Source organism: Panicum virgatum, chromosome 1K (genome assembly GCF_016808335.1).
Source record: "Panicum virgatum strain AP13 chromosome 1K, P.virgatum_v5, whole genome shotgun sequence".
Lineage (NCBI taxonomy): Eukaryota > Viridiplantae > Streptophyta > Magnoliopsida > Poales > Poaceae > Panicum > Panicum virgatum.
In genome coordinates, this window is record NC_053136.1 from 12,583,283 (window position 1) to 12,655,108 (window position 71,826).

The 71,826-nt window shown below is 47.0% G+C and overlaps 4 protein-coding genes across 5 annotated transcripts; 1 reads left to right on the forward strand and 3 right to left on the reverse strand.

The window, feature by feature from the left end:
• Positions 1-21,117: 21,117 nt before the first annotated feature.
• On the reverse strand, positions 21,118-26,052 carry LOC120695454 (G-type lectin S-receptor-like serine/threonine-protein kinase At1g67520). Of its 2 annotated transcripts, none has more exons than XM_039978702.1 (2): positions 25,839-26,052; positions 21,118-23,647 (listed from the first exon to the last, which is right to left on the reverse strand). In XM_039978702.1, the coding sequence occupies exon 2, from the start codon at positions 23,458-23,460 to the stop codon at positions 21,289-21,291; it is 2,172 nt and encodes a 723-aa protein (XP_039834636.1). In that variant the 5' UTR covers positions 23,461-23,647; positions 25,839-26,052; the 3' UTR covers positions 21,118-21,288. The 2 variants fall into 2 exon arrangements, with proteins under 2 accessions (XP_039834636.1, XP_039834640.1); XM_039978706.1 differs by lacking the exon at positions 25,839-26,052 and adding an exon at positions 23,925-24,019.
• LOC120652702 (translation initiation factor IF-2-like) lies at positions 24,755-25,318 on the forward strand. The gene has a single exon (XM_039930594.1). It carries the CDS (start codon positions 24,755-24,757, stop codon positions 25,316-25,318), a length of 564 nt encoding a protein of 187 aa, XP_039786528.1.
• Positions 26,053-37,831: 11,779 nt separating the features above from the next.
• LOC120695470 lies at positions 37,832-38,845 on the reverse strand. Its single transcript, XM_039978714.1, has 2 exons — positions 38,218-38,845; positions 37,832-38,104 (listed from the first exon to the last, which is right to left on the reverse strand). Exons 1-2 carry the CDS (start codon positions 38,711-38,713, stop codon positions 38,049-38,051), a joined length of 552 nt encoding a protein of 183 aa, XP_039834648.1. The 5' UTR covers positions 38,714-38,845; the 3' UTR covers positions 37,832-38,048.
• Positions 38,788-41,139, reverse strand: LOC120652709. Its single transcript, XM_039930606.1, has 2 exons — positions 40,943-41,139; positions 38,788-39,065 (listed from the first exon to the last, which is right to left on the reverse strand). Exons 1-2 carry the CDS (start codon positions 40,965-40,967, stop codon positions 38,788-38,790), a joined length of 303 nt encoding a protein of 100 aa, XP_039786540.1. The 5' UTR covers positions 40,968-41,139.
• Positions 41,140-71,826: the final 30,687 nt, after the last annotated feature.

Below are 71,826 nucleotides of genomic sequence, written 5' to 3' on the forward strand. Positions count from 1 at the left end.
ACACAAATTGCTAGCCACACCCCCAGCCGGCCAGCCCAGGCGCCGACAAGCGGGGCCCACGGGCCAGCTGCCCACCAGGCCGGGTCAAGGCAAGGCCAACGGCCTTGACCCGCCCGGGAGCGCGGCCACGGCACGCGCGCGGTGCGACGCGCGCGCGCACGCGCGGCGACGGCGTCGGCGGCGCGAGGCGGGACGGGGAAGCAGGGCCAGAACGGGCCGGGGAAGGCGCGCACGGCGCGGAGGGGATGGAGGCGAGCCTCACCGGCGACAGCGTGGATGGGGAGCGGTAGTGAGGAGGTGGCGCGACGAGCAGGGGCGGCGGCAGACGGAGGCGGTCGCCGACGGCGCTGCAGGAAGGGAGAGAGAGCCGGGTGAGGGCCGAAATCGAACGAGGACGACGCGAGGAAGCTCCCAACGCGAAGAATTGAGCCGCGGCTCACCGGAGCGGCCGAATCACGGCGGCGGGCGGCGACGGGAGCTCGGGCCGGTGGCGTTAATGGAGAAGGGGGAGGCTAGGGTTAGGGTTTGAGGCGAACGGGGGTCGTTGCGGGGTCTTGAGGCGATGAGAAGAGGGACGGGTTGACACGGAAGCCGGGGATGGCTGGCGCGTGGCACGGAAGCCGGGGTTGGACGCCGGCAACGGCGACGCGTGCGGGCGGCGCGCGGAAAACAGAGAGAGGGAGAGAGGAGAGGCTGACAGTTGGGCCCGGCGGGGATTTTTATTTTCATTTCCTTTTTTTCAGGGCTGTGACAACTCTCCCCCCTTAAGAAAATCTCGTCCCGAGATTTAGGTAGACAAGAGGGGAAGGATAAAACTCGGACTAGGTTGAGGCCATATTCACCTAGACAAGATAAACATCTAAGAGATGATGCACAAAGGCAGGGGTGATGTGGTGCGAGACATTCCTAAGGTTTTCTTGATGGTGACTGTGTACACATATATAACATCTAAAAAGATGAACTTCATTAAGAAAGTGGGGTGGGGTAGGGAGAAAACTTACTCATCGGAAAAGAATTCCGGATATTCTTGACGTAACCGATCCTCACGCTCCCACGTGGCTTCATCTTCGGAATGATTGCTCCATTGGATCTTTACAAACTTCGCCATGTTATGCTTCACCTTTCTTTCATCATGATCAAGAATGGCAATTGGGCGTTCTTCGTAGGTAAGGCCCGGTTGAAGATCAAGCGACTCAAGGTCGACGGCGTCAACTGGAACATGATGGCACTTCTTCAACTGAGAGACGTGAAAAACATTATGCACGGCGGAGAGTGATTGAGGGAGTTCCAATTGATAGGCCACTGCTCCAATTTTCTTGGTGATTCGAAAAGGTCCGACATAACGTGGCGCTAACTTTCCTCTAACATGAAAACGGCGAGTGCCCTTAAATGGGGAAACCTTGAGATAGACATGATCACCAATCCCGAGATGTAGTTCTCGGTGACGACGATCAGCATAACTCTTTTGACGAGATTGAGCAATGCGAAGATTCTCACGGATAATTCTGACTTGATCCTCAGCATCTTTTACCAAATCCGGACCAAAGAAAGGTCTTTCTCCAGATTCGGACTAGTTGATTGGAGTTCTACACCGTCTTCCATAGAGAGCTTCAAATGGAGACATTTTGATACTTGCTTGATAACTATTGTTGTAAGAAAACTCTGCAAATGGCAAGCAGGTAACCCATTTCTTCTCATATATAAGAGCACAAGCTTGTAACATATCTTCTAGGATTTGATTGACCCTCTCGGCTTGACCGTCGGTCTGAGGATGATAAGCAGTACTATAGGTGAGTTCAGTCCCCATGGCTTCATGAAGATTTCTCCAAAAGTGAGCAACAAACTGAGGATCACGATCAGAGACAATTTTCTTAGGAACACCATGAAGACATACAATCCGAGTGAGATACAACTCCGCATATTGCTTAATTTGATAAGTGGTCTTAATTGGAAGGAAATGAGCCGACTTTGTCAATCGATCTACAATTACCCAGATAGAATCATACCCTTGAGAAGACCTGGGTAACCCGGTGACGAAATCCATTCCAATTTCCTCCCATTTCCATGATGGAATAGGTAAGGGCTGAAGAGTACCGGCCGGTTTGAGATGCTCAGCTTTAACCCTTTGACAAACATCACACTCAGAGACGTACCGAGCGATTTCTCGCTTCATGCGAGTCCACCAGAATCTTTGCTTGAGATCCTGATACATTTTGGTACTGCCCAGATGAATAGAGAATTGAGAACTATGAGCTTCATCCAGGATAATTCGCCTGAGGTTATGATCCTTAGGTACCACAATACGCTTCCCAAAGAATAGAACCCCTTGATCATCTGTAGAGAAACACCGAGCTTTGCCCTCATTCATTAACTCCCGAATTCGAGCCATACCCTTATTCTTCTTTTGGACTTCCTTAATTTGATCATAAAGATCAGACCTGGCTGTAAGAGTAGCAAGATAACCTTCTTTGACCATAGAAATTCCGAGTTTCCGAAGATCATCACAGAGAGTATGCACAGGAGAAGCTATGGTCAAGCAGTTGCATTGAGCCTTTCGGCTTAGTGCATCGGCGACGACATTCACCTTTCCAGGATGATAATGCACCTCAAGATCATAATCCTTGATCAGTTCAAGCCATCGACGTTGCCTCATGTTTAGATCAGATTGAGTGAAAATGTACTTGAGACTTTTGTGATCAGTATAGATGTTGCAGTGATTACCAAGCAGATAATGACGCCATATTTTTAGAGCATGCACAACAGCCGCAAGCTCTAAATCATGGGTAGGATAATTTTCTTCATGTCGCTTGAGTTGACGAGAAGCATAGGCCACCACTCGGCCTTCTTGCATAAGAACACAGCCAAGGCCGATGCGAGAAGCATCGCAATAAACATCAAAATTCTTGGAAATATCTGGCTGAGAAAGAACTGGAGCAGTAGTGAGACGATCCTTAAGGGTTTGAAAGGCTTCTTCACAGGCTGGGGACCACTCAAACTTGACTCCATTCTTCAGTAACTCGGTCATAGGCTTCGCAATTTTTGAAAAGTTCTCTATGAACCGGCGGTAGTATCCCGCAAGTCCAAGAAAACTCCGGATCTCATGAACATTCTGAGGTTGCTTCCAATCAAGAACATCTTGCACCTTGCTAGGGTCCACAGCAATACCATCCTTGGAGAGGACATGACCAAGAAAAGAGACCTTCTCAAGCCAAAACTCACATTTGCTGAACTTGGCATAAAGACGATGCTCTCTAAGCTTTTGGAGGACGATATGAATATGACGAGCATGATCTTCTTTGGTCTTGGAATAAATAAGAATATCATCAATGAAGATGATCACAAAGACATCGAGTTCCTCCATGAAGATGCTATTCATCAGATACATGAAATAAGCCGGTGCATTGGTGAGGCCGAAGGACATGACAGTGAATTCATAAAGACCATATCTAGTAGAGAAAGCCGTTTTCGGAATGTCTTCAGTTCGAATCTTGATTTGATGATAACCCAACCTTAAATCAATCTTAGAGAAATAACGAGCTCCGAAGAGTTGATCAAACAAGATATCAATCCGTGGAAGAGAATATTTATTCTTGATAGTGACTTCATTCAACGGACGATAATCAACACACATCCGTAAACTATCATCTTTCTTTTTCACAAAGAGAGCCGGGCATCCCCATGGAGAGGAACTCGGACAGATGAAACCCTTATCCAGCAGAATCTTGAGTTGTTTCTTCAATTCCTTCAACTCATTGGGAGGCATTCGGTAAGGCTGTCTAGAGATGGGAGCTGTTCCGGGCTTGAGCTCTATGACAAATTCAACCACACGATCAGGAGGCATACCCGGTAATTCTTCTGGAAAGACATCTGGATACTCACACACCACGGGAATATCTTCCAACGCCGTGGCTATGGTACTCGCCAAGGCACATAAACAAGATTCCACCTTGGCAAGAGACAGTAAAACTCTACTCCCCGAAGGGTGCAAAAGATCAATGGTGCGGGGCCCACATTTGATAACTCCGTCATGCTTACCCAACCAATTCATCCCAAGAATCACATCTAAGCTCATCTTGTCTAGGATAAGAAGATTAGCACGAAAAATGGCTCCCTCAATGAGAATTGGAACCTTATCCACAAAGTTTCTAGCAATGATTTCCCCACCTGGTGATTCTATATGATATGGCACTTGTAGGTTTTGCATCTCAAGTTTACTATGCAGCATAAATTTCTTGTTGATGAATGAAAGAGTTGCTCCAGAATCAAAAAGAACACTTGCAGGGTGAGAGTTGATTAGGAGCGTACCCATGAGTACTTCAGCATCCTCCAGAACTTCTTCAGCGGTGGTGTAGTTGAGACGACCACGCTTAGGAGCCTGTTGTGGCTTGACTTCCTGACGTGATGCTTGAGATAGAGGAGTATTGGGCCTAGGTGCATTGAAGGCACCGCCACGCCTCGGAGAGGGGCAGTCCCTGGAAATGTGGCCTAGGCCACCACAATTGAAGCACGGACCCTTTGCGGTAACACCCGGATTGTTCCAATAGGCATTAACCGGCCTAGGAGCTTGTCCTTGAGGAGGTTGAGGGTGACGTACAATCCACATAGGGCGGGGAGGTTGAGCACCCAGTGCCCGAGGTGGAAAAGGAGAAGGCCCCAGACGTGGACGTGAGGAGCTACCGCCTGCTGAGGTAGGAGCAGGACGCTTGTTCTTTGCCTCAAGATTCTTCATCTTATGCTCAGCTCTGATAGCAATATTCACCAAGTCATTGAAGTCCTCAAACTTGATAGTGGAGAGCTTATCTTGCAACTCTGCAGAGAGCCCATCGTACAGGCGTTCTTGCTTCTTGGCATCAGTGGCCACTTCTTCAGGTGCATATTGGGAGAGAGTGTTGAAGGCATTGACATAGGCCATCACATCACGACTTCCTTGTGTGAGATTCAGAAATTCCTTCTTCTTGATGTCCATGATACCCTTGGGAATATGGAAGGAGCGAAAAGCCGTAGGGAACTCTTCCCATGTGAAGCGGTAGTCAGCAGGATGAGATGCCTTGAAGTTCCGCCACCAAGCCCCAGGGGCATCATGCAGTTGATGAGCAGCAAAAAGAACCTTCTCATGGGGCTCACACTCAATAAGACCAAGCTTCTCTTCAATCACATTGAGCCAGAAATCCGCATCAAGAGGATCTTTGGAGCCACGGAAGATGGGAGGATTGGTGCGGAAGAAATCCCCGAACCTGTTCACTTGAGGCTCAGCCCTTGGACCATTATTGCCGGTATTGCCCAACTGATTGACTAGGGTCGCCATGAGTTCAGTTTGCCGAGCCAGGACGTCTGCGAGGTTTGGGTGAACTGGAGGATTAGGGAGGGGATCCTCGTTGTTGCGGTTGTTATTGCCACCCGAACCACTGGCACCATCCCTTTCATTTCCCGAACGCAACACCATCCTGTTAATAAACAAAACAGTTAGCGGTCAGGAATGAAAGATTGAGAATGATACTCAAAGGCAGGGTGGAAAAACAATGTGTAGATAAAAATCTAACACACGATCAACACCAAAGTAGCAACTCTAAGAGATAGAGCAGATTTGGTCCACTAAGATTAGCAAGAACGAGATCAGCGAAAACTAGACCACGACACACTAGATTAGTTAGATGCAGGTTTGAAAACCAAAAGAAAGTATGCATGCATGCAAGGTATGAATGCAACATGACGTCTCCTCACATCGTGAGCACGCCTTAACGTTCTAGCACTCACTCACGACCCAAAACAACCGCATTGCCCAGCAGCGCTACAACCCTCCTACTAGCGCTCAGGGCAATGGGTGATTCCCACCCTCTCAACTCCGGTAAAAGGCTCAAAAGGTTTCCAGAGGGTAAAAGGGTTTTCCTACGCTCTCGCTACTCATGAAGACAAGAGAGATTAAGCATATCTTAATTAAACAAGTGAAGCAATAAGGAAGAAATAGCTCTAAGACCAAGGAGGAAAGGTAGCAACCAGCCTTAAGTTCAAAGTTTTAGCAAAAGTAAACATTAGTGCAAGTAGTCAAATTTTATTTGACTCTCAACCCACTAATCCAATTTTAGGTTCACTTCATGGAAACCTTAGCTCTGATACCCGTTGTGAGAACCGCCCAATTTGATACTATTTTAAACGAACCGCCGGTCATTATCACCCAGATGAGAGTTAACACGTGCTTGCCGCAGAACGTGCCATGTGTTATCCCACATCTAGAGACACGAATAACCGACACGTCATTCATTCAAAATAATATCAAATCTGGTAGTCCCGGTATGTGCTCCAACATACGCCCAGAATCAGCATATGCACATACCGTATACAATCGAATACATAGTCAACAATCCACAAAGAGCAGTTATATAAAACCAGAGTTCGAAACTTAATATTACAAGTTCAGTATAGGTGGGTTTCTAGCTTCACTTTACAAGCCTTGGGCTCACGCGAGTCATATTAAACAGAGACTTAGAGCTTATTGAAAATACATGCTCTCCCGAAGCTCAGCCACGATAAAACTTACTTAAGATGATGATGCCTTGCTCAAGGACACCACCACAGCCGCAATAGCCTACTCTTCCCCCGCATTGGGATCAGCGGGGTAGAAATGGCCAAACACCACTTCTGGCTCACCTGCATCTAGGTTTAGAAAGCACTCTGAGTACAAAAGGTACTCCGCAAGACTTACGCGATTAAATAAACAAGGATCATGCAATGGCTCAAGTAAAAACTTTAAGGTTAAGTAATTATTGCATCAGCATTAGCTTCTACACTATCACCTATCAGAATTAATTAATCTTGCCCAACCCCAAATACTTTTAGTTGATTAAGAAAGTAATATAAACCATAACTGATCATAGCTGTAATATGAACCATTACCATCATAACCGAAATTCTACGAAGAGTTCAACGAACAAAGAGCTTGCTCATAACCGAGAGCGCGGCAATTCGAATTGATTATAACCTTGCAAGGGTGTACTACTTTACCCACACGATGCGAGGACCATGCGACTCACCCAACCCGCTAAAGCTGGATAAGAGGGTACTCGCGTCAACCGTTCCCAACATGGCTCAATCATTGAAATCTTCACACCTAGCTTACGCGTAGAGACTTAGTTTCCACCGGGGACATCTCTAAACTTTCCTACTCATGGGTCCACCCGGGGACACCTCTAAGCCTCTCTGCATAGCCCTTGGCCACGTATCTAGGACTGTACATCAATGATCAAGTCAAGGAAGGTAATTGGCTTATCCGTTCCATTATATTGGATATGTGGTAGCACGAAAAGGTGCTCAAAGCCGACATCATCCACGAACGGTCCTTAAACGATCCAAGCGGACTATGCCCATGTGACTCCATTCACTAGGCCCTACCATTCCGCTCGAATCTCGATACTGCACTCTACTTTCCAGATGCTCAAGTGCGATCAAGGATACTCAGGTAAGTGTGATACTCCAAACCCTTCCTTTCTAGCAAACAATGTAGTATTCTAAGCAGGGCTAAGCATCTAGTCAGATTAAGTTATTAACTGTCTAACTAGTGCCAAGGATATGAATAACAAATCAAGGATGGATTATGCATAAAGATAGGTATAAAAATGCAATACATACATAATATATATAACCCAACATTACCCGGTGAGATAGCTAAACTAAATCAGATTAAATAGGTGCAAGGAATATACTTAGCTGCTTGCCTTGGTTAACTTCGGACTCGACCGCGAACGGAACTCCAGGTTCAGGCTCGACGGGCTCGGCGGGTTCCACGGGTTCGACCTCCGGCGGTTCGGTCACTAAAATGCATGAATGCGATGCACGAATTAAGAAATGAACTAAACAACAAGCATAAATCATGAAATAATTGGAGCATGCAGAATACAGTGCAAAGAACTTACGAAAATTGGATTTGCAGCAAAAGCATTTTCCTAGAATTAATCATAAATAAATGAGTTTTCAGCCACTCTAAACAAGGTAAAACAGAAAAGGCATGCAAACTAAACTAAACAAATCCAAGAAAATTATCTTAGATACCAAGCATGAAATCAAAGCTAACAAAATTGGTTTCACTATTTTCTCTCTTTCCAGCAAGAAGTTCTATATTAAACCATATTTTGGACAGCAAGCACGAAATCGAAATAAAACCCTAACCAACAGCAATGAATCAGATGAGTAAGTTGCACTACAGGAAACTACACAATACAAGGAGTCTAACAAAATTTAGTTTGAAATTTGTAGAGCAATACACAAATAAATAAGCATTAAACTCACTTTTGCAAGATAAACCTATAGATAAATCTACAGAAAAGTAACATGCAAAACAATATTTTTCTTGAGTAGATCTAAGCTAGAGGAATCCAACAAAACAAGTTTCATAATTTTTGGAGCTATATATGAATTTCTATGGATTTTACAAGGTTGCAGATAAATCAATCCTAAAGAAACCCTAACACAAATTGCTAGGCACACCCCCAGCCGGCCAGCCGAGGCGCCAACAAGCGGGGCCCACGGGCCAGCTGCCCACCAGGCCGGGTCAAGGCAAGGCCAACGGCCTTGACCCGCCCGGGAGCGCGGCCACGGCACGCGCGGCGACGGCGGCGGCGGCGCGAGGCGGGACGGGGAAGCAGGGCCAGAACGGGCCAGGGATGGCGCGCACGGCGCGGAGGGGATGGAGGCGAGCCTCACCGGCGACAGCGTGGATGGGGAGTGGCGGTGAGGAGGTGGCGCGACGAGCATGGGGGCCGGCGGACGGAGGCGGTCGCCGACGGTGCTGCAGGAAGGGAGAGAGAGCCGGGTGAGGGGCGAAATCGAAGGATGACGACGCGAGGAAGCTCCCAACGCGAAGAATTGAGCCGCGGCTCACCGGAGCGGCCGAATCACGGCGGTGGGCGGCGACGGGAGCTCGGGCCGGCGGCGTTAATGGAGAAGGGGGAGGCTAGGGTTAGGGTTTGAGGCGAACGGGGGTCGGGGCGGGGTCTTGAGGCGATGAGAAGAGGGACGGGTTGGCACGGAAGCCGGGGATGGCTGGCGCGTGGCACGGAAGCCGGGGTTGGACGCCGGCGACGGCGATGCGTGCGGGCGGCGCGCGGAAAACAGAGAGAGGGAGAGAGGAGAGGCTGACAGGTGGGCCCGGCGGGGATTTTTATTTTCATTTCCTTTTTTTTCAGGGCTGTGACACGGATAACCCAGACTCTAGATAGACTCGGGCCGCCGCCCCTCCCGAAAGCTTCGGAGGTCGTTCCGCCATCGTCGCCCTAGCCATGCCCCTATAAAAGGTACCCCGGGCTCCGCCTCCGCCATACCCATGCCTCCAAACTCTCATCCCCAGCCCTAACGTACCGTACCGCCGCCAGTTCGACACCGAACGCGGCCAGGTGAGCTCGTCACCGCCGAGTCGATTCGCCTCCGGTGGTCTGTTTCCGGCCTCTCTGACCCCATCTACGTGTTCTCAGATCCATCAAGCAGCCAGCCCACCGGTTCTAGGACGCTCGGAGCCGCTCCCCATCGCCGTGCCCACGAACTCCGACCTCGCCGTCCGCTCTTGTCCGCCGCAGGCCTGTCTCCGGCCATCTTCCGCCGACCCCGAGCCCTCGGTGAGCACCCCGATTGCGCATTCTCTCTCCCCGACCTATCCTAGTCTCGAGCCGCGCTCCCATTCGCGGTATCGCGCGCACGCCAGCGAGGCAGCGACACGCCGCCGCGGGCAATGGTGGCTGCCGGCAACCACTGCCCCGTTCAACGGTGGCCGCCAGATCCAATCTGGACGGGCCAGATCTCAAACGGAACCAATCCAATCCTATCCATCCAATCTTGATCCAACATCCGACAGCCATCGGTGACCGGTCAATACCGGTCAACGCCGATCAACCGAAGCGCGTTTGCTAAAGAGCCCCTGTCTTTCGTCTTAATAAAGACGCAGTCCATTGTAGCTCAAAAGTAATTAGATCTAGGTCCAGATCTTTGCAGTTTAGCCTCTGTTCTTTTGAATAATAGAACCTGCCATCCTAAACCCAGGTTTTTGCCTCAGGAGCCCCCGGGAAGTTTACTTATTCACGCATAGGTCCTCGATTTTACAAAATAAGCCTCTGATCTAGTTTTTTTTTATTGTTTAGCCTTAGAACCTTGTCTTATGCATAACTTTCACGTTTTAGCTCTGATTAGAGTGATTCTTGCGCTCATGTGATCATAGCATTATGTAGATTAGTTTTACATAAGTTTTATGTTCTGTTTCTATGTAATGGTGTATTGTTTCTTATCATTCTACTCTTGCTTGCATGTATGTATGTACGTGAATGCTTGTATGGTGCCGTGTATCGTGTGTAGACGTTGAGCAGTCCGTGGAGTTCGAAGATCCACCTCCTGAATTCTTTGAGTAGCAGCAACAGGATAATCTCGAGGAAGGCAAGTATAACCTAAACAATACCTAATAATTGTTAACTATGGCATGTGCATTTAATTTTGTGTACCTATAAGGTTCACCTAGCTACCTTTTATCCTTTATATCTACCTCTTGGGATGCATTGGGTTAAGTTATGCTAGGTGCAGCGCGAACTCTTATACTTTTGTTAATTAACCTTGATTAATGGTTCTATGTAATATATCTCCTTTAAAACTTGTTTTTTTAGCAACATGGCTTAAGGGAATTTCGAGCAATGTGCTCATGTGCTTTTGCGGTTCTCTCCGTAAGGACCGGTTCTTCGAGTGATAACCTGGGACAACCGCGCTTCCACAAGACTGGGATGGGGTAGTCTTAGCTAAGTAATTAGGTCATTTTGGTTTGGAGTAACTTACCCGCGGAGCAGAAGAGGGGGAGTATGTTTCTATAGACCTCGCGCTACTTGGGTTGAGTGTGCTTTACGTTACATGTATGGGCTTCTCCCCTTGAGGCTTGCCCCACCGTTGCGGTGCTTGATTCCTTGCGGTTACTTCTTACCAACATGATCTTTGGAAAAGCTTCGTAGTGGGCTTGCTAGTCATCTCATCTCCGGTAATGTGATGAACACCTAGCGTAGCTCATGACTTATGGGTAAAGATGTGCAACCTCTCGAGAGTGTAAAAACTGACATGTTCGTCGTGCTCACGGTTATGAGTGGCCTGTACCCTCCTGTTGATTAGTGGATCTTTGGGTATGGTTTGGAAGATGGTTATGTCTCATTAATGTTGTTAATTTCTTTATGTAATAACTTTGGGCTAATGGTTTACTTACTCAACTCTAGTAATTATCTTTTACGCTTCCGCAATATTGTGTTATGACTCTGAGTTTAAGATTTATGTCTCTATGTAATAATGGTGATAACGCTTTTATCTTTGGCATGTGTCTATGATACCTTTGTAATTTGTCGTATGTATGCGAGACTTATCCTGGCGCATATGTATTGTGCTAGGTTTTGTTCATTGGAAACCGGGTGTGACATGCCTGAAAAATGCAAATAAGTTACCAAGACCAACAAACATGTTAAAATAAAGTAACCTCAAGTCCCTACATAAAAACTATAATGTAAAATATTTGATATGTTGAAACTTGGGTGATTAGGATAACATCACTTGTAACTTAAACTACGAATGGAAGCTATATGAAAGAAACACCGGCACCTTATGGAGTTTTTTGTCTAAACTTTTTTGAGGACGCTACATTGACATTTGTTGCCTCTCCGTCAAATATCATGAATTTCTGACGTTATTTATGTATTATTAATTTATTTCTGTAGTAAATCATGAAAAATGATATTAAATGCATATAATAATGTATTGTTGTTTGAAAAAAGCAAATAAGTTACCAAGACTAATAAACATGCTATAAGACAATAACCTCAAGTCCTTACATGGAAATGATAAGTAAATTATTAATTATGTTGAAATTTGGATGATTAGGATGACATCACGAATAGCCTACAGTACGAATGGAAGCCATAAGAAAGAAACACTGGCATCCAGTGGAGTTTCTTGTCTAAACATTTTTTATGATTCTAACTTGACATATGTTGCCCCTCTGTTAAATATCATGAATTTCTGGGATTATTTTTTATTATTAATTTATTTTTACGGTAAATCATGAAAAATGATATTAAATGTATAAAATATTGTAGTGTTGTCCGAAAATTATAAATAAGTTATCAAAACTAATAAACATGCTATAACAAGATAATCTCCCCTATATGGAAACGATAAAGGTAACTATTGATAATGTTGAAACTTGGATGATTAGGATGACACCACATGTAACCTAAACTAGGAGTAGAAGCCATGTGAAAGAAATATTGGCACCCTTTGGAGTTTATTATCCAAACTTTTTTGAGGAAGCTACGTGGACATATTTTGGCCCTGCACCAAATATCATGAATTTTTTAGTCTATTTATATATTATTAATTTCTTTCCACAGTAAATCATGAAAATTCAATTAAATTCATAAAATATTATAGTATTGTCTGAAAATTGCAAATAATTTACCAAGACCAATAAACATGAAATACAAATGTAACCTCAAGCTCCCACATGAAAATAATTAATTAAACTATGGGTCATGCAGAAACTTGAATAACTACGGTGACTTCATGCGTAACCAAATTACGAGTGGAAGCTATATGAAAGAAACACCGACATCCTTTGGTGTTTCTTGTAAACTTTTTTGAGGATGCTAAGTGGACATATTTTGCCCCTCCATCAAATATCATGAATTTCTGAGTCTATTTGTGTATTATTAATTTCTTTCTGCATTAAATGATCAAAATGCAATTAAATTCATAAAATGTTACACGATTTAGCACAATTTGGTAGTATTTTGGACTCAACAAACATTTAAATAATCATAACATACACGATATATGTGCATATTGTTTTTACTTGATATCCGAAAGAATATTAGTATTCGAGGCTATTTGTATCCGGTTTATTACGTATCCGATCTGCAACAATCCGCGTCCATTAACCGAGATATCCACATCTATATCTATATCTGACAAAATTATGTTCGAATCTGTATCCAGGAAAAAAATATAGGATCGAATACGGGATCCCTGATATCCGTCTGTATCCGATCTGGTTTCGTGTGAGGGACTCAAGTGTACCGAGTCTGGTCTTTTCGTACTGGCTGTGACGAGCGCTCGTCAACACTGAAGACTTACTGAAGAACGAGCCAGCACCTCCTAAGTGTGACCTGGAGGAGAAGCCCTCTCGAGTGGACTGAGAAGCAGTGACAGAGTGGACTTGGTGTGACAAAAGCCTTGCCGAGTGGACTGGCAGGTGGGTTGGGCTGCGGTCCAAGTTAGGCTCAGCCCACAAGTGTGACTATGGGTGCGGGACGGTGTGGTGAGCCGTAAAGTCACTAACTTTGGAAGCCCAACAAGTGTTTCCCGATTCGAGCGTCAAAACCGGGGCCCAAGATCGTTTCCTGGTTCTACCGTCAAAACCAGGGGCAGGTTGCCGGTTTTGCCAAAACCGGAGTTATCCAAAAAGGGATGGACTACTGGAGACGTGGAGGACATCGGGAGATTACTTCGAGCTGAAGAAGATCAAGGACTCCATCATGTTCTTCCGTCTGAGTTTCTGCGGTCTTTTCTAGCCTCTACAGGCCTTCTAGTATATTTGAGTCTGTAATATAGGGGTCTAGATGCAAAACTGCCTTAGGGCTTAGTCTGTAGTATAAATAAGGAGATGGCAGCCATTAGCCATCTCTCTTGGCTGGTTTAGGGATTGCTTAGACTTAGGTTTAGGCAGCCATTTTTAGGTTCCAAGCAAGAGCAACAAGATTAGAGAGGTTTGAGAGATCTAGCCTCCACAAAAAGAGGGTAGGAAGTGGGAGAAAGCTTGGAGCAGGAAATCCTTCTATGTATTCTGAATCTTGAGACCCCTTTGGGCCATTAATAGATGTGATTTTGTTCAGCTCTTGTGTGTGCTCTTTTCCCCTTCTAAGGTGGTTTTTGGGCTCAAATCTTGGCTTTTCGGTGTTTGTGCTTTGGCCAAGTTTGAGTGCTTCTTTTGCTGCGTTTTTGGCTTGCTAGGACGTGGTGGATTTGTGCTCTCAAGTGCCAAATTTGTTGGATCGACAAGCAGCCCTTGTTAAGTTTTTCTTGACAATGTGCTTCACTTCTTGAGGAGTCTAATTCGTGAAGAATCCCTGATCTTTTGGAGTGGATCTTTAGGGAAAAGTTTCTTCATGACTTAGACAAGCTTCCCTCAAAGTTTTGTGAAGTTTGGAGCTTGTTTGGTCAAGTTTTGGACAGATTCGCGGGCTATTTTCTGCGTCCTGAAAAGGCTGATTTTGTACCATCGGACCATCCGATGGTACAACGGCGGACAGTCCGCAGTTCAAAGCCGAGGATGGAGTTTTCGAGGCCTCGCTGCCATCCGACCATCGGACCGTCTGATGGTAAAACGGCGAATGGTCCGCGGTTAAATGGTAGACAATCCACCGTGCACATCGGACCGTCCGATGCTTTCTATTTTTGGCATTGTTTTGATCGTTTTGCTTCCATTCTTTTGAGTGTCCTAGGGTCAGTAGCACCTCATTGCTATGTGATCTTGCACGGTATGAGAAGAGAGGGTTTTTGGGTGGTAGGTTTTTAGGCGTCGACCTATTCACCTCCCCCTCTAGGTCGCTCTTCCGGTCCTCATCATGGCTAGTACTTATTAGGTCTGGAAATTCAGCTCGCGGCTCAGGCTTAGAGCGGCTCGTGAGTCCGGAACGAGCCGAGCCGAGCCGAGCTGATCCTGTTTTATTGGCTCGTCAAAACACCGAGCCAAGCCGAGCCAGCTCGCTCCGGCTCACGAGTCGGCTCGCGACCTATGGCTAGGGTTGGGGAGTTGAGCTAAAAAAAAGCTAGGTTTAGGGAGTAGGGGTTCCTTATTGGGCTGATGGGCTATTGCCTATTGGGCCACTTTGGCCACAGGCATGGACGTTGGACGCAGTTTTTTATTTTTATATTTTTTATTTTTCATTTTTTACAAAAATATATTTTTGTTTTCAAAAGATATAGGAATATACCCCGGCCACCCCGCTACCGGGACCTGGTCGCCCCGCTGCGGGGCGGCAGGGGCTTTTCTGCAAAAAATTTCGCCGAAAATTTGCGTTTAAGCCCCTGGAGGACCGACCGCCCGACAGCAGGGCGGCCGGCCCCCAGGCCGCCCGGCAGCGGGGCGACCGCCTCCCCCAGCCCTATATAAGGGATTGGCTGCCCCCCCACCCCCGCATTTGCCTCACTAAAAATCCAGAAAAAAAGAAAAGAGAGGAAGGGAGGGAGAGGAGGGGTGAAGGAGAGGCAAAGCGGCGAAGCCCTGTCGGATTTTTAAGCCGGCGACTGCAGATAACCAAAATTTTCTACACTTTACAAATAGATTATATTGTAATTATTTTTGTTGACACAATAGATTAGCAATCAGTTACTATAGTGAGTAAGGTCAAAGCCAGATTTCTAGTTTAGGTGTAGTTACTTGTAGTGATTAGCATTGACATAGTAGATTAGCAATTATTTTAATTAATGTTAGTAGTGATTAGTGTTAGATTAAGGATTTAGATTCGGTTATGTATGGATATGTATTTGAACCAGATGGTAGCATGTAACAATATAATTTCGTTATGTATGGACATATAGTGTTGTACGATGGTACTATTTAATTTAGATGTGTGTGATTGTATTGCATTGTTTTGATCTTATGTGGTAGGTATGGCCGGGGTTACTCCTGCATTGCTGGACCCAACAATAGACTCGGATCACCGGTCCTTTCTTGTTGTGGTTCAGCACCAACAACTCAACGTGCTGCGTCCACGTCCACCTACAGAGTTGGTTCCTGTAGACCCACGATGGGTGCCCAGGTGATATGTCGTCTATTTTGTGTTTTTGTCTGTTATACATTTCGTTATATAATGTACTAACATTTCTGAACTATATGATGCAGGCTGAGCAAGGCATGTCTTCTTACTGTGGCTCGTCTTGCTGAGAGTGCCTTGATGAAGCTAGACAGGTCTCTACTTTCAGCTCTCGTTGACAGATGGAGACCTGAGACACACACGCTCCACCTCCCTTGTGGGGAGATGGCACCGACCCTGCAGGACGTTGCGATGCTGCTTGGCCTTCCTATCACCGGGGACGCTGTCGGGCCCCGCGTGGTACCTTCTACGAGGCTGGAGGACCTTGAGCAATGTTTTGCAGGTGTTGCCACCATAATTGATCCTGAAGACTTCAATGAGCACCCACAGTCGAAAGGCCCTTCGAAGTTATGGCTCCTACAGTTCCAGGTACAACTTTCTACAAAACGATGTGTTGATGTATTTTACAGCTTTGAAATACCTCATGTGTTTCTTATTCTCAATGTTCGTACTTCATTACAGCCGGACCTGTTGGCAGCCGACGCTGATGACTACAGCGTGACTAGATCACTCGAGGCATACCTGTTGTAGTTGTTTGGGTACATCATGTTCAACAACTCACACGGCCACTGTGTGGATAGGGTGGTTGTGCCCTACGCACAGGAGATCGCCGATGCAGATGAGGATGTCATACCCTTATATAGTTGGGGTTCAGCGGTTCTTGCATGCACATATCATGGACTCTGTAAGGCATCACGGCAGAATGATCGCAATGCTGTCCTAACGGGGTTCCCAATTCTACTACACCTTTGGTCTTACGAGAGGATTGCTATCGGTCGTCCCATGATTGACCAGTCACCATACAAGCCGGATATGTACGGTGACACGGAGGACGACAGGCCCACCATGGGGACTCTCTGGTACTCTCGATAGGTATGGACCCGATAAACGTTTGTATTCTATGCATACTATGGTCATATATTATTCTCTCAATACATTTGTTATGGACACATAATTTTTATTTTTGCAGAAAACATGGGCACATGTACAGACCCAACGGTCTTATCCTGAGTTTGTTGCGGCATTTGATCGATTGACCCAAGAAGATATTGTGTAGGAGCCATACAGACCTTCGGCTATAGCCACACGTGCACCGCTTGGGATATGTTCGGTTTGCACACAGGACCAGGGCCTATCGATGACTACTGCAACTTTGGTGTACGACGTTGCAGTTGAGGCCCACTGCCCGGATAGAGTCATGAGGCAGTTGGATCATGTTCAGCGCCACCATCATAGGTAACAAAAACGTATAATTCCCCATGTACTAATAACGTGTCACTAATTTCTATTTAACGTACAGCTTGTCAAGGGCTGGACATCCTTTCTCCACCATGTGGGTCACTAGGTTATAACCGTGGGTGGCTGCATGGGATAATGCAGACGAGCAGTTGGCTGAGGACACCGGTCCACACACTAAGGCTTCGTTTAGGGCGTACCTGACCTGGTACGAACCTAAGACCCGTTGCCGCTTGACATTTGCTGACAAGCATCCACAACCGCATGTTGCGACTTCGCAGGATGGCTATGCACGACACAGGGATGAGGCACTAGCTGGGGCGGTGAGTAAATATTGATGGCATTTTCAATCTTTTAAGATTTGTGGACTAAGTTTTCTTGGTTGCAGTTCGAACAGTGTAGGTTGCTTGAATTAGATTGCTCACTGAATGTAATGAGGATTCATGGCGGGTCTACGATGAGCATGCCGGCGCAACTCGAGGCCTGGACCACTCAACGTGATAGAGCCCGAGGCATCCTTCAGGCCTTTGGTACGCGGATGGTGTACGAGGATTCCTACGAATCATCGCAAGCGTCCACGTCGGTTCCTTGTGGTGCCGCAGTGCAGCAGCCTCCCTCATACCACCCATAGTACGAAGGTATGGTGTGATATTTACCGATCCGTATGTTCGTAGGCAATATTTAAGTACGACTCCACACAGGGTATGGGTACCCCGGTTCTCAGCCCTATGGAGGGTCAGGTGCCTCGCAAGGGGCTCTGTTTCAAGGAACCCAGTTTACCTCTATGACACCAGCTGCAGAGACTTTAGGTAAATATGTGGTGCATAATTTTATTTGCTTATGTTTTATGGTCGAAGGCTCATACATTACTATTTACACTCAAGATCACAATAGTTCACCGGAGCAGGGTCTTCTTCGTATCACCCTATGCCGCCACCAGGAGGATATCAAGGAGTTTATTCCTATCCACCACCACCACCACCTCCAACACAGGGTACGTACAATTATTTGTACGGAATTGCATTCACCTATTTAATATTGCTTAAAAAAAGATTTTTTGTGATCCGTAGGGTGGTCTCAAGACAACAACGAGGCCTCATTCGACGACTTTGCACGGTTGTTTGCTACGCCTGCCCAGGACGATGATCCCAGCTTGCATACACCTCTGGCTCAGTTACGCCGTCCTGCTAGAGACGTGAGGCCACCGGACCGTCATAGCTACCCTACAGATCACGTACATGCACAACGTAAGAGAGGTCGGCACGGTAGGGGTGGTTAGTTGTTGCCACTTGTTTGTCTATTGTTATTATGGACCTGTCGTTTTGGTTTTCATATTTTGTACTCAAACTTCATTTATGCTACCTTGCTAAAAATAAAAAATAAGAAAAGTACTATTTTTTTAATCCATACCGAAATGGATCATTCTGGATATTTAAAGAATCACAGATCGAGATCGTTTATGCTTAACCAAAGAAGGATCCTTCTTTTTTACTAATAATACAACAAAACTAATAATACAACAAATAATACAACAAAAGAAAAATTGATCTCGATCATAAAGGGATAGGTCTCATTTTCTATGTGTTTTACCTCACTAATCATGAAAATAAAGATATTAAATTTGACTGGACTTGACACTTGATTTTTTTCTGAGAAAGAAAATGAATGCTTCGAAATATATCTAATCCACGAGTTCATAAGAGATACCTTGCAATGCAAGCACACTTTTGCAGTACCAATGAATTGTTAGACCATTATATGTTATATGAATAATATTACGACAAACCGAGAATTTTTGGTGAAGCAAACGAGTGCTGGCGGCTTTGGGAGGCGGTCGCCCCGCTGCCAGGCGGCCTGGGGAGCCGGCCGCCCCGCTGTCGAGCGGCCGGTCCTCCAGGGGTTTCAGCGCAAATTTTCCGCGAAAATTTTTGCAGAAAAACCCCTGCCGCCCCGCAGCGTGGCGACCAGGTCCTGGCCGTCCGACAGCGGGGCGGCCGGGTATATTCCTGTAAATTTTGAAAACGAAAATATATTTTTATAAAAAATAAAAAATAAAAATTAAAAATTAAAAAAAACCGCGACTATGGACACCTAAATTTTGCATTGGGGCTGGAAACGAGCCGAGCCATTGCCTGTGCTTGCGTGTTCAACGAGCCGAGCTATAATTGCAGTACAGAATAGGATCGGGCGCAGACTCCTGTTCTTGGTCTCCTGGGGCGGCAACAGCAGCAGCTTGGGGTCGAGGAAGGAGTAGGAGTTGGGTAGTCGGCGGCTTCGGGTGCCGTCTGGCGGGCGACCGGCCGGACTACGGCTTCATGTCGAGGAAGGCGGGCGTCTGGTGCCTGGTGGCAGTGGCGGATGTACACCCCGGGCCACCCGTGCCATGGCCCGGGGTTCGGCTCAAAAAATTGCTGAAGAAGTCTAAAAAATTGTTGAAGAAGAATAAATATACTACTTCGCGATGACATTTGTTGTATGTTTTCTATCTTTCCATTATGTTCTCGTGTATCTTTTGAACTTCCATTATGTTCTCGTGTATCTTTTAAACTATGAGTTTGTCGACGTCTGATTTTTATCACAACTATATTTAAAATTCGGTCCGGGATTCAACTCAATCCTGGTTCCCCAACTTCCTGGTGGGATGGCGGCGCCTTCGAGTCGAGGAGGCCAGCGTCTGGCGGCCGGTCGGCGGCTTCGTGTCGAGGAAGGACGGCATCTCGTGCCTGGCGGGTCGAGGTGCCTGGCGTGCGGCGGACGGGGGAACGGGGGAAGTGGAGGGCGGGCTGGCGGCTGCGCCTGTGCCTCCGCGGACAGGGACGGCCGAACAGGGGAGTCTCACGAGTGGAGAGCGAGCGACACGGTTCAGTCCACCATTTTTACTCCAAAATCACCATTTTTTATACTCTCTCTCTCCCGTATACTTCTTTATAGGAACTTAAAAAATATACTCCCTCCGTTCGTTTATGTATGTCGCTCCCGACATGTTCGGAAAAAAACAAGGAAGCTGCGAAATGACGTTTTTGCCCTTCGTTTCTTTTGTGTCCTGCTGCTAGCATGTTCACGATTTCACCTGATCTCCTCACGCCCGTCAGCCCGGCGATGCTTGGATGCCGGCAAATCCGGCGCTGCCTAGACGCCCGTCGGACCGGCGTTGCCTGGACTCCGGCACCTCCGCGGCGGACCGGCGCCGCCTGGACGGCGGCGCGGGGCCGTGGACCGGCGACGGGAGCTGCGTGGGCAGACCAGGCATGAGAGTGGGGGAGGCACCCATGGAAGCACATCACAGCAGTCAACAATCCAAACATTATTTGGTGCAGCAATCAATCGTACCAATACCTTTAATCGTGGATCAATCGATCGAAACAATAACCGGATCCTAATAAACAAAAGCACGTTCTTTGAAGAGCGAGCTCCAAATTAGTAGCCCGCAGCTTCTGAATCTCATTCCCGATGGCCTCGCTGCACAAACACCTAAATCAAATCAAATCGAGTCAGCTCGAGGAAGGCGGAGATGGCAGCAGCGGCGGTGGAGTACAGGGGCCGTGAGCAGGGGGCAGGGACGGGTCAGCTCGAGGAAGGCGGGAGATGGCTGCTGCTTGGATGACCGCCGCTAGGTAGAGGCCGCGGCCGCAGCGCTCGTCTCCTGGCACCAATACTTTCAAATCGAGCGAGGTCCTTCGGCGGAGGATGCGGTCTGACGCAGCTTCACTCGCGTGGTGGCTTCGCTAGGGATGGAGCAGGGACAGGGAGGGGCGGCTCGCGGCGAGGCGATGGGGCGTTGGAGTGGCGGCGCGGCGGCCAGCTCATGGTATGGGGGAGTGACGGGGTGAAGGGCGGCAGCGGCTCGCAGCGCGCGGGTGGGGGCAGGGTCGCGGTGGAGTACGGGGGCCGCGGGCAGGGGCAGGGAAGGGTCCGCGCGAGGAAAGCGGCATGGCAGCAGCGGCGGAGCTGTGGCGGCGAGCCCGCCATTCACAGTCGAGGAGGGGCAAAGAAGGAAGACCACCGAAGATTTGTGAACGGACGTCAAACAAAAAAAAAACAGTTTTAGTTTGTGAACGGACGTCTTACATAAACGAACGGAGGGAGTATTAAAACAGAACGCACACAAGGTACAAAAAAAGCCTGCAGAACGACGGATGAAATAGAAGTTACACGAATAATCCATGTAGGTACGGACAGACTAAAAATCATCCTCCTCCTCCTTCAACAAGCAGAAGATTTCAGGCTTCGCCGGCTCGGTGATCTTGACAGTCCCGTCGAGCATCTTGATGACCTTACTCATGCAAGGCCGCATCTCGGCTTGATCCTGCAGGCACCATATGGCCGTCTTGACCATGCGCTCGATGGTGGCGACACTGACGCCATCGCCATGGAAGGCGGTGATGACTTGTGGATCCAGTATCTCAGCCATACGGTGGTCCACGTAATTCTCGTACACCCATTTTGGAAAGTACCAGTCCTCGCTACCCACCGACTCTTGGCGGAAGCCGTAGCTACGGCGGTCGACGATGATCTCGAGCAGTACCACGCCGAAGCTGTAGACATCAGCCTTGGCGGTGATGGGTTGTCTATGGATAACCCACTCAGGCGCCATGTACCCACGGGTGCCACGGATTCTAGACACGGTCATAGTGTCGGGCTCAGGCTCCGTGCTGATGATGGCAGCCACGATGACCGGATCATCGGTTTTTTTCGCCATCTTGGACAACCCAAAGTCGCACAGCATGGGGCGGAAGTGGTCATCTAGGAGGATGTTCTCCGGCTTGATGTCGCAGTGTAGCACCCACCACCCCTCTTGGAGTTCCTCATGCAGGTACTCCATCGCCCTCGCGACCCCCAGCGCAATCTGGTAGCGCATTTCCAGATCCAGCAGCTGCTGGCCGACATGCTGATGCTCTGTTGTTGTTCCCCAACACTTCTCTGAGCCGTTCTTGAACAAATGTTTGTCGAGCGTGCCATTGGGTGCATACTCACACACCAAAGCTGGAGAAGAGTTCTTCAAGCAGCAACCAACAAGCTTCACAATGTTGCTATGGTGCATTCGAGAATGGATGGTTATTTCGCCTTCGACATCAAACTGCTGGCAGTGATTTGAATGCAGTATCTTCACAGACACTCTGGTGCCGTCATCAAGTGCTCCCATGTAGCACGTACCATAGTATCCTTTGCCAATAACGGTTGAGAAGTTCTTTGTGATAATCTTCAATTCCTTATATGTGAAAATCATAACGTTGTTGTGCCACAGTGTCTTGTCAATAACACTGGGGACCTTCCTTCTGAATATTCCAAGAGTCGTCAGCACAGAGAGCGATGACCTTGAGGCAATTTTGTTTGCGTCATGCTGCAGATACCATTTCTTCAGGATACTCTGACCTTTAGGAACGAATCGCCGGCCTGTCTTTCCTATTGCTTGTTCTAGAGTCGTTCTGAGCTCCCAGAGCCGTCCAACCACGATGTTCATTTCAGGACGTTCACAAATCTTCTCTTTCAGGCAAGCTTTTGCTATTTGTCCAATACCTTCAAGAACCTTCATGCTGTCAGCATTTGTGATGTCTACATCAAACAACTCTCTTGCTGTCTTTTCTTTTGCAGAAAATCGAGCAAACCTTTCAACAATTTCCTTTTTGTTGCCCGTTGGCTTTGTCTTAGTAATTAGCTCAACCAGAACAACCCCAAAGCTATAAACATCATTCTTGGGGGAAAGGCATCCGTCCTTGATAAATGTTGGATCCATGTAACCAATGCTCCCCTTCACATTTATAGTCCAGTCAGTGTCGCCTCCTGAGAGAAGCCTTGCTAATCCAAAATCTGATATTTTTGCATGGAAGTTGTCATCCAACAGGATATTGGAGGGCTTGATGTCACCATGAACAACGGGTCTGTACATGGAATGCATGCACCATAATGCTTCGGCGCAATCTATTGCGATGTTCAACCTTGTCTCCAATGAGATTATAGCTTCACTACAATGGAGATGGTCACTAAGGTTACCTTTGGATACATGCTCAAATATCATCGCTTGAGCATTTTCCTCTATGCAGCACCCCAGGAGCCTGACTACATTCTTATGGTTGATTTGACTATGAGCGATGACCTCTTTAGCAAACTCCTCTTTTGTATTAGGGCGGATGTTTCTCTTCACTGCAACTAAACGGCTATCACTGAGAACTCCTCTGTAAACATCTCCAAAGGCACCACCTCCAATCTTGGTGTCGTAGCTGCTGGTAATAATTCTGATCTCATCTTCTGTGAAATACTTGATATTATGGTTGTTGTCGCATGTCCACTTTGCCTTGTTGTGTTGGATGAAATATCGAAGATTATTTTCTGGAAGATCTAGTTCGTATTCCATCTGATGTTATTTTCTTGAAGCCTATGAAAGTTGTTTGTCTCAAGGCTGCGTTGCGATGCGGGACGCCTTGGCCCCTTCTGCGATGTCCAATTCACCAAACCAAGCGTGCCCAAGCTTCTGTTTGTTCCTGTATCGAAGCACTCTACGGTAACACAAGGAGCCTAAATGTCCTGAGAGAACTTAGTACCTGTCACAATGGAATGACCAGTAAGTCACCATCTATTAGTGCTTGAAATCACCAAAACGCCCATTGTAATTTTCTCAATACTCGACGCTCTTGAAAATTATAATTGGTGGTTAATCCCACATTACAATTTATGCTGAACCAACAGAGGACAAGACGAAAATTTTGCATTGTAAACTAAGTGGGTGAGAAGTACTGTAGGAAAAAAATTAAAAGTGATTCTAGTGACCAGTACACCAAAATGGAAAAATATTGTGTCAATGACTAGTATTTTATTTACCTTTAATGAATAGTTAACTACTCCTCTGGTTAGTCTCCAAAAAAAAACTCCTGTGGTACTGTATATACAGGTACTCCCTCCGTCCCAAAACACACACTGTATATACAGGTACTCCCTCCGTCCCAAAACACACGTCGTCTGCGCGCTCTCGCAAAATGTCCCTGCACAGATGTCGTCTGCGCATAATGGGACCCGCCACCACCGGCTGTCCATTACTCCAGCAAGCAGCAGCCACTCATCACAGCCCCATCCCTCCAACCTTATGCTATCTCCAACCATTCTCCCCATCTAACTCCTCCCGAACGTACTATTTACTATATTTTACTACTTCCCTCCAAAATATTCCTCCCCATATAACTCCTTCTCTCCAACCATTTCCCCATATCTATTCCCTCTATATACTATCACTCATTAACTAACTATTTATTTATCATTTATTAATTTAAAAAATCATATAGTATTTGTACTGTCATAATACGCATTATTATCAAGTTACGGGGCTCAAACGAAATTAATATCATAAAAAAACAGTATGATTAGAGATATAGGGAGAGTTGAAACTCACTCTATATATGGAGGAAGTTATTTCCCCCAAGCTTCCCTACGTGGGGTAGGGGGTATAGCGTGACCTGTTGGAGGAAGCCTTGTCCTCTCCTTTCTCCCTCCTCCCTCGGCATGGCAGCGGCGGCGGGGCGGCTCTGCGCGCCCGCTTCCCAGCGGCGGAGGCGGCTCCCCGCGTCTACGTCCCGGCGGCGAGGCGGCTCCGCGTGCTTGCGTCCCTCGGTGCGACGGCTCCCTGCCACTGCCTGCCTTCGTTCCGGAACCTCAGCATGTCTGCCGCCGCCGCGACGGAGTCCGCGCCGTTTTGCGTCAACGCGGGCACCGCAGGGCCGCGTCCCCACGGCCACCTCGTGCTCCCGGCGGGCCGGGTCCGCGAGGTGCTCGCGTTCGCGGCGGGCGCCGTGGCGGACGCGCTCGTGCTCCTCTCCTCCGCGCACCGCGTCTCCTCACCTGCGCCTCCGCCCGGCCGCCTCCTCGCGCGGCGGCGCGGCCCCGCACGCCGCGTCTCCTCCCCTCGCGCCCCCGCCCCGCCGCCTCCTCGCGTGACGGCGCGTCCCCGCGCGCCGTGTCTCCTCCCCCTCGCCTCCGTCCCCGCCCGGCTGCATCCTCGCGCTGCGCGTCTCCTTCCCCGCGCCCCCGCCCGGCCGCCTCCTCGCACTGCGGCGCGTCCCCGCGCGCCGCATCTCCTCCTCTGCGCCTCCGCCTCCCCGTCCGTCCGCGACGCACTCTCCGCCGCCGACTCCTCGCCCGAGCGTCGAGCGGAGGCCCCGGGCTGCGGCGGGAGGGGGGACGGGGAGACCGGTGCGGCGGGCGGGCGGGCGGGGAGATCGTAGCGGCGCTGCCTGGGGCTGATGGAGCGGAGGATTGGAGGGCATATTGGTATTTTCGCATCTCTGCTATTCCCGCCTCGGGTTCCTAAAGCGACTTTAGTTTTGGGACGGCAAGCTAGAAGCAGCGTGTCAAATTTGGTCAGTATCCTTTCCTGCAGATCCAATCTCAGATCTCCGGATCTGTTCTAATTGAATCGAATTCAAAGTTTTTCTAAAAGAAAATTCCAAGGTTGAGTTGAGAAAGAAATTAAAGCAAAGGGTGGCCGTACAAAAAACAAGCAACATTGATATCCCTGCAATTGCCCATTGCTAATAATCTTGCGATTATACGACTAAATTCCATGTATTAGATTCTCCCATTCCGTGGCAAATAAAATCCAATGTAAGCACAGCCATCAGAAGTTGAGAACTGCGAACACAAATCGTAGAACACAATCGCATTGGGCAAACCAGGAAGAGGAGTGCCCCGGCCACCATAACTGTAAGCCTAGTGGATTTCTGTAGTTTGTGTATGCGTACGTACCTTGCTGTAGGATCAATCGGCCGGCCGGCGTCAGTGCAGAGATCACGGCTTCACCTCGGCGCGCAGTCTGGTTGGCTATCCCTCCATCCGGAGTCAAGATCCATAGACCACACGGGTGGAGAAAGAGATTTCAGGCTTTCAGCCAACCACCGTTGACGCGTTAGTCAAGATGGAAATGTGTCGGCGAGGCAGGGCAGACGCCAGCGAGGTTGGGCCGCCGGTTGGGCTCGATCAGGATTCGTCATATGGCCAACTCGAGTTGGGCTCCATCCATGTGTCTCGAGTTGGGCTCCATCCATGTGTGTAGGTAGCCATGAGTCTGGGACGGGGCTTTATGTATCTTCCAGCGGTTTTTTTTATTTTTTTTGTTTTTTACAAAAATATATTTTTCAAAATTTACAGGAATATAACCGGCCGCCCCGCTGCCGGGCGGCTGGCACCTGGTCGCCCCATTGCCGGGCGGCAGGGGTTTATCGGCAAAAAATTTCGCGAAAAAATTGCGCTCCGGTCCTTGGAGGACCGGTCGCTCGACAGCGGGGCGGCCGGCCCCCCAGGCCGCCCAGCGGTGGGGCGGCGGGCACCGGCCGCCCGGCAGCGGGGCGGTCGGCTCCCCCACCCTTATATAAGGGTTGGCTGGTCCCCATCCCTCATTTGCATCACTAAAATTCCAGAAACTAAGAAAAGAGAGGGAGGGTGGGAGAGAGGCGAAGCCCTACCGGATTTTCGAGTCGGTGACTGCAGGTAACCAAAATTCTTCTACGCTTTACAAACAGATTATGTTGTAATTATTTTTTGTTGACACAGTCGATTAGCAATCAGTTTAATATCATTATTGTATGGCCAGATATGTCGAGCAAACTTCGTTTTCAAGTTCATTATGGTGACTACTATATATGTCATGATGCGTATGAAGTAAATCTATCAGCTTTTGAACGCAGAGAGTGCGGAATAGATAAACCTTTAGAGATGAGTTTTGGTTCTATACGCAAATGACTTCACGAGATATTCAATGTGAATCCAAAGACCCTTTTCCTAACCGTTCAGACTGTGACGAATTAGACAACTGAAGGGGATTTTCTGGGAGTTGATGCTTATAACAAATACCGAAGAATGGTGGACTTACATGCAAGCAGTTCTTGACCGCGGGTGGCCTCTTGCAATGCTAATTCAGATTCACCAGAAGACAGCTCATTTTCGTGAAGGGTCAACAAGTACATCATCTCATATGAACCAAGCAGTTGAACAAGAAAATGAAGATCAGAACATGCATGTCATAGAACCTGAGCCGCAAGGTATAGCTGATCAGGTAGGAGAAAAAGAAGATTAGAACGTGTATGTCATTCAACCTGAGCCGCAAGGTTTAACTGATGAGGGGGAGCGGATACCTGGAATAGTGGAAGCTGTAGAGAATGAAGACCAGGAGGTTCGAATGATGGAAGAATGTGGGGACTCATTAGGCGATGAGGACTACCCGTTGCTAGGTGAATGGCGAGACAAGGGTTTTGGAAATCAAGTGATACAGGATATTAGGGGTAATGAGTACGAATACAGAGAGAATGATGTTGTGCAAGGGGCAAAATATCTTAGCATTGAAGCTGTGAAGGATGCTGTGAAGCTTTGGGCTATATCGTTGAGGAAGAAATTCAGAGTTGTGAAGTCTAGCAGCAAAGAATATGAGGTAAAGTGTGTCAATGGTGATTGTACATGGCGAGTACATGCCTACAAGGGCAAGTACAAGACACACTGAGAGTGTTCAATTGTTACACCACATACATGTAGATTAACTGCTATTGAGCAAAATCACCATAACATCACATCCACTTTCGTGGCCAAGAAGATGTATGGGGTGATTCTCAACAAAATTGATTATGAGCCAAAATTGATAATTAGGGACATAGAAGACCATTTTCAATACAAAATCAGTTATGCAAAAGCTTGGCGGGCAAAACAAAAGGTGTTTGAGATGAGTTTCGGCACATATGAGGCATCATATGATAACCTGCCTCACATGCTGTCAGCAATTGTGCAGAGAAATCCTGGAAGCACGACTGATACCTACATTGTACCGAGTTTGTATGGGGGACCTGGATTTCTGCTCCGTGATTTCTTCTGCCTTGGTGCATGTGTGAGGGCATTTATTTATTGTCTTCCTGTTCTGTGTATCTTCGGCACATTCTTGACAGGGAGATATTAGGGGACAATACTGACAGCTATTGGAGTTGATTGCAACAAGCAGGTGGTTCCCATCGCCTTTGCTTTTGTTGAGAATGAGAACACAGAGAGCTGGTATTGGTTCCTTGAACGTGTGAAGATTCACGTTGTTGCTGCAAGGCCTGATGTTTGCCTCATCAGTGATAGGCATGCAGGTCTTCTAGTAGCAATAAGACAACTACATGAAGGAAGTCGAGGACAACCTCCTCTATAGCCAGATGTTGTGAGTAGGTGGAGCATAAGGCATATGGGTGCAAACTTTTATGAGCGCTTCAAGAATAAAGATCTTATTAATTTGTTAAAGAGGTTGTGCACTCAGAATCAGCAGCGGAAGTTCGATGCTTTGTGGCAGGTGCTAGATAACATGTGCGCCGAGCTGCTAAAGGAACATACATCAACCTCCAGCCGTAGATGTTCAGGTGGCGGACCTTTCACACAGTGGATCAAGGATGCACCTAAGGAGAAGTGGCCAATTCTATACGACACTGGTGGGCGTTGATATGGGATCGAGACAACCAACCACGCAGAGTGTTACAACATGGTAATACGTCATGTTCGTGGATTTCCTCTTGTTGGCATAGTTGAGTTCATCATATACGGATGCACAAGGTACTTCAGAGAGCGGTACCAGGCAGCTGCTGTCTTACTTAATGATCAACGAGTGGTTTTTTGTAATATGGTAACTAAATACATGAAAGAAAAGATTGAAAATGCTCAATATCACAGAGTGGTCTCCATGGGCACAACGGATCAAAGGTTTGAGGTTTCATGCAAGGACATGACAGGTCAGGGTGTCCGCAGATAAAGGGTGGTTCAGGATTGCTTGATAACGCCGGAAGGCGAGGTGTTTTGCAGATGCAAGAAACCACAACTTCTTCACTTACCATGCGGCATGAGATGTCATTGCGGCATGTTCAGAATCTGGGTTGGAACCTGGGGTTTTTGTTTCTGAATATTACAGAAAAGAAACCGTTGTGCACACTTGGGGCCATGAGATATATGGCATAGGCAGTCTGGGATCATTCACTACACCAAATATCTCTCCAATTTACATTCCCAATCCAGATGCTAGGAGAGGGGTAGGTCGACGGCAGACACTTCGTATCTGTAACGGAATGGATGAGCCTGAGGCAGGAAAGAAGAAAAAACGATGCAACCTGTGTGGAGCAGACGGTCACACTTACAAGAAGTGCCCTAAAATGCATGAAGATAATGCTGGTGCCGAGGTTGGACCTTCTGGGAATCCCACCGATGGATTGCCTCTAGATTTTGGAGCCCGTCGCGTTTAGATTTCATTATGTATGGATATGTATTTGAACCATATGTATGGATATGTATTCCCATCTGTATGTGACAATTACATTTCGTTATGTATGGATATGTATTTGAACCAGATGGTAGCATGTAACAATACGAAGGTATTTGTGTAGTAAGGTTTCTTGGTTGCAGTTTTAAATGTGTAGTGTACTGAATGTAGTGTACTGAAAATAGAAAGGTAAGATAGGTTACGAACCATAAATTCCCGGCTTGCAATACAATTTTGAAAACAATGCTACGATTACAAAGCAGAGGCTTAAGGCGTTCGTACTACTACGGTAAATAACGCTGAGACATTTGCTGTAAACTAGGTACTTTAACAATAACAAACAGTGGCATGTGCAACACGGTAACCTCGTGTTGTGACTAAACCGACATGCCTTAGGAAATGTAAAATGCCGGGATTACATGATGGTGCTTTACTGAGTGCACCAGGGATATTTTCTCTCCCTAATAGCTTCAGGCCCTGCTTCCTTAGCACGGTGGGCCCTCTCTCACTTCCTCTCCCTGTCAGCTGCACGTTCCTCTGCTTTCTGACGTTCCACTTCTGCAATCCTCTTTTGAATCTCTTCCTGATCTTTCTTGCGCTTCTCCTCCATCTGTTCTTCATGCAGCATTCGTTGCCACCTTTGTGCAGCCCACCTTACTTGACGCTCAACATGGTCCTTATCCTGAGATTGCTCGGTGTCTAACCACTGCATGAAATCACATAGAGACGGTGGAGTCTTTCCCCAAATCATATTAGAAGTCATTACCAGATTCGAAAGTGGCAAACTCTGATAGTGTTTTGTAGTACCTTTGCTCGATCCTTGCCGTAATGCTTGGGCGGGTCATACTCGTAATTATCGCACATGAAGAACCTCATGCCAAAGTCGTCTGCCAAAACCCTGGATTTCATTAGCTTGCACAAGGATCCGTAAAAGCACATAGGCACCTGAACTCCTTGGGGGACTGTTTCCCTCACCTTACTCCGTGGAATGTAGGTGGATCCTAAGGAGGCCATGGTGTTGAGCTCTGGCAATCACAAGTGCGCAATCAGATTGCTAATGTACTGCATCACAAATTGATTGCTAATCGACTGTGTCAACAAAAATAATTACAACATAATCTATTTGTAAAGCGTAGAAGAATTTTGGTTACCTACAGTCGCCGACTCGAAAATCCGGCAGGGCTTCGCCTCTCCCTCCCTCCCTCTCTTTTCTTAGTTTCTGGAATTTTAGTGATGCAAATGAGGGGTGGGGGGACTAGCCAACCCTTATATAAGGGTGGGGAAGCCGACCGCCCCGTTGCTGGGCGGCCGGTGCCCGCCGCCCCACAACCGGGCGACCTAGGGGGCCAGCTGCCCCGCTGCTGGGCGAGCGGTCCTCCAGGGACCGGAGCGCAATTTTTTCGCGAAATTTTTTGCACATAAGCCCCTGCCGCCCGACAGCGGGGCAACCAGGTGCCAGCCGCCCGGCAGCGGGGCGGCCGGTGTATATTCCTGTAAATTTTGAAAACAAAAATATATTTTTGTTAAAAACGAAAATAAAAAATATAAAAATAAAAAAACCGCTATCTTCCATGCAATGCGAAAGCAAGAGATCGCACAGCCCACGAAGCCCATCAGCAGCAACGCACAGCTCACAAAGCCCATCATTTGTTTTCATATTTTTTTTGGATTCGGATCGGATACGAATATTGATCAAACGTGTCGGATAAGACGTGAATGGTTATGGACGTCATATTTATCCAACCTTGAGTACTCGGATATGGATATGGATCGAATACTAATTCTCCGGACTCGAATACGGATCGGATCTTAACCCTTCTAAATGGATCAGAACTCGAATACAGACGGATAATATCCGTACCATTTACACCCCTAATTGTAGAGAGGACCAGTTCGGTCCATGAACTAAGAAAGCAGCGGTAACTAAGGCTGTCCTCACTAGTGGCTTTGCATTCCACCACCTATTTCAAACTCCACTCTGTGAACAGTGCATCTACATTGCGAAACAGTGTTTTGCAAGCCCATAGGCAAGGCACCGGTGAGGTCAGCCTTAGAAGCCCCAAGACATGTATACCAACAAAAAAAACAATATTCACATCTTAGTTCGGACTTTTGTCATGTAATCAACATTGGGAAATAGTGTATTCAACATTTATACCATATTCAACATTTTGATAATATTAGCTCAACACTTTTGTCACTAAATGTTGTAACCGCACATTAAAAATATTGAAATTGTATATAAAAAATGTTGAAACAATATATAAAAAATGTTGAAATAGCATATTCCAAATGTTGGTTTTAAAAAATAGAAACCAATGGTCCGCACACTGGACCTCATTTTGTTTCATTAATCCTACATAACATGGCTAAAACTGTACGGTTGCACAAAATGGTCGGTTGAAAGTTATAATAGTACAGAATAAGTCGAAACTAATAAAAAAAATCACGGCCGGACACATGTCCAGCCTAGTTCGGTAGTTCCCACTATGCATCTGCATGCATGCACTCCAACAAATTTTCCATATACGCGTGGCATAGTGGGCTGCTGTGCGAGCAGGCGGCTGCTTGTCGGCCCACAGACGGTGGCTTTCTCGGCTGCACGAGTATTGAAGCTGGAAAATACCCACGAAAGATGTATAAGATCTGGACGCTGCTTTCTCCGACGCATAGGCCCATGGGCCGAAGCGTTACGACGGGCAGGGCAATAGAATCAGAAGGGCAAGAATTCACGCACGAATCTCAAACACTAAAGTTACCTAGGCTATTTTCCTTCCAAAAGGTAAATAGGAATTGCGGTTTGGGACTAGGTCTCCCCTCTGGTTGTCCAGAGATGAATACGTGGCCTAAGACCGTCCACACAATGGTAATAGACAATCACTAGCTATTCGATTCCATAAATTTAGTAAGGTCCATTCGTTAGAAAATTTTAATTACCTTTCTACAGGATTCTAGGCCCAAGTGACTAATGAAAGGAGAGATTTGCTTAAGTGGGCTATGAACCACCTCGATTGACACAAATAGATTAGGTACTAGTTGAGTGCCCGTGCGTTGCTAGTTGCTACGGTTTCACTTAGTTCAAATATAATATTTGTTTAGGCTATCCGCAATGGTGTCCTCTAAATTCCATTCTCTGTAACCATATTTGCAGGTCCCTCTGCAATTCTACACCCTCTAAATCATTTTTACCCGCAGCGGTACCCTCCATACCTCAATATTTTCATATATGTTTCTTTTTTTATTTTTTCTTCTCCCCCCACCGCCCTTCCTTCTTCGCCCAAGATTCTTCTGCCGCCCACCACGCCACCACCACCCAACGTTAGTTCACACAGCAACGCCGCCGCCACACTGACCACGCCACCACCACTAGCGTCGCACGCGCTCCGTGCCGCTGCAGCACACTTTTTTTTTTCGATTTGACCCCTATGTCAAAAAATTTGCAAGAATAAACCCTTCTCCAAACTATTTGCACGGCGTGGCCCCGGCAAATTCTTTGGTCTAGGGTCAATTTTTTTAAAAAAGTGTGCCGCCGCCGTCGGCCAACGGAGGAAGAAAAGCAACGACGACATGCACGACCGCGTCGCAGCCGCCCGCCTGCCGCCACACCTTTCATCCTCCCGCGCGAGGCTGCGCCGCTCCTTTCCTCCTCCGCGGCTCTGGCCGGTGGCCGTACCTCGAGCCCGTCGCCTCCCGTCTTCCATGCACCTCCTACTCAATCGTCCCAGGCGCCTCTGCGAGCTCGAGCCGGAGATGACGATGGCAGAGCCCCCACGCGCGAGCTGGAGTTCCTCCCCGTTAGTACTCGCCCGCGCCAGGACGCCAACTCGCACAACCCCTGCCGCGCCAGCACCCGCCTCCCGTGCATGATCGCCCAGCTCACACGGCCCCAGTTGGGCCTGCCCCCGCCTCCTGTGCATGATCGCTCGGCTATCGGCTCACGCAGCTGTGGCTCCCACGGCAGCCCCGCCCGTCCGCCCTCCGTGCCAGCCCCTACCACTCGTGTATGTCGGACACGGCCGCAGCGCCTCGACACCCACGCACGTTCACCGCTGTTGATGCCATGCCGGAGCCGGACCAGGACGGCGCCGCTACCCACTTCCTCAAGCCGCCGCGGACGGGCCAGCCCGAGGACATGGCGGCGGTGGGAGCGCGCGCGGCCCATCGGAGCGGCGGCCCCAGGACTCGGCGGCGTGGGAGCAGCGGTGCATGGGACACGGCCCGGCATCGCTTGGCAGCGCAGCGGCAACACGCACGGGCTCGGCGGAGCCGCGGTGTAGCCCTGCGTGGCGTCCATGTTCCGCTTGGCCCTAGGGAACCAGAGATTAGGTGATAGGGCAGGCAACCAGAGGAAGAGGCTGGCGGCAGACCTTGGAGGCGCCGGTGGACCACGCGGCCGGCTTGGAGGCAGGTGGAGAAGGACACCACTGCCGTCATGCTTGGGGAAGGCGCAGCGCACCGGCAAGGTGGCTGCCGCGGCCGAGGCGGGCGGGGCGGCGTGTCGGAGGCAGAAGGGCCCCGGATCCACCCTCCTTGTCGTGCACAGCACCGGCGTCATTCCAATGGGGAAGGGGCGGCGGAAGGAGGAGAGGCGGTGATGACCACGCAGGAGGACGGCGGCCTCCTTCTCTCTCCCATGCGGTCACAGCGGGAAGGAAGATGAAGGGGCCGGCCGTGTCGGAGCTCTGGCGCGGCAGAGGAGGAAGAGGAGGCAGGTGGCCGCGGCGGGAAGAGGAAGCGCGTCGGCCACGACGAGGAGGCGCGGCGGAGGAGGAAGATGAGGCAGGAAGCCGTGGCCAGAAGAGGCTCATGTGGCCATGTGGTGTTAGATTTAGCCAGGTTTAAACATTAGAGGCTAATAACCCAAGATCTTAACATAACCTAGTTCATGACAAATCAATCTAATGCGGAATAAATTGGTAAACATTATACCAGCGTTAGCAGTTGCAGCAGCCATTTACGCCTGATCTGTAGAGGAAGTAGGCGTTCTTGTCGGTGTAGAAGACGCAGCAGCGAATCGGCGTCCTTCGGGCGCCAAACGAGAGTGCTTGGCCTTCCAAACCCCTCCAGTGCCCTTAGCGATCAGACTAGCGGTGGCTAGGGTTTTAGAATGACGTGAATGGGTTGATTAAGGTGCTAACCACGACCTTATATTTATAGCCACTGTGGGGCTGGGGGCCAGCCTCTGGAAACGGGCCTAATGGGCCTGCTGATCACAGCCCATTAGGGTTTTATCATTAGGTTTCCTTAATCGCGTTTAGATGGTTTAAACGCTTCCTTAATAGTGAAGATCACAATATATCTCAACTGAAATATTTCCAACATTCTCCCACTTGATCGAACGGTTAAGGCTAATGTTCGTATCATACTAATGTTCACCCTTAGTAGTAACAGAAAGTACCGGACCAATGCGTCGTCAGTAGCTTGATGCACTACTGGGACCCCATTACCCACAGTCTCACTGAAACACCTCGGTAGAACGCTTATTCGTTAGTTGGGAGTCATAATGGCCCTAAACCAGGACCTAAAGACTATCCACCAAACCCATATTAGTAACGTGCTGCTTAAACACGTTCGGTGGTAAGCCTTTAGTGAGCGGATCCGCTAACATAGAATTAGTTCTTATGTGCTCAATCTTAATGGTTCGATCCTGGCATCTTTCTTTCACAACACGATACTTAAGGTCAATGTGTTTGGAAGCACCACTTGACTTGTTGTTACTCGAAAAGAATACTGCAGACTGATTATCGCAGTATAACATTATAGGTTCCGTAATGCTGTCAATTACCTTAAGGCCCGGAATAAAATTCTTAAGCCAAACAGCCTGTCCAGTTGCTTCATAGCATACCACAAACTCAGCTTGCATCGTCGACGCTGCAACTAAACTTTGCTTAGAGCTTTTCCATGATATAGCTCCACCAGCTAACATGTAGATATATCCTGATGTAGATTTCCTTCTATCCACACATCCAGCAAAGTCAGCATCAGTATAACCCACAACTTCAAGGTTATCTGATCTTCTGTATGTGAGCATGAAGTCTTTAGTGCCTTGGCAGTAACGTAATGCCTTCTTGACACCAACACAGTGGACCTTTCCGGGATTTTTCTGATATCTTCCAAACATTCCGGTAGCAAATGCCAAGTCAGGACGCGTACAGACTTGTGCATACATCAGGCTTCCGACAGCTGAAGCATAAGGTATGTCCTTCATCTCATCTAATTCCAATTGGTTCTTAGGACATTGGGCTTCACTAAACTTATCGCCCTTCGCTAATGGAACAGGTGTGGCCTTACTCTTATCCATATTAAATCTCTTAAGCATTTTCTCAATATATGCCTTTTGAGACAATCCTAGTACTCCTTTGGTCCTATCTCGGTGTATCTCAATGCCCAGAACATAAGAGGCTTCACCAAGATCTTTCATATCAAAATTGGATGAAAGAAATCCCTTTGTTTCATGCAGCATACGCTTATCACTGCTCGCTAATAGGATATCATCCACATAAAGCACTAGAATTATAAATTTACCACCCTTTATCTTAGTGTAGATACAATTATCCACATCATTCTCCTTAAATCCGAATTTCTTAATCACTTGATCGAATTTAAGGTTCCACTGTCTTGACGCTTGCTTAAGCCCGTAAATGGATTTCTTAAGTCTGCATCCTAAATGTTCCTTGCCCTTCACAACAAAACCTTCCGGTTGTGCCATGAAGATGGTCTCATCCAAGTCACCATTAAGGAACGCAGTTTTGACATCCATCTGATGTAGCTCTAAGTCATAATGAGCCACTAGTGCCATAACGATTCTGAATGAATCTTTCTTAGACACAGGGGAGAAAGTTTCATTATAATCAACCCCTTCCTTTTGTGTAAAACCTTTGGCTACAAGCCTTGCTTTGAATCGTTCGACATTCCCTTTAGAATCACGTTTAGTCTTGTAGACCCATTTACAGCCTACTGGTTTGACTCCATTAGGAATATCTACCAGATCCCAAACATCATTGGAACTCATGGACTTAAGCTCTTCTTCCATGGCCTCAACCCATTTGGCAGAGTTCTCACATGATACTGCCTCTCTAAATGAGTTAGGATCATCAGCTTTCCCAATATCATACATGTCTTCACTTAAGTATGTCTCACAATCAGGGAAAACTGTCTGTTTCCTAGCCCGCTGTGATCTTCTTAATGGTTCAACAGGCTGAGGTGCTGGTTGAGGTGCAGTCTGAGACACCTCGACAGGGTTCTCAACTTCAGCATTAGGCGCCATTTGCTCAGCTTGTTGTTCGCTCGCAGGATCAGGAGTTACTTCAACAGGCGGAGCAGCGCTAGTAGTCTGAACAGGAGGCGTAATCTGAACAGATGGTGTACTCTGAACGGAAGGAACGAACAGCGGCACTAACTGAGGTGTTACTGTTTCTTGAATCACCGGGATGGGAAGCTCAGCCCGTATTTCTTCAAGATTAATTTCCCTCCTCGGAAAGCTCCCACTGATTCCTGCATCCTCTAGGAATACAGCCTGCCTGGTCTCAACGAACTTAGTGAAACGATCAGGACAGTAGAATCGGTATCCCTTAGACTTATCAGGGTATCCGATGAAATAGCAGCTCACCGTCTTATCATCTAATTTCTTTTGCTGTGGATTAAATAACTTAGTTTCGGCTGGACAGCCCCACACACGTAAATAATTAAGCGATGGTTTCTTCCCAAACCACAACTCATAAGGTGTTTTTGGCACGGATTTGGAAGGAACACGATTAAGTATGTGTGCAGCTGTTTTTAATGCTTCCATCCACAGCTCCACAGACAAAGTAGAATAACTAAGCATGCTACGTACCATGTCCATTAGTGTACGATTACGACGCTCAGCAACTCCGTTTTGCTGTGGTTCGCCCGGCATACTGTACTGGGCCTTTATACCATTCTCTTCAAGATACTTAGCGAATGGTCCAGGTACTTGGCCGAATGGAGTATGTCTCCCATAATATTCACCACCTCGATCCGATCTCACTAATTTAATAGTGACATTATGCTGATTTTCCACTTCAGCCTTGAATATTTTGAATTTATCTAATGACTCGGATCGATCACGAATGGGGTAAATATAACCATAACGAGAGAAGTCATCTGTGAAAGTAATGAACGAGTCAAAACCATCAACAGACTTTACTGGGAACGGGTCACAAATATCAGTATGAATTATTTCTAATAGGCCCGAACTCCGAGTAGCTCCTTTCTTAATTGTCTTAGCGAATTTCCCCTTAATACAATCAACGCATTGTTGATCTAATTCTGAGAGATCTAATGAATGGAGTATCTCTTCTCTTATGAGACGCTCAATTCTCCCCCTCGAAATGTGGCCCAAACGACAATGCCACAATTTCGAAGAAGTCTCATCATCACGCTTACGCTTACGCGATACATCATCCACATTCATTGCAGAATAAACTTTATCAAGAGAGAGCAAATAAAGATCGCCTTGCAAATGACCAAGGCCCACACTTAAATTATGAAATTTAATGTTGCACACAGAGTTGCCAAACTCACAAATATGTCCCGACTTATCTAAACGCGAAACTGAAATAAGGTTTCTCTTCAAACTGGGAACATAAAGAACATCATGCAAACTAAGGTTGAAGCCGCCTGGTAACTCCAAATTGAAGCTCCCAATGCCTTCAACCTTCACTTCATTGCCATCAGCCACTCTTAGACTTCGCTCCCCCTCTCTTATAGTTCGGATCGAACTGAATACCTGCAGTGAATTGGAAATGTGCACAGTGGCACCTGAGTCAATCCACCAAGTATTGGGAGAAAAATTCACTAAGAATGATTCATCAATAAAAGATACATAATCAGTAATTGTACCTTTGTTCTTAAGCCACTCCTTAAATCCATGGCAATCCTTCTGCTCATGTTTAGGTGACTTGCAGAACTTGCACAGCCTCTCATTAGAGGTCTTCTTATGTGACACGGCCTTGCTCTTATGGCCCTTAAACTTTCTCTTATGCTGCCTGCTGCTGCCAGACTCAGCCTGATGCTTAGGAGTGTTGCTCATGCTAACACGCCCAAAGCGCTCGCTGACCATGTTGACAGCATCCTTCATCCTCTCAGCTTTCTGCCTTTCTTCTTCCTCAACACAGTAGCTAATGAGCTCAACCATGCTCCAAGTCGCCTTCTGAGTGTTGTAGCTTATTTTGAAGGGACTGTACTGTGCTGGCAGAGAAGTCATGATGAAGTGCACCAGAAAACCATCAGAGATAGCCATATCTAGTGTCTTCAGCTTATTTGCCATGTCACACATGCTCATAATGTGCTCCCTGATTCCACTTTGCCCATCATACTGTGAAGTCAGCATCTTCATGATCAGGGTGCTAGCATAAGTCTTGGAAGAACTCTTAAAGTTCTCCTCCACCTTGGCAAGATATGCCTTGGCGCTCAGATCATTACCATCCTTGTCCTTATCAGGAATAGCACCACAGATGGCCGGAGTGATCGTGTTTTAATGATCATGTTGGCCATCCTGTCTGATCTCTCCCACTTCTCAATGGCAGTACGATCACCATTGGGATCAGCGGGCTCTGCTGGCTTGTCTTGACGTAAGGCGAGATCATACTCGCACACAGCAATGGCCACCTGAACATCTTTATACCAGCTTGGATAGTTGGTGCCATTCAGGGGCTCAATGGACTTCAGGTAGCCCGTCACAGTGTTCACTGAAAATCATGAGAACAATAACTTAATTAAACTCACAATTAAGAAGCGCATAAGAAGTATGAAATTAACCCTACGATGGTCTAATTAAAATCATACATAAATTTCAATTTGCATCACCGATGGGGAAAACAAACGAAATTTATCATTAAAACTCGTAATTAAATCAACGATGGTCAGAATTAATTACAAGTGCTCTAAATAAACTTCCCGATGGTTCCATTTAAATAGAGTGCATCTTAATTGCTAATGGTGGATGAACATAATTTTCAGTGAATAAATGCAATTAAAATATAATTAAAAGCATTTACATAACTCATGGAAATTAATTAACATAATGCTGGTAATAATAAGTGCAACAGAAATAATTAAAGCCTTTAAACATAACAGCAATTAAAATTAAACTTAAATCATAAGAAACAGTAATAGAAAAGGCTTTAATATTAAATGGGCTAAAACTCATGAAACAGCCCAAAAACATCCCCATGCACGCGGCCCATTTCCCTCATTGGCCCAGTTCGGCCCAATCGTTGCAAACCCTAATGTTGGTGCGATCTGGACCGTTGCTCACGATCGGACGGTCGCGAGCTGATCAAGCACCGTATAAATAGGATAGGGCTTGTCGGAGGGTGCCCAAACTCCCTTCACTCCCTCTCCCATCTCAGCCCGAGCCGCCACTGCTCTAGCAGCTTCGTCCGCCGGCGCGAGCGCGTTGCTGCTCATGTGCGTGCACGCGCAGCTACTCTGGCCCGGCCATTGCTCATGCGCGCGGGCCCCGCAGCCGTCAGCCGCTGCAGCCCGGCCACCGCCGGCCGCCTGCCGAGCCGCGCAGGAGCAAGGCCACGCGCCGCCTGCGCGGGAGGCTGCGCGCGCGGTACTGCGGCTCAGGCCGGCCGCCGCGTCGGCTCCACGCGCGGGAGCTGCGCGTCCGCGTGGGCCGCGTGGAGCGCCAGCGTTGCGACCTGATGGCCCGGCCGCTCGGTTCGCCGCCCAGGGCCGCGTGCCACGCGACCGCCTGGTGGCCGCCCTGCGCACCGCTAGGAGCGCGTGTGCGGGCCGTCGGCCGCGTGTGCTCATGCGCGGGCCCGGCAGCGCGCCTACCCCGGCCGCAAGCGCCGGCCGCCGCCTTGGAGTGCGGTTCTGTGCGGGCCCCGCGCCATGAGCGCCGACCGGTGCCTCAGCCGTGAGATTTCTTGATGCGCCGTGATGGTGCTTGCTTATTCTCAGTGAACCAACTCATGGTCACCAGGTAAGATTCAATCTTAGGGTTAGGGTTAGGGTTAGGGTTCATCACGGGATTTGGGGATTTCATAATCCGATCTGAAAATTGTGTTTTCCCCTCCTTCTTAATGCTTACTGATGCATCAATTTCATGGATTTGGATCTAATTTCGCGGAAGTTAACTTAACAGAGGCATAAATTTGGGGAAAAAACAGTCAGCAAACTTAAACCCTAACCTTAATTATTTGTTTTAATCATGACATTAACTTAAACTGATTCATTACTCAGGCATGATTGCATCTAATCCGAGACACTTAGCATTAACAGATCAAGATTAATCTTAAACTTGACCTAAACCGAATTAGATTAGATCTAATCTCGTGATCAGAAACTTAATTAATCACGATTTAGATCTAATCACGCATAATTAACACATAAAAGCCATTATGCAGGATCTAATTGCATCTTAAACCGACGAAAAACAGAGGCATAAACATACTCAAAAAATTGACCGTGCATGACTAGGTTAAGATGGCTCATGATACCGATTGATAGATTTAGCCAGGCTTAAACATTAGAGGCTAATAACCCAAGATCTTAACATAACCTAGTTCATGACAAATCAATCTAATGCGGAATAAATTGGTAAACATTATACCAGCGTTAGCAGTTGCAGCAGCCATTTACGCCTGATCCGTAGAGGAAGTAGGCGTTCTTGTCGGTGTAGAAGACACAGCAGCGAATCGGCGTCCTTCGGGCGCCAAACGAGAGTGCTTGGCCTTCCAAACCCCTCCAGTGCCCTTAGCGATCAGACTAGCGGTGGCTAGGGTTTTAGAATGACGTGAATGGGTTGATTAAGGTGCTAACCACGACCTTATATTTATAGGCACTGTGGGGCTGGGGGCCAGCCTCTGGAAACGGGCCTAATGGGCCTGCTGATCACAGCCCATTAGGGTTTTATCATTAGATTTCCTTAATCGCGTTTAGATGGTTTAAACGCTTCCTTAATAGTGAAGATCACAATATATCTCAACTGAAATATTTCCAACATGTGGTAGTATGAGAACTTTTCGGAAACCGGAGTGAGGGGGCGCGCGGCTCGGGGCCTCGGGTGGGCGTGGGGCGCGATGCCCGACTACTGTGACGCACAAACCACTCTCACATTCTAGGAGCAGAGAAGAGATTAACCCGTCACAAGTCTTTTCTTTTCCACGTAAGCAAATAGCTAGCTTAAATTGTCTTGTTGGGGACGCCCTAAGCCTAAGGTTTTCACTGCGATTGCCATTTGTCGCTGCCGCGACTGGAACACACTTCGTTGCTGAAGCTTTTCTACCGCATAATTTCAGGTTCCGGTCGAGGTTGTACTCTTTTGGGCCATTTTTGCGATTTCCTTTTCCGACGCTCTATTGTTTCTGTTTTTTCTTTGTGATTTTTTACGGTGCTTAAGGTTTAGGGTTTATTTATACCCAAAACCGCATTTTATGTAGAAGTATAATTGGACCTGTTTCCATGAGGGAAATAAATTTAATTTGGTCCCCTTTAACCATATATCTTCCAAGTAACCATGTTTACCCAAGTTTGCAAGCGACCACTCCAATATATTCCACAATACGTGTCTTTTTTCATTTCAGACTCAACTGATTTTTTTTTTGTTTTTTTAGGGTTCAATCCGCTCGGTTAATTTGTTTGTTTGGATTTTTTCTATGAGGTGTAGCCTGTGATTGATTAAATCCATCCCAAAACACATTCTAATCAAATTCATCAATGAAGTGCCTGAGTTGAGTATCTAAACACTCCTCTTCCTCCTCATCAAAGTAAATTTTGGGTTAGTTAAAAGCCTACTATATATTTTTACATTTTTGATAGAGGTAATAGCAAAAGAAGTACCACTAGTCTCTAACCATAGAAACAGCAAGATTTTTAATTGTAGAAGTAATTTCAGAATTTCAAATTGCTCCAAATTCTTTTTGTCCTCTAGAAATACAATTTTAGAGGCTGGTATTGACCATTGGAGAGAGAGCCATAACGAAGCACCGTGGAATAAATTAAATGGGAGCCATTGGAGAGATAGCCAAGAATAGCGCTCTGCTGCAGATCAATTGAGATCCTCTGCAGTTAAATTCTGTGCAGTTGAATCACTGACATGTGGGCCCGCAGTGTCTAGTGCCCACATGTCAGTGACCAAACTGCAAAGCAGTTAACTGCAGAGGAACCTCTCTCGCTGCAGATTGCCTTTGTGGATACTCCAGCTAAGTATAGGTTCCTGTGCCAGTAAAGAAACTGGTTTTCATGGTGGATTACTTCATGCATTTGTAATTTCTAGTACTTTGGAACATCTCACATGCTGCGGTGGTGGGGCAACTGGTAATTTACGTACGTGGTCCATGGACAGTATTGCGTCGATGTGAATATTGTGTGATCATTGCCACGGTGGTCCAGTCCTCCACTGTAAAAAGCCAATAATTCTAGTGGTCGTGGTCCTCTAATTTATCACAATAAAAAAAATTGAGCCTGTTATAGTTATTTTGTTAACTAGGTGATTTCCTCGCGTATTGCTGCGGGATTTAAAAAATTATTTTAGATAGTTTTTTAAGAAAGAAAGGCACTAAAATAAATCATCACTTAGTGGAGAAGAAATAGAACAATGGAACTACCCTGATCTGTTCTTACTTGTCTTCTAGAAATAGTTCTAATGAACCCATGTAAATAAATAGCTAAAAACAATTTATGGCATGGCCATTTCATTATGATGTCAAACAACACACCTCTGGATGTCACTTATTATCTTTAAGTGAACTTTCAAACAATATGTGAATCAAAGAACTAAAAAGAGAGGACTCCACTTACATGTACCTTTTATCATGCAGCTTGTAAAAATTAGTTTTCTTCTATAGGATGAAATGCAAGTGATCTTATCTGAGAACTCTAACATGCATATATACGATTGAAAGGTATGGCGGTACTCTCTCCCCCTACTAATGAGAAAATAATACGGAGTACGAAGATATGGAGGGTGACATATATTTAGTGTCAGACAATAGAAGAGAGAGGTCAATATGATTAAGATTAATAAAGGAACATAACTGATTGGGAAATAAAGTCAAGTGCATTCATATAATCATATCGAATTGTGTAAGGCTTACCTTTAGAACCTGATAGAACTGTAAACGCCATTAATCCATGAAGGGACGTGATGGTAGAAATATCCTGATTGTCATTTGTTTACGCGATGTCTATGCATAACTAATTTATTCAACTATTGGCTAATTGATGATAGCTTTTAATTAGAAAGTGGGACATGTGGTAGATTAAAGGACACAAAAGTATAAATGTTAAACAAACGGATATGATCAAATATATGTTAAAATCTAATGGACATAGTTTCATAGGTGATGTGGCCCAATGTGATATCAACTTTATAGCAATTAGAACAGATTATTGTAGAATTCCATCAAACAGATTATTGTACAACTTGTTTTTGTATTCCACTATATCTCAATGTGATAAAAAAATCCTGGAGTGACGGTAGGATTCCATCAAACAGATTATTGTACAGTAAATAACAACAGAATAAAAATACAAAAAATATAGTAAATGAGCAGTATTTTGCTCCTGTACCTACTGTTATCTCCTGCCCAAGATCAGATTGATGGAGATGTGTCCGCGCGGCAATTTCCTTGTTCGACTCCGAGTTGTATCAGCTCTGGCATGCGCCGATGCTGAGTCCTGTTGGGACTCAACCTACGGGTCTGACTCGGAAGCTCATGTATGGTACGTGCAGTTGGACCTCAATCGGGACTCGGATACTTGATCCGCAAGCGAATAGAATCCTGATGGGCCTTTACGTGGTCAAGGCCCATTAGTGGAGACTATATATATGCATGAGAGGGCATGGCTTTAGTAGACCTAACTGGTTGCGTGAGAGCCATCGCAGAAAAGGTTTCTGCGAAACCCTAGTTGTGACCTAGTCCAATCTCTCAAGATCCGCCGCCAAGTTCATGGTGCTAGTAAGCCAGAACTCGGCGTCGCCTTCCCGTATATGTGGATACCGTAGAGGCGTTGCTACGACTGCTACGCTGATCAACCGACTGGTTTCGAAGGCTGCTGACTGGTTCTTGATCGAGGTCGACTGGGCGACTCGGGATTGTCTCTTCTCCACACATCGACTCAGCGCACTTGACTCGGCACCCGACTTCCTTGACTCGGCACTCGGCTGCACCGACTCATCTTCCGCTGCATTGCGCGTCTAGTGGTAACGACATATGATCTCTTGCTTGTATGTGTTTCTATGTCTTACGTGGTAGAGGAAAAATGTTTTCATGCTATGGTAGCCTACCCCGTATCCCTACAGTGGTATCAGAGCCGATCGTACGTAGCTTTATGATCTAGATCGATGTAATTGATTGGATCTATTACCGTGGTAGATTGGATCTACTGCAGCTCCATGATAACAGATTGGATCTATTATAGGCTCTATGATGGTAACATATTGGATCTGTTATAGGCTATTCGCACTGGTTCATTGGATAAGCCGATGCGATATACATGGATGAAACTTTCACTCGGCTTGATTGGATCAACCCGATGAGTTTACATAGATTGGATCTATGGTCCATAGTTTTGTTATCACTGCCTGTTCCTTCTTGCATTAGATGTGTTAGAATAGATTTCCTTAGAAAAACTCAAGAGTTTTGGTGCCCTTCCAATTGCTACACCTATAAGGATTTCGATCGTTGTTTGGTGGGTCTGCCAAAGCAGGGTGCCATCAACTGTCTTAATCAAATTGGATTTGGGCTTTGGGCATGGCGTTGGATGCTAGACATGTGATGTCGCCCAACAAACAAGAGTCACATAGGATGTGATTGACAATGGTTGTCTACTGGTTTCGCTAAGTCTCTAGCAGTGATGCCAAAGCTCACTAGGACTTAGATAAACGTGGGTCTTATCCACTATGTGTCGTGAAAGGGAATATGATTACAAACATATAGTGGTAGCATCTTTTGTTAACTTGTTTAATGAAAGATCTACATAAAACATTGTGTTGAATCTTTGCATATTTACTTCCTATTGTAGTTGATCATGGCTGGTAATCCCGCTCCGAATTCTGGCTTTTTGCGATCTATTCTTGATAAAGAAAAGTTGTCTGGAACAAACTTTACAAATTGGTATCGAAACGTGAGAATTGTTCTCAAGCAATAGAAAAAGGAATATCTTCTTGAGCAGCTCTATCCTGAGGATCTTGTGGCTGGTGCTACTACTGCTAAACGCAGGGCTCATGAGAAGCACTGCAATGACTCGCTTGACGTTGCATGTCTCATGCTTGCCACAATGTCCCCTGAGCTTTAGAAGCAGTATGAGGACTCGGATGCCTTCACTATGATTGAAGGGCTCCGTGGCATGTTTGAGAGCCAGGCAAAGGTCGAGAGGTACAACACCTCAAAGGCCTTGTTAGCTAGTAAACTAGCTGAAGGGAGTCCAGTCAGCCCTCATGTGATCAAGATGATTGGTCACATCGAGGCACTCGGCAGACTTGGTCTGGAGCTTGAGCTAGAGCTTGCGACGGATGTGATCGTCCAATCTCTACCTCATAGTTTCGAGCAGTTCATCATGAACTTTCATATGAATAGCTTGGATAAGACTCTGGCCGAGCTGCATGGGATGCTTAAAACTACCGAGGAAAGCATCAAGAAAATCGCAACTCATGTGATGATGGTCCAAAGGGATAGCAAGAAGAGAAAGCGCAAGGGCAAGGGCAAAGGCAAGTCTGAGGATAGGATCCAAAGGCCTAAGTCGAATGCTAAGCCTAGGGCCGGTCCCTCTCCCTCGGACAAGTGTTTCCACTGTGGGGACAGTGGGCATTGGTCTAGGAACTGCCAGAAGTACTTGGAAGAGAAGAAGAAGAAGGGAAGTGAGACTTCGACTTTAGGTATTAATGTTATTGAAATTAATCTTGCAACTTCTTCTAGTGAATCATGGGTATTTGATACCAGGTCGATGATTCATACATGCAAATCGTTGCAGGGACTAAAACATGACTAGAAGTTTTGTGAGAGGCGAGCTGGACGTGCACGTTGGCAACGGAGCAAAGGTTGCTGTGTTGGCAGTCGGTACATATCACTTGTTGCTTCCTTCAGGATTAGTGATGGAGTTAAATAATTGTTATTTTATTCCAACATTGAGAAAAAACCATTATCTCCTCTTCATGTTTGGAGGAGGATGGTGGTTATGAGATAATAATAAAGAACAAGTGTTGTTCTATTTATTTGAGTAACATGCTCTATTCGCATTGTCCATTAGTAATGGATTGTATGTTCTTAATCTTGAGGATGAACCTATTCTTAACATTAATGCGAAATGGCTCAAGCCGAGTGAATTGAATCCTGCTTATTCTGGCATTGTCGTTTAGGCCATATTAACAAGAAACGTGTAGAGAAACTCCATAGAGATGGACTACTTGACTCATTAGATTATGAATCATTTGAGACATGTGAATCTTGTTTACTTGGCAAGATGACAAAGGCAGCCTTCACTGGTCAAGGTGAGAGGGCGTCCGAGTTATTGGCCCTTGTCCATACTGATGTATGTGGTCCAATGAGCTCAGTAGCCAGAGGCGGTTTTCAGTATATCATTACTTTTACTGATGAATTTAGTAGGTATGTCTATATCTACTTGATGAGACACAAGTCCGAGTCGTTTGAAAAGTTCAAACAGTATCAGAATGAAGTATAGAATCACTCGGGCAAGATGATAAAATTCCTACGATCGGATCATGGTGGAGAGTATCTGAGCCATGAGTTCAATGATCATCTAAAGAGTTGTGGAATTGTTCCACAGCTGACTCCACCCGGAACGCTAAAATGGAATGGTGTGTCTGAGAGGAGGAACCGAACCTTGTTGGACATGGTTAGGTCTATGATGAGTCAGACTGATCTTCCGTTGTCCTTTTGGGGTTATGCTTTAGAAACTGCTGTGTTTACACTGAACCGAGTTCCATCGAAGTCTGTGGAGAAGACACCATATGAGATATGGACTGGGAAGTGTCCCAGGTTGTCTTTCCTTAAGATTTGGGGTTGCGAGGCTTATGTCAAACGTCTAACAAGCTTCATCCTAAGTCAGACAAATGCTACTTTGTGGGCTATCCTAGGGAAACCAAAGGATATTATTTTTATAACCGGGAGGAAGCAAAATGTTTGTTGCCCGAAATGGTGTCTTTTTGGAGAAAGAGTTTCTCTTGAAAGATGAAACCAGTCGGAACCAGGTGCAACTCGAAGAGGTTCGAGAAACACTGAAGAATGGTTCTAATCCGACTGATTTCCAACAGGATGAGTCAAGCGTTGAGCACTATGTTGAACCACATGTAGCCCCGCGTAGGTCATAGAGGGCACATCATGCACCCGACCGCTACATGTTCCTCACCATGGGTTGGCATGATGTATTGTTGCTGGACAATGATGAGCCTAAGACTTACAAAGAAGCTGTTATGGGACCCGACTCTGAGAAATGGCTGGAGGCCATGCGATCCGAGTTGAAATCCATGGCTGACAATCAAGTTTGGAACTTGGTCGAGCCACGTGATGAGGTGCGACCTATCGAGTGCAAATGGGTTTTCAAGAAAAAGATAGACACTGATGGAAATGTTCACATCTATAAGGCACGGCTTGTGGCAAAAGGGTTTCGTCAAATTCAAGGTGTTGATTATGATGAAACATTTTCGCCTGTAGCTATGCTAAAGTCTATCCGGATCCTCCTAGCGATTGCCGCATATTATGACTATGAGGTGTGGCAAATGGATGTCAAAACGGCTTTCCTTAATGGAAACCTAAGTGAGGATGTGTACATAACACAACCTGAAGGTTTTGTCGATCCACATAATGCTGGGAAGGTATGCAAGCTTTTGAAGTCCATTTATGGACTCAAGCAAGCATCTCGGAGTTGGAATCTACGTTTTGATGAAGTGGTCAAAGGGTTTGGTTTCATCAAGAATGTAGAAGAACCTTGTGTATACAAGAAGGTCAGTGGGAGCGCACTAGTCTTTCTGGTCTTATATGTAGATGACATATTGTTGATCGAGAATGACATTCCTATGTTGGAAGCTAAGAAGGACTCATTGAGAAAGAGTTTCTCGATGAAGGACTTGGGAGAAGTAGCTTACATTTTGGGCATAAAGATCTACAGAGATAGGTCTAAGCGCTTAATTGGATTAAGCCACAGTACATATATTGATAAGGTGTTGAAACGGTTCAACATGCATGATTCCAAAAAGGGTTTCTTGCCCATGTCACCTGGCACAATCTTGAGCAAAACTCAGTGTCCATCGACTACTGATGAGCAAAAGAAAATGAGTGAGATTCCGTATGCCTCCGCGATTGGATCCATCATGTATGCCATGATATGTACTCGCCCTAATGTTTCCTTTGCTCTGAGTGTCACGAGCAGATACCAGGCAAGTCCAGGTGAAGGTCACTAGATTGCTGTAAAGAACATCCTTAAGTACTTGAGAAGGACTAAGGATGCGTTCCTAGTGTTTGGAGGTGACAAAGAGCTCGTTGTAAAGGGTTACACTGATGTTGGTTTCCAAACAGACAAAGACGATAGTAGATCGCAAGCCGGATTCGTGTTCTACCTCAATGGTGGAGCGGTTAGTTGGAAGAGTTCCAAGCAAGATACTGTAGCCGATTCTGCAACAGAAGTCGAGTACATTGCAGCTTTGGAAGCTGCAAAAGAGGCAGTATGGATCAGAAAGTTTGTTTCTGAGTTGGGTGTTGTTCCGAGTGCTTCGTGCCCATTAGACCTTTACTGCGATAATAATGGTGACATAGCACAAGCCAAGGAACCTAGGTCGCACCAGAAGTCCAAACATATACTCAGGCGATATCACCTGATCTTAGTGATTATTGATAGAGGTGATGTGAAAATATGTAAAGTGCACACGGATCTAAATGTAGCTGATCCGTTAACGAAGCCTCTCCCACAATCCAAGTTTGAGGCACACACGAAAGCAATAGATATTGGATACCTGAGTTGACTCTAGTGTAGTGGGATAAGAATTTGTTATGTTTTATTTCAAATAAATGTTATTCATTCCTGTTCCTTGAACATGCTGCTGTAAACAATGGATCAACGAGTGCATGACTCGTTCGTGAGACTCTTGTTTAAATGCGATGTTCTAAATGGTCCCTAGCCTATAATCTTTATTCGGGACAATAATGATTTAAGGGCTAGCACATGGATTGATTGATGATCATGTTTCACGGATCATAGATATTGGATATCGAATCAATGATGTGGACAGATGTTAGTGAACATGGTGTCGGATTGACTCACTCCGAGACGTTGCTGGGATTGTTATGCTTATATGTGCCATCAAGCGCTCGCAAGTGATATACCCGCTAAATCCTTTGACCTGAGATCACCATTGTTTCTCACTGTGCGTAGTGGTGTGCTTAGGGGTTACCAAACGCTACTCCGTTACTTGGTAGTTATAAAAGTAACTTTCGGGTGCATTGCGAAACATGGATTGGGATGTGAGTGGATCAAGATGGAATTTGCCCCTCTCACATAATGAGAGAGATTGCCTCTGGGCCCCTCGAGGTGGCTGGATTAGAAAATGCATGGACGTGCTATGTGATTAATGGTTAATACCATTCGGACTAATGGTTAGTCTAGTAATCCACCATTGATGAGTGAAATAAGTCAGACTATTAAACAAGGGTGGCACAAATCTCGCCTTGGGTCAGACTGGCGTCTCGTGGCAAAAGGATGTAGGACGAGATGTATATCAAGGTTCGGTTGATATGATCATTGTGCTTTCGGGGGTCGGGGGTCAACATGTGCTGCTAGGCGCCGCTGTTGATCAATTGGCTTGAGAAAGGGTTTTTCGCTATGGCCGACTGCATGAGAACGTACAGGGTCACACACTTAAGGGATGGTGACACTAAGGATATTGCCTCTTGGGCAAGTGGCAGATTGATGGAGATGTGCCCGTGCGGCAATTTCCTGGTTCGACTCCGAGTTGTATCGACTCTGGCATGAGCCGATGCTGAGTCTTGTTGGGACTCGACCTACGGGTCTGACTCAGAAGCTCACATATGGTACGCGCAGTTGGACCTCAATCGGGACTCGGATACTTGATCCGCAAGCAAATAGAATCCTAATGGGCCTTTACGTGGTCAAGGCCCATTAGTGGAGACTATATATATGCATGAGAGGGCACGGCTACGGTAGACCTAACTGGTTGCGTGAGAGCCATCGCAGAAACAGTTTTTGCAAAACCCCAGTTGTGCCCTAGTCCAATCTCTCAAGATCTGCCGCCAAGTTCGTGGTGCTAGTACGCCAGAACTCAGCGTCGCCTTCCCGTACGTGTTGATACCGTAGAGGCGTTGCTACGACTGCTACGCTGATCAACCGACTGGTTTCGAAGGATGCTGAATGGTTCTTGATCGAGGTCGACTGGGCACCTCGGGATCGGCTCTTCTCCGCACATCGACTCGGCGCGCTTGACTCGGCACCCGACTTCCTTGACTCGGCACTCGGCTGCACCGACTCATCTTCCGCTGCACTGCGCGTCTAGTGGTAACGACCTATGATCTCTTGCTTGTACGTGTTCCTGTGTCTTATGTGGTAGAGGAAAAATGTTTTCGTGCTATGGTAGGCTACCCCGTATCCCTACACAGATGATATTGCTAGCTCAGATGTCATGCACATTCGCCATACCAGCAGCTAGTACAGACGATAAATACACCGCACGACAGAAATTGAGTCATGAGAACTGAAGATTGGTGCAACTTAGGAACATGTGAGGTGCAAATGAGACCATAACAAATACTACTACATCAGAGGGGAAACTGAACCTAGCCATGTTCGCTGCTGTAGTCTGGAGAAGCATCGAGATGTGCAATGCAAGGATTGAGGACCTGGTTGTTGGAATTAATCTCGGTCATAACTTGCCTTGACTGAGAAAACATGGCCACGCCCTTGTTTCCATAGGTTTTTTCTGAGTCTTGGATTCTGGAGTGCTTTCATGGTTGATGCCGATCTGAAGGTTGAGCCCTCCGGTACTGCAATATCTCATCAAAGGTTGTAGCCCGGTGAGGTACGCTTCCACCGATTCGTCTATGTGAAGTTCTCCGCGAGGTTCCGGGTGTGCAGAATGGTGGTGATCTCTTTCCTAAGAGATGCTGTTCTGAATTCACTTGGATGGCGTGTATCTCCTCGGTGTTGGGCGAAAAGGACATCATCTAGAGACTCTGCTGCCTTACTCTAGTATGTGCAGGACTGCCTGTGTCTAGATGCAACTTCTGAGAACTCAGGAGGTACATCCAAACTCGTCCCTGCCCCGAGCTGCATCACCTTGTCGATTGTTGCTCGGGGGGAGGGCACCTTTTTTATCACTCTGAATTGTATCTTTGGGTTGCGAGCACCCTTCCTGTAACGTCAGATATGCTTGACAGAACTCTTCTTGTAATGTCAAATGAGTCTTCCTTGCAATAAAGCTTATCTTCTGTTTATGAAATGACTTTGATCTGAAGCCTCCCGAATCTGATTCAGCTTAGAGTTCACTAATTAGACTGATTATAAGATGCCGAATTCCCGAATTGAAATCACTTGTAAGAAACCCACTTAGAAAATGGAACCGAAACATGAATGAGAACAACTCCGAATCAAAAGAAATCATCATGAAAACTAAGGGGTCGAGGCACCCTTGAACCTGAATGAGACGGGCATGTCGCACCAGTCTTGAGTCGGCCGCGCGACTCAAGGTGATTGCCGCGCCAAAAGGAGGGGAATGAGGCACCCTCAGACTGAACGAGACGGGCATGTCGCACCAGTTTTTCGTCAGCTGTGCGACTCAAGCTGATTGCCGCGCCAAAGGGAGGGGAATGAGGCACCCTCAGACTGAACGAGATGGGCATGTCGCACCAGTCTTGAGTCGGCTGTGCGACTCAAGCTGATTGCCGTACCAAAGGGAGGTGAATGAGGCACCCTCAGGAAGCCCAGGAAGAATTTGAGTATTGACTTTGCACAGAAATCATGCCTTTTCTTTTATATTCATTGAGGACAACTGTTTTGAATACAGGACATCACAACGACTCACATGAAATCAAGCATAAAACTTTGAGATGTTCTACATTCCACGAATTGCCTACTTCTGTACCATCCATTCTAGTCAAACGATAAGACCCTGGACGAGTGACTTCAGCGACTATATACGGGCCCTCCCATGGAGGTGATAGCTTGTGCCTTCCGTCTTTCCTCATGATTCTGCAAAGGACTAAGTCCCCTACGTTGAATGCTCTGGGTCGAACATTGCGATCATGGTATCATCGTAAAGTCTGCTGATATCGAGCGTGCTGGATGGTCGCATTGAGTCGCTCCTCTTCAAGTACATCGACTTCGAGCAACCGAGTCTCTTCTGCTTCTGCAATATCTTTAAATGTCAGTCTGGGAGCACCGAATGTTAAGTCTGCTGGTAACACGGCCTCTGAGCTGTAAACCATGAAGAATGAAGTATTGCAATGAAGTGCTCTGCTCGGTTGTGTTCTGAGACTCCAGACGACGTACGACAATTCCCTGATCTACTTTCCTGTATTTTTCTCTATCTTGTCGAAGACTCTTTTCTTCAACGCATCCAGGATCATTCCGTTTGCCCGTTCCACTTGACCATTGGCTCTGGAGTGAGCCACAGAGACATATTTGATTTGGATATGTTGTTCATCACAAAAATCAAAGAACTCCGTCCTGGTGAAATTAGAGCCCAAATCCGTAATGATGCTGTTGGAAACCCCAAATCGAAACATAAAATCCTGAACAAATTCCACTGCCTTAGCAGCCGATAAAGTCGCGATTGGTTTGTACTCAATCCATTTGGTGAACTTGTCAATAGCTACTAATATGTGTGTATATCCTCCCTGCGCTTTTTTGAACGGCCCGATCATATCGAGTCCCCAACACGCGAATGGCCAGGAGACCGGAATGGTCATTAACTGATGTGCAGGTAAATGATGCTGCTTAGCCAAATACTGACAAGCTTCGCAGCACCTGACCAGGTCCATCGCATCGCTCTTGGCCGTTGGCCAATAGAAACCTGCTCTGAATGCTCTGCCGACTAATGTCCTTGCTGCTGCATGATTAGCGCACTGCCCCGAGTGAATCTCTACCAGCAAGCCCCTTCCCTGTGTTAGGCTAATGCATTTCAAGAGAACTCCAGATGCACCTCGCTTAAACAGTTCATCTCCAATGACTGAGTAATTCATGGACCGCCTTGCCAGACGTTCCGACTCTGCCTTGTCATCAGGCTCATACCCTTCTTTGATATATCTAATGATAGGAGTTCTCCAATCAGTTGGATCATCTTCTATCGCCAACACTCGTTGCTCTGATGATGACTCGATTTCTTCGATCTTAACTGACGGCTGCGATAGCTCTTGCACAAACACTCCTGCCGGTACCTGAGCTCGAGACGAACCCAACTTAGACAAAATATCAGCCGCCACATTACGATCTCTGTCAACATGATGAAATTCCAAGCCGTGAAACTTATCTTCCAGCTTGCGCACTTCTGCACAATAATTATTCATTGAGTCGGAGGAACAATTCCAATCTTTGTTGACCTAATTGATGGCTACCAGTGAGTCTCCATAAACCATCAGACGCTTAATCCCAAGAGAGATAGCAATGCGTAGTCCATGCAGCATAGCCTCATACTCTGCCACGTTGTTAGAAACCAGGAAGAGAATCTGGAGAACATACTTGAGCTGTTCACCCTTAGGAGAAATGAAAAGAACTCCCGCTCCAGCTCCTTCTAGCTTCAAGGATCCGTCAAAGTACATCTTTCAATGTTCGATAGGCTCGGGATTTTCTGGTATTTGATTCTCTGTCCACTCAGAAACGAAGTCCACCAGGGCTTGAGTTTTCATTGCTGTTTGCGGCCGGAATTCAATATCATGAGCCCCCAGCTCACATGCCCATTTAGCTATTCGGCCAGTTGCCTCTCTATTTCGAAGGATATCTCCAATCGGAAACTCGGTGACCACAATCACTCTGTGCTCCTCAAAATAATGATGCAGTTTGCGAGCGGTTATAAGAACTGCATATAGTAACTTCTGGACTTGAGGATACCTGATCTTAGATGGCCTGAGAACCTCGCTGATGAAATAAACCGGGTGTTGAACCTTCTGAGCATGTCCTTCTTCCGGCCTCTCGACAACGATGGCGGTGCTAGCAACATGAGTCGTAAAGGCAATATAGAGAAATAGATCTTCGGCTGGACGTTCAGCTGTGGCTCGGATTGGAGATTTCAGCACTGGTGGCGTCGTCAAGAATTTTTTAAGCGAATCGAGTGCCTCTTGAGCTTCAGGAGTCCACTGGAATCGATTCACCTTCTTCAATAGCTTATAAAATGGCACCCCCTTCTCCCCAAGCCTTGATATAAATCGACTGAGAGCTGCCATGCAACCAGTAAGTTTTTGTACCTTTTTCTGTGATCTTGGAGGCTCCATCCGAAGTATGGCGTCAATTTTTTCTGGATTGGCTTCAATTCCCCTGTTACTGACAATAAACCCGAGCAGCTTCCCGGCAGGTACCCCGAATACACACTTATCCGGGTTAAGCTTCCAACGGAATTCTCTGAGACTGTTGAAAACTTGCCGCAAGTCGTCAAAAAAATCCTCTGGATTTTTTGTTTTGATCACCACATCATCAACATATGCCTCCACGTACTTGCCCCAGTGTGGAGCCAAACACGTCTGTATGGCTCGCTGGTAAGTAGCTCCGGCATTCTTCAGGCCGAATGACATCGAAGTATAGCAATATGCTCTGAACGGCGTGATAAAGGCCGTCTTCTCCTGATCTTCCTTCATGAGACTAATCTGATGGTAGCCTGAGTAACAGTCGAGGAAGCAGAGCAGTGAACATCCTGCTGTTGAGTCTACAACCTGATCTATTCTAGGTAGCCCGAAGAGATCCTTTGGGCAGTGTTTGTTGATATCAGTGTAGTCAACACACATGCGCCAGTCTATCTTATTTTTCTTAAGTACAAGTACAGGATTCGCGAGCCATTCGGGATGTAAGACTTCCCTAATGAATCCAGCCGCCAGAAGTCGAGCGAGCTCAGCGCGAATTGCTTCTCTCTTGTCTGGAGTGAACTGTCGTAGCCTTTACTTGATGGGTTTGGCCCCCGGGAATGACGTTAAGTTTGTGCTCGGCCAATTCTCTTGGGACTCTCGGCATGTCAGAAGGCCTCCAGGCAAACATGTCCGAATTGTCCCTCAGGAACTGGACGAGTGCGCTTTCCTATGCAGGAGGGAATGTTGAACTGATGACAGCGGTCTTGGCTGGGTCAGGGAGACCCAGACCAATCTTCTTGGTGTCCTTAGTTGGCCGGATTGCTGAGGTTGAAGCTGACTCGGGAGTGGGTATCTGCAGACTTTCTTGCGGTAGGGAGGCGGCCGCAGCCAAGAGTTGACGCTGCCCGGAGATAGCAGCAGTCTTCTCGCTCGCATCGATGGCCATTTGGAGCGTTTCTCGATCGCACTCCGCCGTGATCTTGATGTCAGCTCGCACGGAAATGACATCGTGCAGGCCCGGCATCTTGAGCACCAAGTACGAGTAGTGGGGGATGGCCATGAACTTGGCCAGCCCTGGACGCCCGATGATGGCGTTGTAGGAGTAGTTGAAGTCGGGAACCTTGAAACGAAGTACCTCCGTGCGAAAGTTCTCCGGGCCACCATACATCACCGGTAGATGTATGTGGCCTAGAGGATCGGCTCCCATCCCTGGCATGATTCCGAAGAACGGAGTGTCTAACGGCTTTAGGTCGCTGGAGGGGGTCCCGAGTGCCCACAACGTCTCGGGGAAGATGACGTTGAGGCTGCTTCCTCCATCGATGAGCACCTTTTTGACTCGGCAATCATGAATTACCGGACTGGTGAGTAGAGGGTACTTGCCAGGGTGGTCGAAGTTCAGCCACTGATCTGCGTGACTGAAGGTAATCGGGACCTCCGACCATTTGTAAGGGATCGGGGGCTCCCGGGTCGCCACCAAGACTCGGCGATCCGTCAGCTTCTACTCCCGCTTGGTCTCGTGGGATCCATGGCCTCCGAAGATGACGTTGACTTCCCTGTTGACGTTAGGGAAGCCAGGGCCGTTGCCCCTGTTGTCGCGCGGTGGAGGGCCTCCGTCGCCCCGTGGTGGTGGTGGTGGAGGAGGAGCACCCCGTGGTGGTGGAGGTGGGAGGGCCCCTCCCGGCCCCTGCTAAAAGATTCGTCCCTATTGAATCATCCTTATGAAGTCCCTGCAATCACGTAGTGTGTGGAACATGTCTTTGTGATGCGGGCACCGCTGATCCAACATGTTGTCGAGCGATGGCAGGTCGAAAAACTGATTGCCACAAGGTCGCACTGGTGGTGACCCACCGCATGGACCTCCTCCCGAGGCCTCTTGTCCCAGCACTGCTCCCGGCGCTGAGGTTCGTCTTGCTTCTCTTGCTTGCCCTTTCCCCGGTCGTCACGACGTGTGTCGACCAGGTCTTGGGCCCTTTCTTCCGCAGTAATGTACTCGTCGACAGCTCGAAACAGCGCCTCCGAGGTACGTGGATCCTTGTGCAAGATGCTCTTCACCATAGTCGTGTCGCGAGAGCCACGGTAGAAATCGTCAATCACCGCCGCGTCCGTGACATTCGGGATGCGGTTGTGCATCGACTGAAACCACTTCAGATATGCTCGAAGTTTTTCCCCGTCTCCACGCTTGATGGACTTGAGCTCCCATGGCTGCGCGGGCTTGTCAGAAAGGGACTGAAAATTTGCCACGAACCTGTCGTGGAAGTGATCCCAGTGGTCGATGCTGTCGGCAGGTTGATGTCGAAGCCACTGTAGCGCGTCCTCCCCTAGTACAATCGGGAGATACGCCGTCATCACGTCCTCTGACGCACCCGCAGTGGCTGCCGCCGTGGTATAGACAGACAGCCAGCCCTCCGGGTCCCGCTTTGCCTCGTACTTGTCGATGTTTGAGACTTTGAAGTTGAGCGGCCATTGGACCGCGCGAAGCCGCTCGGTGAAGGCGGGGATGCCGACTGATCCCCGGCGAGGTTGAGCCACCGGCGCTCCAGCCTGAGCTCCTGCCTCATGTCCTCTGGGTCGAGGAGGATTCTCCGGCCGGGGAGGTGATCGTTGACGACCCGGCCCGAGTCGGTCGCGGACGAAACGCTGAGCATGCGGGCTGTTGACAGAGCCCGCAACCGTTGGAGCACGCGCTATACCCTGTGAAGGCACCCCATGAAGTCGATCATATTCTGCGCGTCGTCGGATCTCGTCCTCGTGCCGCCATGCACGAGCTTCACTGATCTGGGGCCGTAGATCGATACGGTCGTTGATGTGGTGTCGCAGATCGTCCGGTGGGGGTGGCGCCACTTGAAGTTGTTGTGCCGCCCGAGTGATGGCGTGTCGGACTGCCTCTCCGACCGGAGTTCGTGGGGCAGCTCCGGCCAGCTGGGCTAGAAATCCCGCCGCCCTGCTCGGAGTCTCAAGTACTTGAGCGAATTCCGGGAGCAGGTTCCACTGCGGCCCCTGCGCTTGCTCGCGCGCCTCCTAAGCTCGCTGCCGTTCCCGTTCTGCCCGTTGATGGGCAGCTTGCCTAGCTTGTTCTTGTTCGTCGTGGCGAGCTTGGCGCCGCTGGTTCCTCTGACGTCGGAACTCCTGGTTCTCGGGGGTTTCTCCCGCATAAGATCTCTCATCGCGCGAGACCGGTTGGTCCCGATCTCGTTCACCCGCAACATGATGCCGTCGAGCTTTCCGGATGGAGTTTCGCTGTAGGCGTGCTTCGCGCTCATCAGTGCCCTCCGCCAGAAAAGATGACTCGTCATCTGAAATTGGGTCTCCTTCAGCTTGGGGACCCAGGAAGAGAACTTCTGCATAACTCCGAGCCGGGCCCGAGATCGAGTCTTCCGACTCGATGGAGACGATCTCCGTGGTGCTCCTGGATGAAGGTGAGTCGGGCGACTCAAGGTTGCAGATCTCTTGAGGGCGCGAGATCGTGCTGCTCTGAGGATCGCCAGCGTTGTTAGTGTTCCGCCAGCTGACCGAGCGCCCGTTTGGGGTTGAGGTGATGACGAGACCCAAATGACGCTTAGCCGGAAGAGTGCCTTCGGGAGTCGATTCCCGCTGAGCACCATGGCTGCCCTCGGAGAGAACCACCGACCGGGGGAGCATTCGCTGGTGTGTCGTTGTTGTGTTCTGTAATCTGTACGGTAGCCGGGCTGTAGCTTGTCCCGTCGCGGACCTTGAGTCGGGAGTCGTACGTCCTCCAAACGGTATTGGAGGCGTCTCCCCCCGGATTGTAGCCAAAGAAGAGTGGGGAGTCTGAAGGTGCGTCCCCAGGCAGGATTCCTCGCGCTCTCGAGCAGGATGTGAGTTCACTCGAGGCGCTCCTCGAGATGATGATGAGGCTCTCAACGCCTCGTGGTAGAGAGCTGAAGTCGCCGGCACGTGGGGACTTGGTGGAGGTCGTGTCCCCGCATGCCGTTTCCCTCTTCCCCGACTGATCTGAGTCCAGACCTGAGTCGGAGAAGTTGCTAATGGAGAACGTCAGGTTGGGGATTGCGGAGTGCGTGACCGGGGTGGGGGTGCTGAAGTAGACCCACGCCCAGTCACTGTTGCTGTGCGAGGCGACTTCCCGCGTGATGGCGCTTGATGACTCAGCGCACGGTGAGTCGGAGCGGAGTGCCCTGGTGCGATAGTTGGTCGGGGCCGACCCGCAAGGGGAGCGAACTTGTTCGCTGAAGCACACGGGATGTGCAGCTTAACGGGCTCGGGCCGCGTGCGTGATGAAGTTGGAGATGGAGCGGATCTTCTAGTAGGCGCATGCGGAGCATGCGCATGAGTTAAGGCAGCGGACTTCTGGCCCTGCTTTTCCTGGGGTGCATCACAGATGCGATGCAGGTCTCCGTGCTTGTCAACCACGGACTTGATGGAGCCGAAGCAGAACATCTCGCCCGGGGCGAACTTGACGTCAGTGGTGAAGATGACCGCCATGGAGCTAGCCTGTTGTCGAAGTAGCCTCCCCTAACTGGCACGCCAACTGTCGGTGTTTAGACCTGACAGTGCGCTACGGGGTGTACCACGCAGCGCTTTTGTGGGCGGCTAGTTCAACTGTAGCTCGATGGCTCGCACGAAATTGCGAAAAAGAGGCAAGGATTTATACAAGTTCGGGCTGCCGGAATAGCATAAAACCCTACGTCCTGTTTGTGGCTCGACTGTATTGCACTGAGTTCGAGATTACAGAGTATGTGATTCTGAGTTCTAGGCGATGTGTGTCATGTCATTGATGGGGTATCTAACCCGCCTTATATAGACGACGGGTTAGTCAGTTACAAGTAGGTGAAGCGATTGAGTTAATGGCCACTCTAATTCAAGAAACTGAGGAAATTGTGCGATATTAAGTCCTTCGGCACTGAGTTTCAGTTTCTACTCCTTGAACTCCGAGTTATTGATGGCGAGCTTCAGCTTCAAGCAACGGTTAACTCGGTGGCTTGTCCGGCCGACTGAATTGGGCCCTCGCCTGGCCTGCTGCTCACTTAGGCCAACGGGCTTGGGCCGTCCCATGGCCCATGTCCCGAATCTCCACCGTGAGGCCCTAGAGGATATCTATCACCGACAACACCGAGGAGATACAAAGGATTAGAGAGAATCTCTCTTTTCTTTTTCAAATGAAGGAGCTTTTGGAATTAAATAATTTCCTCGGCCTTGAGCGTACAAAAGATGGGATATTTCTGGGGCAACAGAAAGATGCCAAGGATCTTCTTCAAAGGTATGGCATGCTTGACTGCAAACCTGCTACTACTCCCATGGATCCCAATATAATACTTCAAGAATATGAAGGGAAGAACTTGGAGGATGTGACTATGTATCAAAGTTTGTTGGGGAGCCTTATCTACCTCACATTAACCCGACCAGATATATCTTATTCAGTTGGTGTGGTGAGCTGGTACATGAGCAAACCAATGAAACCGCATCTTGATGCAATCAAGCATATTCTTAGGTATGTCAAGGGCACTATCAATTTTGGTATTCTATACAAGAAGACAAATGATTGTCAGATGATTGGATATTGTGTTGCCGATTATGCTGGAAATTGTGGCACACAGAGATCAACCACTGGATACTCCTTCAGTGTTGGATCAAGAGTAATATCATGGTGCAGTAAAAGGCAGCCTACTATGGCATTATCTAGTACTGAATTAGAGTATGGATCAGCAGCAATGGCTGCTCAAGAAAGCACTTGGCTCAAGCAACTATTAAAGGATCTCCATCAGCCAACAAAATACCAAATAAGCATTTTTTGTGATAACTTATCCTCTATTCGGTTGGCAGAAAATCCAGTTTTTCATGCAAGGACCAAACACATAGAAGTCCACTATCACTATATCAGAGAAAAGGTCCTTGAAGGAGATATTGAAATGGTGCCCACAAAGACGGATGACCAGACCACTGACATTCTTACAAATTGTCTTAACAAGGTGAAGTTCGAGAAGTTTCGAGAAGTTTTGGGCATAGTCTGTAAGACAACTCTTGAAAAAAGTTTGCATTGAGGGGGAGTGTTGAATGATATAGTGCAAACTTCTAGAAGGTTTCACAAAGATCAAGACATATGATGGCATAGTTTTCACCATGCAAATGGAAGCATCTAGAACCTTCTACAAGTGCCATGAGAAGCCACGAAGCTCTAGATATTTTCTCTCATGGCAAGTTTTAGAATTCTCTAGATTTAGATATTTGTAAGGAACATTCTAGATCATGTACAAGTGGCATTCATCCATGGCAGCATGTGTGCCTATATAAGTCGGGTGCCACCCCTTGCCATGCCACACAACTCCACTCCCACACACACCCAAGGGTATGGTAGAATTGTGCATAGGTAGAGTGTGTGATAGGATAGCCACCTCAAAGTGTAATGGTTCCAACTATTACAGCACAAAAATTCCTACTATTTGAGGAGATGGGTTCCTTGGATTTTGTATTATCGATATCAACTTCTTCCTCAGCGTATATAAACCAATGATCATACCTCTAGGATTCCCTTCACAAACGATATGGTGGTTACCCTTGAATGATAGTGTGTGATGGCTGCTGTATGGCATATACACACCACTCCACTCCCACACACACCCAAGGGTATGGTAGAATTGTGCATAGGTAGAGTGTGTGATAGGATAGCCACCTCAAAGTGTAATGGTTCCAACTGTTACAGCACAAAAATTCCTATTGTTTGAGGAGATGGGTTCCTTGGATTTTGTATTATCGATATCAACTTCTTCCTCAGCGTATATAAACCAATGATCATACCTCTAGGATTCCCTTCACAAACGATATGGTGGTTACCCTTGAATGACAGTGTGTGATGGCTGCTGTATGGCATATACACACCACTCCACTCCACTCCCACACACACCCAAGGGTATGGTAGAATTGTGCATAGGTAGAGTGTGTGATAGGATAGCCACCTCAAAGTGTAATGGTTCCAACTGTTACAGCACAAAAATTCCTACTGTTTGAGGAGATGGGTTCCTTGGATTTTGTATTATCGATATCAACTTCTTCCTCAGCGTATATAAACCAAAGATCATACCTCTAGGATTCCCTTCACAAACGATATGGTGGTTACCCTTGAATGATAGTGTGTGATGGCTGCTGTATGGCATATACACACCACTCCACTCCCACACACACCCAAGGGTATGGTAGAATTGTGCATAGGTAGAGTGTGTGATAGGATAGCCACCTAAAAGTGTAATGGTTCCAACTGTTACAGCACAAAAATTCCAATTGTTTGAGGAGATGGGTTCCTTGGATTTTGTATTATCGATATCAACTTCTTCCTCAGCATATATAAACCAATGATCATACCTCTAGGATTCCCTTCACAAACGATATGGTGGTTACCCTTGAATGATAGTGTGTGATGGCTGCTTTATGGCATATACACACCACTCCACTCCCACACACACCCAAGGGTATGGTAGAATTGTGCATAGGTAGAGTGTGTGATAGGATAGCCACCTCAAAGTGTAATGGTTCCAACTGTTACAGCACAAAAATTCCTATTGTTTGAGGAGATGAGTTCCTTGGATTTTGTATTATCAATATCAACTTCTTCCTCAGCGTATATAAACCAATGATCATACCTCTAGGATTCCCTTCACAAACGATATGGTGGTTACCCTTAAATGACAGTGTGTGATGGCTGCTGTATGGCATATACACACCACTCCACTCCCACACACACCCAAGGGTATGGTAGAATTGTGCATAGGTAGAGTGTGTGATAGGATAGCCACCTCAAAGTGTAATGGTTCCAACTGTTACAGCACAAAAATTCCTATTGTTTGAGGAGATGGGTTCCTTCGATTTTGTATTATCGATATCAACTTCTTCCTCAGCGTATATAAACCAATGATCATACCCCTAGGATTCCCTTCACAAACGATATGGTGGTTACCCTTGAATGACAGTGTGTGATGGCTGCTGTATGGCATATACACACCACTCCACTCCCACACACACCCAAGGGTATGGTAGAATTGTGCATAGGTAGAGTGTGTGATAGGATAGCCATCTCAAAGTGTAATGGTTCCAACTGTTACAGCACAAAAATTCTTACTGTTTGAGGAGATGGGTTCCTTGGATTTTGTATTATCGATATCAACTTCTTCCTCAACGTATATAAACCAATGATCATACCTCTAGGATTCCCTTCACAAACGATAATGGCCCCAACTATTACAGCACAAAAATTCCTACTGTTTGAGGAGATGGGTTCCTTGGATTTTGTATTATCTATATCAACTTCTTCCTCAGCGTATATAAACCAATGATCATACCTCTAGGATTCCCTTCACAAATGATATGGTGGTTACCCTTGAATGATAGTGTGTAATGGCTGCTGTATGGCATATACAATGGTTCTTTACTGTCTAGCTGTAACTCATACACCGTATCTTCCAGAATATATCCTCGCATCCATCCTTTCCTTGCTTGCACACCGAAAGCGATTGACTTCCCTTCAGAGGTGACATCAACAAGCATAAGTTTTTTGGCTGGCTGCTCCTATGGGATAGGCTTAACATGAGGAATTTGTTAAGAAGAAAGAAAATGATTTTGGACAATTACAGTTGTGTGCTATGTAGTCAGAATACTGAGGAAACTCTTTACCACCTTTTCTTCCTCTGTCCTTTCTCCATTGCTTGTTGGGGCCCCATCAACATTGTTTGGAATACCAACTTGGCGCCTGAAGACATGATCAAGGAAGCGTATTTGTCATCCGATAAACGCTTCTTTAGAGAAGTGATGATTCTCGCATGCTGGTGCATCTGGACCCATCGTAGTAGTATCATATTTTATCATCAAACAAGTTCGATCATTCGGTGGCTACAGTGCTTTAAAGATGATGTGCGTAAAACACTTCACCGTTTGTAATATAGGACAGATTTAACTCGCCTTTTTTCCCCTTGGGAGTAAATCCCCTTGTACATACTTTTTTAATAATGAAAATGAAATTCAGTAGGGACCTTCCCTGCTGTGTTCCTAAAAAAAATAGTGTCCCAAGGTGGGGTGTGGTATACACATTTTTCATCCTTTCAAGTACAGAATGTGCATTTACCCGAATGCCTTGACTGTGGCATCATGTCCTAACTTGCTTGATGAATTTTCTTTAGTTCCTTTCTACCATTTCAGGACTCCCATTAAGTGAAAATGTGATCCTAGTTGATATTACCTATATTTAATTATAGAAAAAATATTAATGAATTATTCAACAACATCCATAAATAAAGTAATCTATTCAAATATTAATGCACCCAATATATACACTAACTGAATTTGTCATCGGTGTGCTTTGTTTTTGTCACCTGATTGCATGGGTGGAATTACTGAAGCATATGCTGTTTTAGAGGAATACTTTATTTGAACTTATAAACGTTTGCTGCATTGCAGCCTTGCAAAATGACTCACAAAAAATTAATGTTCCTTTCAGAACTTTGAACAACGCTAGTTTACTGTAGCAATACAGATAGCGATTCCAATGAACAAGCACACGCCGAGCAGCTGGAATCCAATCATACTGCGAGAGACAGAAAACCGACGAGGTGGAGGAGGTGCGGAATGGCGACTCACCGCACGCTGTAGGTCGGCTGTGGTGTTCAACATGTTATGTTTCTATGCACGAGAACAAAAATCAAACCAAACCATCAAAATAGTGAAGAGAGGTTGGGGGAAACGGCGACAAGCAGGTAGTGTGGACTCACCACAACTATCTTATTTGCTGTGATGGCATCTGCCTTATTTTGATGACTCGTCACCTCGCTATTCTGCTCACGCGAGCAGAAATCGAGCCGAACCATCAGCGAGTGAAGAGAGTGTAGCAACCCAAGTAGCTAATATGGTCTTTTTGCATACATGAGCATCATCTCATCATCTTTAAGCATTTTACTTCATATTTGAACTGTGTGAACTGTTGTGAGTGAATTAAAACCTTGAAACACTTGAGTGAATACAGCAGCTAAGGTGCAGAAATTTGGCACCGGCGGACCGTTCGCGCTTGGGCGGAGGACCGTCCGCAGGTCTAACTGGGGCTCGAGACAGAAACTTGTTGGTTTCTGTAAAAATTGGCGATTGGCCGGGGGACCGTCCGCCCAAGGGGCGTGGACAGTCTGCAGTGCGTTTTTGAGGGGCTGTCCAGAAACTTAAAGTTTCTGTGTGTTTTGCTAACTTGAACGGCGGACCATCTGCCGCTTAGGATGGACCATGCGCTATACAAAATAAAATGTTTTGGTAGAAACTTGGAGTTTCTGTCCGGGACGCTCAATCCCAACAGCGGATAGACGGACCGTCCGCATTTGTAACTTTGATTTTACCAGTAACTTCCTCGTTCTGTCCCCGGCTGGCCATTCAACGGCGGACTGTCTGCACTTATGCGGCGGACCGTCTGTGATGGTCGCGCTAGCACAGCAGCCGCGCGCTGGCGCGCATGCATGGGGGCCACGTGTCTCGCGCCACCCCAAAAGCCCGAGGGAGAGGGTTTCTCGTCCCTATGTGGGATAGATATCCCCTAGGGCCTCATAGCACGGATTCTATACATGGGCTACTGGTGGGTCGAGGACGGCGTAGCATCCGGCCTGGTGGGCTAACCAGCCGACCTAGGCCCAAAAGCGACGTTACAACTTGAAGATCAAGGCATATCTCGGAGGATCAGCTGAAGGTGGCGCAGATGCGCATAACTCGGCGGCAACCTCCAAGGATCACGGAAGCGAGTAGATAGAATGCTTATCGCTCTGTAACCCTAGACCCCGTTGTCTATATAAGGCGGGCTAGGGACCCCTCCATTTCCAATCTACTACTACGCACACATCCGCATTGTAACACCGGGAACACACAGCAATACATCTTGCAACACACAGGACGTAGGATATTACGCCTTCTGGCGGCCTAAACCTATATAAACCCCCGTGTTCATCTCGCTTCGTGCGAACCATCGAGCTACGCGTTGATCCAGCCCCCATAAGAAAAGCACCACGTGAGGCATCCCGTGGTGTACTACCGGTACCAAACACCGACAGTCCCCTCCTCCCCTCATTCAGCTGGCTCCCTCTCTCTCTCAAGCCTAAGGAAGAAGAAGCACCTCCCCCTCCAAGATCCAACCCTAGGAGGCCATTGGAGGCTCAAGGAAGGTTCTCCCCCTCTTCCCCAAGTTTTCCTCCTCCAATCCTCCTCCCTTCCAAGTTTCCATGGTAGGAAACTCTAACCTCTCCTCTCCTCATGACTTTCTCTCTCTAGGTCAAGAAGAACTCGAAGCTCGATCTCTCATCCCTTCGATTTCTAACACATGGGGGCTGCTCCTAGCATCTCCCTCACCCTAGGTAAGATGGATTTCGTGGGTGGTTTGGGCTGCATTGAAGTTCTTGTGGGGTTTCATGGTGACTTTGAGTTCTCTTGTGTGAGAAGAACTTTGGGGAGTGCTAACCCTTGTTTGATGTTGTAGATGCAATCTTTAGATGATTTAACTTGTTCTTACTCACTAGAATGGCACGACCTAGATGACTTCACCTAGGGTTAGGATTTGATTTAATATTGAATATGAGAACTATTGTTCATGAATGCCTAATAAAAGATGAGAAAGGTACTATTAATCTTGTAAGTATTGTATAAATACATTGCCTATGTTCTTGCATAAGCATGTCATACCGCATCATAAGCATATCATGAGCACTCATGTTCTTGCATCATATGCACTCGTGTAGAGACCGAGCCGGTGGAACAAGTGGAGTTTGAATCCACAACAGAGCCCGCGAGCGATGCTACTCTTACGGTTGAGCATCAAGGCAGGCACCTCTCTATATACTCCATCTATTTTGGGTCGAATTGTGAACTATTTGCTTGTGCATGACATATGTATTGAGTAGAGCCTACTTAGCATATCACTTAGGCCTAGAAACAATTCTAGTTGAGTATGCTTGCTAGGCGTCTCGAATAAATTGCTTAGTCATGCTTAGCTCGGTAGAAGTTGAGTTGTGGCAAGGTCACCACCACTCGCAAGCTTTAGGAATTGTATCCTTAATCAATTTCGTACTCGGAATGGATAAAAGTTGAGCAATGAGAATGATTAATGTGGAACATGACTTGGTGCAAGGTGGTGCTTGCTCGAGTCACATAAGGTTGCTAGTTGTCTTATCCAATTTTGAGCACCATTCCGTACTCGCCACATGCTTTAAGTGGGCAGGTAAGCTAAGTAGCATAAGTCGGCCGAGACATCCAATGGATTCGGGCAAGTTGGTTGAGGTGTAGCTGGAGTTGCGTGATGTACTAGGGGCTCAGTGCATCTAGCCATCCCATCCATTCAGAGGACGTTTGAGCTGGGTATGTGAAAGGTAGAGGGCCTAAATCGACCCTTACTCTCGATCAAGGGTGTGGAGGTTCGGTCTTGCGCATCGTGTGGGAAAAGGAGTACACCCCGGGCGGGTGTAAAATCTATTCGAATAGCCGCGCTCTCGGTTATGAGCACGCTCAATTCAGTTGACTTCAACATCGAGTTCGTTTGTGAATGAGCTATGGAAGATTGGCTCTTGAACATTGTTATTTACTTTCATACACATGTATTGGTGATTGCTTAGAATGAGGATAGATGCTATGTCTTATTATAAATTATTCGCAAATGATTTTCCTCAAGCCAAATAAAAATGAATGAGCTTTGCATTCCACAAAAGATTTGTTGTACTAGGATAAGTCCTGCTAGTACGAAATGTACTAACGGTGCTGCCGTTAAGTTGATTTCAGGTGAGCCGGCGGTCTATGGCTTCTTCTATCCCGCCGAGGGCGGTGAAGACCAGGAATGATCGTCTTGCTATATGTGGGAGTTGTGTTGGTATGAACACACTTCTTTTGTAATACTTCGTATGAGAGCAACGATGAAACTAATTCCGATGCAAAACTCTTAATGTTTTATTTCCACTGCAAACTCTGTGAACCTATTTTGTAAACTTTAAACTTGTGATGTGATTACTCTATGTACGTTGTGGTTGTGGTGATGTTGACAATGCAACATGGTTGTTGAGATCCTTGTGATGGGTTATGTGGAATACCGGGATTGCTCGGGATAAATTGGGGGTTCAATGGATGAAACCCAGTTTAGCTTGAGTAATTTGGGTGGCTCCCTCACAGGCTGGCATCAGAGCTAAGGTTGCATTCGATACATTATCACAACTCTTTTGAGAGATATGGTTAGGATAAATTAATATGAATACGAGTGTTAAGGTCATGTTCTTGTATGTCTTATGTAATTCTTACCTTTCTTAGAACTAGCCTTACTACATGCTTCCCTTATTCAAATTTGATATCATATATTCTTAACTTGTCTTATTTCTTTTGAATAGATGAACGTGGGGAGGCTTGTGTTTGCAACTCGTGGTGAGAATGTGGAGGGTTTCCCTTCCATCCTCAACAAGGTGCTTTGGTGAGGTAATTTCTCGTATCGGCCCACCTATGCAGTCTATGCAAGGGGTATTGAGCCAGGCTTGGTGAGCTATGTTCCCACCTTGTTCGTTCCAAAGCGCCTAGTGGAAGGTGTGGCCGAGCCTCACCGCTTTCAAGCTGTGAGGACTTCGGTGGAGGTGGCCATCCAAGCGGTGGCGCATCTGGCGATCGGGTTTCTCCGGTCGGAGTTGGTGGAGTTAGAACACTATCCGTTCACGCACTTTCCAATTCAAGGCCCGGAGCTTGGGGTCAATGTGTTTGACATGTTGCCGGAAGACGCAATGCTGTACGAGAGGTGGATGTCCGAGTTGGTCCAAGCTCAAGACCGGATGATCCATTGTCTCACATATGAACTTGAAGTGACAAGGGGTTGTTTAAACAACCTCCAACATGCGGTGGAACCCCAAGTGAGGATGGGGTTAATGAGTCCAACTATGCTTTATGGAGTGGGGGATGAGACTCCCCATGAGCTTGCTCCATCTTCTTTTCACCATTGGCCTGTCCATGGATTGTGGGTTGAGCAACCTCCAATGGGTCAAGCTCATGCTTCCGCGGGGCTTTTGAAAGTACCGCTATGTGTTAGGAGTTTTTGGCCCAGGTCCATCAGGCAACATGCCAAGAACGAGCTAGGGTAGGGGCGCTCCTGCGCAGCATGCCAGCACCGAGCCGCCGCCACCTCCCGTCGTCCACTCACGCTCGCACGACGCCCGTCCCGAGTCCTCGACTCCTCACCTGGCGAGCCATAGCCCACTCGCCCATCTGGCTGGCTCCGCCCATCCCTCGCACCGGAGGCGCGGCGCGGCTTCGCCCGGCCCTCGCACCGGCGGCGCAGCGTGGCCCCGCCCGGCCCTCGCAGGTGGCGCGGCCTGGCCCCACCCGGCTTTCCCAGAGTCCTAGGCTCCCACCGACCGCGTGGCGCGGCCCCGCCATTAGTCACACCGGTGGCTGCCAGCTTCGTCTTGTGCAGCAGCCAACAGCCGGAGCCCGGAAGTCCGGAAGCAGCGCCAGAGAGGTGAAATTTCTTCTCTCCTTCACTCTTTGTGTATGCAATTAATTGATTTCTTGTCATGGTTTAGTTAATGGAGTGACATATTTATATTTATGTATACAAATTTGTAGAAAATGAAGAGGACAAGAACTTTGGCATCATATTTCCTGCGTGTTCCTATGAGAGAACTGAATGAATCCCCTCCTCCACTTCCAGCTCCCAACCAAGGAACAGAACAAAACATACCAGATCCTCCAGTACCTCCACTAGCATCTTCTAAACCAGAGCACGAAAAACAACCAAACCATGCTCCACTTGCTCCTACTGTAGAAACACAACCGATCCAATATGAACCCCCCTCTGAAGAAGAAACAAGATCAAATAGGGCTAGTGTGCCTGCCACTGAGGTGAGCCAGACTCCTCTAGAACAAGGTGTTGAGGACGGGGGCAGTTCTAATCATGTGCTTGATCCTGAAGACATCATTGTAGATCCTAGGCTTAGGAAAGACATTGAGGAATTTGATCCAATTGTTAGGGATGATGCTAGAAGGGTGTCGGTGTTTAGAACTGATAGTACACCACGAGATATACCACGGGGTGCTTTTGTTGGTGGCTAAATCAACTGTAGCTCGATGGCTCGCGTAGAACGCGAAGGAAGACGAAGATTTATATAGGTTCAGGCCGCTTGGAATAGTGTAATACCCTACGTCCTGTTTGTGGCGTGCTGTATTGCTTATGAGTTCGGGATTACAGAGTGCGTGCATAGTAGTGTCCAATCGGAATGAAGGGGTGCCTAACCCGTCTTATATAAGTCACAGATTCTACAGTTACAAGAGGATTGAATTCCTAATTAATGACGGCGCCAACTCAGGAAACTGATGAGGAATCGTGCGCCTTGAAGCCATTTATTATGAGGTTTCTGTTTCCTTCCTTTAATCTTCAAACCGTTTGTGACACCCTTGGGCCCCGGTCAGTCGTCCGGCCTTTGAGCTTAACCGGCTGACTTACCTGGGCCTTTCCATGGCCCATGTCCTGAATCCACGTTATGAGGCCCCAGGGGATATCTACCCCCCACAAAGAGAGTATGTCTTGTTGGGTCCGTGCCAACCGAAAGGTCATAAATATCCAGTAAAGAAAATATGGCAAAAATAGAAGCTTCCATGAGGAATGGTACACAAATCGTGCTTGGTTGGAATATGTTACGAAATAAGATGGATGATGAGTGGTTGAACCATAGGATGATCTGTTACATAGAGCGAGGTGTATTTGCAAGCTTAAGTAATGATGACATTTTACATCATTTTCAAGAACTGAAGAGTCATAAGAAGACGTTAATAATTGAGAAGTTACATCATTTTCTTGTTAGACTCCTTCCCTCCTCTCATCCCAAGCAAAATGTAAAAGAAGCATGACTAGAAACCCAAGATTGCCACAAAAATTGAGAAGACTTCTAAAGCAACCATAATGGTAAGAGATCACTACACGGTGCAAGTGTTTGTGAGTAAATAGGGGTAACACTAGAAAACTTTAGTGAACTAGCATGTGTAGGAACAAGATAGGGCTTTCCATATGTGCAATTAGATGAGCATTTAAGTTTTATTAAACGAACAATGGACCAAATCACTTGTCTCTCCCTCTTAGGTCGATTCGTGGATCCCCTACACCCTTTAATGTGCTTATGGATAATGCAACAAGCACGCACTAACTTTGCTTTGGGCCAGGGTTTGCATTTTGTTTTGGACCAAGACTGATTGTACTTGTAACCTAAATTCCACATTCTCTATGAAATGTTTACATGTTTCTGGGGGAATTTTTCGATCTAAATAGGCCAAAGTAAAAGTAGAATGTAAGGGCCTGTTTGGTAGAGCTCCATGTGATTTTGATTCTTCAGTAGAAGTGATTCTCTGAGAGAAGTGATTTTGTGGCTGAAAGTGATTCTCTAATGAATTTATATGATAAACATTATCACGAGGCTAACTCTGTGTTGGGAGTGAATCAGGAGAAGCGGGTTTTTCCAGCTCCCAACAGCTTAGTTCATTTCAGAGAATCAATTCACGGGATTCACTATAGGAGTGATTTTCAGAAAACTATTCTTTGGCAGAGCTTCACAGATTCAATCCAGATTCTCTCTGAGAATCAGGGAGCAGAGCTCTACCAAACGGGCAGTAAGATTCTTCCTCACCCCTTTGGCCAAAGTCACACCGATGACTTGTACAGAGAAGAGGGCGCAATAACCATCAATGGCTATCACGTTACTTCCACTTCCACCTACATTTAGCATATTGGGACTTTTTGTGACTTTGCATTGTTGTACATCTAGTCTTTTTATCTTTGTTTGATGCCCAAGAATTCATTGACCTTCCAATTTATGCTCACGGTCAATTTGGGGTGAATTTTTCATGTGTCACTTGACTCACTTCACATTAGAAACATCCGGTAGAAAAATTTCATCAATACGAGACTATATAGTACAAAAAACCTCAAACTGGCCAGCGACAAAACGACCAGATGACATGGTAGCTGCTGACGCTTACGACGCGC

What these genes read in the sequence shown, in the direction of transcription:
- LOC120695454 (XM_039978702.1), bottom strand. Translation starts at nt 23,460, where the DNA reads ATGGAATACGAACTAGATCTTCCAGAAAATAATCTTCGATATTTCATC.
- LOC120695470 (XM_039978714.1), bottom strand. Translation starts at nt 38,713, where the DNA reads ATGAAGATGCTGACTTCACAGTATGATGGGCAAAGTGGAATCAGGGAG. An exon ending in GGAGTGGCTTAAGAACAAAG is followed by an intron (nt 38,105 to 38,217) that starts GTACAATTACTG and finishes AATTCACTGCAG; the next exon opens with GTATTCAGTTCGATCCGAAC.
- LOC120652709 (XM_039930606.1), bottom strand. Translation starts at nt 40,967, where the DNA reads ATGGCTGCTGCAACTGCTAACGCTG. An exon ending in TGCTGCAACTGCTAACGCTG is followed by an intron (nt 39,066 to 40,942) that starts GTATAATGTTTA and finishes CATGATTTTCAG; the next exon opens with TGAACACTGTGACGGGCTAC.
- LOC120652702 (XM_039930594.1), top strand. Translation starts at nt 24,755, where the DNA reads ATGTCTGCCGCCGCCGCGACGGAGTCCGCGCCGTTTTGCGTCAACGCG.